General features: G+C 33.6%; 6 protein-coding genes across 8 annotated transcripts; 3 read left to right on the top strand and 3 right to left on the bottom strand.

The window, feature by feature from the left end:
- The first annotated feature begins 1,374 nt into the window (after nucleotides 1–1,374).
- Nucleotides 1,375–5,946, top strand: LOC129892207 (transcription activator GLK1). Its single transcript, XM_055967763.1, has 6 exons — nucleotides 1,375–2,098; nucleotides 2,346–2,486; nucleotides 3,051–3,428; nucleotides 3,887–3,943; nucleotides 4,512–4,658; nucleotides 5,395–5,946. Exons 1-6 carry the CDS (start codon nucleotides 1,577–1,579, stop codon nucleotides 5,542–5,544), a joined length of 1,395 nt encoding a protein of 464 aa, XP_055823738.1. The 5' UTR covers nucleotides 1,375–1,576; the 3' UTR covers nucleotides 5,545–5,946.
- A 4,653-nt stretch (nucleotides 5,947–10,599) lies between these two features.
- Nucleotides 10,600–13,680, bottom strand: LOC129892170 (uncharacterized). Of its 2 annotated transcripts, XR_008767277.1 has the most exons (5): nucleotides 13,404–13,677; nucleotides 13,153–13,242; nucleotides 12,428–13,078; nucleotides 12,014–12,343; nucleotides 10,600–10,818 (listed from the first exon to the last, which is right to left on the bottom strand). XR_008767277.1 is itself a non-coding variant. In XM_055967728.1 (3 exons), the coding sequence occupies exons 1-3, from the start codon at nucleotides 13,452–13,454 to the stop codon at nucleotides 12,911–12,913; spliced, it is 309 nt and encodes a 102-aa protein (XP_055823703.1). In that variant the 5' UTR covers nucleotides 13,455–13,680; the 3' UTR covers nucleotides 12,427–12,910. The 2 variants fall into 2 exon arrangements, 1 of the variants encoding a protein (XP_055823703.1); XM_055967728.1 differs by lacking the exons at nucleotides 10,600–10,818; nucleotides 12,014–12,343 and having other exon boundaries at nucleotides 12,427–13,078; nucleotides 13,404–13,680.
- Nucleotides 13,681–29,301: 15,621 nt separating this feature from the next.
- On the top strand, nucleotides 29,302–33,956 carry LOC129891887 (uncharacterized). The gene is made up of 3 exons (XM_055967363.1): nucleotides 29,302–29,829; nucleotides 30,388–30,818; nucleotides 33,256–33,956. Exons 1-3 carry the CDS (start codon nucleotides 29,665–29,667, stop codon nucleotides 33,689–33,691), a joined length of 1,032 nt encoding a protein of 343 aa, XP_055823338.1. The 5' UTR covers nucleotides 29,302–29,664; the 3' UTR covers nucleotides 33,692–33,956.
- A 526-nt stretch (nucleotides 33,957–34,482) lies between these two features.
- On the bottom strand, nucleotides 34,483–53,210 carry LOC129891354 (homeobox-DDT domain protein RLT2). Of its 2 annotated transcripts, XM_055966675.1 has the most exons (18): nucleotides 52,183–53,210; nucleotides 51,351–51,854; nucleotides 48,387–48,466; nucleotides 46,199–46,606; nucleotides 45,770–45,859; nucleotides 44,625–44,789; nucleotides 44,308–44,530; nucleotides 42,718–42,818; nucleotides 41,126–41,212; nucleotides 40,883–41,035; nucleotides 40,624–40,779; nucleotides 39,470–39,679; nucleotides 38,690–39,349; nucleotides 38,059–38,613; nucleotides 37,009–37,629; nucleotides 36,775–36,879; nucleotides 36,100–36,339; nucleotides 34,483–35,587 (listed from the first exon to the last, which is right to left on the bottom strand). In XM_055966675.1, exons 1-18 carry the CDS (start codon nucleotides 52,370–52,372, stop codon nucleotides 34,799–34,801), a joined length of 5,337 nt encoding a protein of 1,778 aa, XP_055822650.1. In that variant the 5' UTR covers nucleotides 52,373–53,210; the 3' UTR covers nucleotides 34,483–34,798. The 2 variants fall into 2 exon arrangements, with proteins under 2 accessions (XP_055822650.1, XP_055822651.1); XM_055966676.1 differs by lacking the exon at nucleotides 36,775–36,879.
- A 7,108-nt stretch (nucleotides 53,211–60,318) lies between these two features.
- Nucleotides 60,319–64,072, top strand: LOC129891353 (receptor-like protein kinase HSL1). The gene is made up of 3 exons (XM_055966674.1): nucleotides 60,319–60,904; nucleotides 61,241–63,408; nucleotides 63,549–64,072. The coding sequence occupies exons 1-3, from the start codon at nucleotides 60,483–60,485 to the stop codon at nucleotides 63,917–63,919; spliced, it is 2,961 nt and encodes a 986-aa protein (XP_055822649.1). The 5' UTR covers nucleotides 60,319–60,482; the 3' UTR covers nucleotides 63,920–64,072.
- A 1,722-nt stretch (nucleotides 64,073–65,794) lies between these two features.
- Nucleotides 65,795–66,980, bottom strand: LOC129891352 (NAC transcription factor 29-like). The gene has a single exon (XM_055966673.1). It carries the CDS (start codon nucleotides 66,746–66,748, stop codon nucleotides 66,017–66,019), a length of 732 nt encoding a protein of 243 aa, XP_055822648.1. The 5' UTR covers nucleotides 66,749–66,980; the 3' UTR covers nucleotides 65,795–66,016.
- Nucleotides 66,981–71,722: the final 4,742 nt, after the last annotated feature.

Genomic DNA, 71,722 nt, shown 5'->3' with positions numbered 1-71,722 from the left:
ACGTTCCGGCACAGTAATATTAAAGAAAAATAAATTAAAATGACTTAATGCTACCCAATTTCAAATAACTCATTTTCCAAAAGAGAGTGATTTGGAGGTCTGAGTCCTCATGTGTGATCTTGATATTGTTGACTGGTTATGTAATTGTTCATTGTGTTGTCACTTGATCTTGATCTTGTTGGTTGTCACATGTTAAGTGGTATGGTTGATTTCCTGCTATTACTTTATGCATATTGATTTCTATTTCGAGTCGGCCGATGATATCTACTGAATACCTCTTGCTTCGTACTGACCCCTACTTGTATTTTTCTTTTCTTTATTTTGTGGAGTGCAACGAGTGTACCATCGACTTCGACTCGCCCTCAGGTCTAGGCAGTCTCCGATATATCAAATTTCAGGTGAGCTATCCTCCTAGTTCGTGTTGGATTCTCTTAGCCATTGATATGATGTCCTTAGTTTTCGGACACAAACTATTGTATTTACCTACTCTAGTGTTTGAAACTCGTAGACTTGATATTTGAGATTAAATATCTTTGATATGATGACTTTCAGATTTTGGGAATGATATGTAATAGACCCTAGTGGATTGTTGTTTCTTACTTCCGTAAGTTGGACTTCCGCATTATTATCGTATTTTATAAGTTGAATCGCTAATATTAGTTGAGGTTTGTATTGTTGGTTCTCTCACCTAGAAGATTAAGTGTGGGTGTCATTTATTGCCCATTTTGAATCATGACACTTAAATTTTATTATATTAATAATATTTATTATGTATTTTTTTTAATGAGAAGATCTAATATTATTTAATTAATATCATTTAAAATAAATAAATATTAGATCCGTACACAACACAGGAGTTTAGTAATTAGTTTTTAATAAGCACGGAAATTGAAATGGATGAGAGAGAGTGTGTATTCGTTAGAGTAATGTTAGATGTAATTAAAGCAAACACATGTTGAGTATACAATATGACCAAATAAATGACAATATCCTTTTCTTTTTCAACTATTGCAACAGATATAGATGAGCTCATAACACATATAAATCCACTTCCAACACAGCCCTACCATGTCTGACTTCAACTTGCTACCTTTCATATCCTTTAGGCCTCTGTCAATTAAATACTAAAGAAATCTAGCTATTAAAACAGCTCACGAGCACTTTTCAAAATAGATTTTTTTCCTATGTTAAAAAAAGACCATCCACAAACCCCTTTAATATATACTATATTATTATTTTTTTTAAAATTTTTTTTCTCTCTCTCTACAAAGTACAAGACAAAACAAAAAGAAAATTACAAACCCTGTACACAAAATTGTGGTGTAGAATAAATCTCTCACTCTCCACGCTCCCCCCACTTATAACAACAACAAAAAGGAAATAAAATGACATTTTCTCTAAATCAAATATAAAAACCATTTTGGGCATATTACTCTCAACTCCACTAGCAAATTCAACCATTTCCCTAGCTTCGTTTTTAATACACATATAATAATTCTTTCAGTTGTATTCCGGTTTAGGGCATGCAACGCTAATTTCACAAGGCAAAATTTGATATATAATTTCTTCGTTTGTAATGCTAGCTGTGTCACCTTTTAGTAGCACAACGGTGAGAGATGAAAGGGATAACGAGATGGAAAGTTTTGCGATGGGAGGAGGAGGAGGTGGAGGAGATGATTTTCCCGATTTCATGGGAGAGAATTTACTCGATAGCATTGATTTTGATGACCTTTTTGTTGGAATCAACGACGGAGATGTACTACCTGATTTGGAAATGGACAATGAGATTCTTGCTGATTTTTCAGTTAGTAGTGGCGACGAATCCGATGTGAACAATTATAGCACAAGTAATACTTTTATTACTACTGCTATAAAAAATGTAGAAAGAAAAGAAGAAGCGAAAAACACAGCTTCGTTTTCAGCCTCGGACGTTGGTTCGGGTTTAACAACGAGCCTAAATCAAGGAGAAGAAATTGTGAGTACTCAAAAAATTGAAGAATCTGCGCAACAAGTGAATCAGAATATAATTACCCCAAAAGAAAGTGATAAAGGCAAAAAGTCACCCAAGAATAATCTTACAGGCAAGAGGAAAGTAAAGGTAAAGAGAAAAAAGAAATCCAATTTTTTTTCAATCTCGTCTCGTCAGTTTTTACATTATCAGTTCATCTAAAAAACACCTTTAAATAATTATTTGAAGATATGTTAGTTGCATCAACCGATAAGTGTACATATTTAGGAGTCTTCACGAGAATCATGGGTGTTTTATGTTACAACGTAAATAAATCAATTAAATATCAAATCTATCAAATTAATTAATAAGTTTTTTTTTATTGAATTGTGTGAAGGTGGACTGGACGCCAGAATTACACAGAAGATTTGTACAAGCAGTAGAGCAGCTAGGTGTAGATAAGGCAGTCCCATCAAGAATTTTGGAGATTATGGGAATCGATTGTCTCACTCGTCATAATATTGCCAGTCATCTTCAAGTATGAAAAATATATTCTTCCTTTTCTTTTAACTTTAGATTTAATTTTATCAACTTTTTTTTTTCATTTAGTAACAGAATTATTTTACTATATGATTCTGTAGATTTTGTTTAGTAATCATGCCAAATGAAATGGTCCTCATAGTTGTTCGATTGCATTTGGAAAAAAGAATATTAGACAATGATGAAAACTGAAAAAGTAGAGTACTACTATTTGTTAATTAGTTTCCCTTGTTTTCTACCCCAAATGGTATATTACATTCTTTAAAGAGGAAAACAGATCTAATGATTTGAAAATGGGCAACTTTTCAGCTTTGCTCAAAGTGAAACATTTTAGGGCACCAAAAAAGTATTAGCTAATCCTAAATTTAACGCGTTTTGTTCAGATTTTTTTAAACTATGAGTAATCTTAATTGTCCTTTAAACAAGAACTAATTAAGTTGATGGGTTGAAAAAATGAATTGCTAAGTTGTTTGTAAATATGGAATGTCTTCATATAGTTGACTTCATGATTTTGCCTCTAGATTTGGTGTTAACAAATATATAATTGATGAATAATGTGCAGAAATATCGGTCCCATAGGAGACATTTGCTTGCGAGAGAAGCGGAGGCGGCAAGTTGGAGCCACAGAAGGCAACTCTACGGGGGTGCAGCCGCGGTTGAAGGGGGCGGAGGAAAGAGAGAGATGAACCCGTGGCCAGCACCAACAATTGGATTTCCACCTCCTCTTCCGCCCCGTATGGCACCTCCAATGCCTCATCATTTCAGACCCTTACATGTATGGGGTCATCCATCCGTCGACCAATCATATATACACATGTGGCCTAAACATCTAGCATCTTCGCCGTCTCCGCAACATCCATCACCAGCATGGGCTCCTCCTCTTCATCTTCATCCTTCACCACCTTCAGATCCTTCATTTTGGCATCCACACCATCAACAGGTGAGTTTTATTTATTTAATTATATTCTCAACATGTTTTTTAATTTTCTTTTTTTTATGCACAAAATTCGAGAAAATGTCTGTTTTGGTTCCATATTGAAGTGTGACAATTCCTTCTAAAATTTAAATTACTAAAGAGAGTTCACTTTTATTTACGTAGCTCGGAGAGGGAGAAGTAGAAAAAGCTATTCCATCTCGATAACATATATATTTGAAGCTCCATATGACATCCAGTAATTAACAAAGATATTGAACTACAACGATGTGAATTGTTTCAATCTAGCCAATATAACTTGGAAATTATTTAAACAAATAACTTGAATAAACTATAGTGGAGATATGATTTTAGTAATCACGATTTTGACCTTAAAAAAACTTTAGACAATACACAGAGGATTAATAATTGTGTTTGATTGAATGAATAAAATGACAAATTCTCCTTTTGTATTATTGTTGCAGGTACCAAATTCTCTTACACCAGGAACTCCTTACTTTACAGCACCCATAGCACCAACGGTAACTATATGTTCAATCAATTAATCATTGGTCTTTTGAGTTTCTTTTTCCATTTTCCACTAGGTATACGCTATTTGGGACCTTAATTAAACCAGATTAATGTCACATAAGGCTTATTAAATAGAAAAGTGCTTCCTATTAGGATTTTTCTTAATCTTAGGCTCGAAGTTATAAATTTAGTTGAAAACTTGGGAAAAATATGAGTTTTTGAAGTTTTTTGAAATAAAGTTAATTTACAATTTGAGGTTGAATTCGAACATGCATTTTATTTAAAATTTGTGAGTGACAATCAAATTTCATAAACAAATAATATTTTCAAAAAGATAAATTCTGAAAATATATGGTCAAATGGAAGTTAATTAGGGACGGAGAGATGTTATCGATCCTACCACAATCCTAGTAGGTCACTTTGAATTGGAGTATTACTTATGAGAAAGTTTACAATTTGATTACTTTTGGATTTATGTAAGAGAGACCATGTAGTGTTTCTTTTGGCATATATATATATATTATAACCTTTTATAAGATTTTTGGCTTATGTAATCGGAACAAAATAATTTTGGTGCAGAGATATCCGGCTGCTCATCATCCCGTACCAGGCATACCACCCGGAACATCGCATGGCATGTACAAAGTAGACCACTCTGGCATGAGCGTTCAAAGTACTGCTACTCCACCACAATCTTTACCTAAACCTCCTTGCGACTTTCATCCGGTATGCCCCTCTCTCAATAATTTTAATTTTTTTTTACATAAATTTGTCCCTATTGAAAATATTTCTTATGCAGCTTCATGCAAACTACAAATTGCTAAAAGTCATAAAAAAAGTTCATGTACATGCAACCCCTTGTGACACAACTCTATAATATGTGCCATTATCTTGTAGAAATAAGCTACATAACTTCTTGTACGTACCACACAAAATGAGCTATATAATTTGTCTAGGGACATTTGCAACCCCTTGTGACACAACTCTATAATATGTGCATGAACATGCACAATCTATTAGCTAGTTAGATTAAGCATTGAATTTAGTTAACTTCTATATTTACACTAATAATGGTGTAATAGAACTTTTACACTATTATAACTACATATATATATATATATATATATAGTTGTCCATAATGAGTTAGATTATCAACCTGAAAAATGAGGCTGTTAATTAACCTACTATAACAGATGAAAATAAACCTAGATATATAGTATGAAATTTCTTTATACTGGTCAATGTGTATAGCTTAAATCTTTAAGCATATATAGTACTCAAGATCTTTTTCTACTATCTTTTCCAATTTAGGTCATTGTTGAACTAAGTGTCATTTTTCTACTATCTTTTCCAATTTAGGTCATTGTTGAACTAGGTGTCATTGTATTAGTGTTCATGTTTAATTTAGTTTTAATTTGTTGAATATTTGTTGAAGTTTTATTGACAACTTTTTTGTGGACAGTCAAAGGAGAGCGTAGATGCGGCCATTGGAGATGTTTTATCAAAACCATGGCTGCCACTTCCCCTCGGACTCAAACCTCCCGCCGTGGACAGCGTGCTGGGAGAATTACAACGTCAAGGGGTACCTAAAATACCACCAGCTTGTGCATAGTCGTTTTTAATGAGGCAGCTAGCAAAGCGGGTGGAATTTTTTGGGTTCACTTAGGGTACGGACGTATAATACGTGGTAACCAAGGAGCCCTTCAATTCGACGACATTTCCTGCACTTATTTAGATGCATGAAGATGACCAATTCGATCTGGATCAGACGTACGTCATCATCAACATCGTCTACATTAATGCAGTTTTTTACCTCATATATATAAAAAAAAAATAATTTGTTCTTGTTTTGCTATGTACAAGAACATGTTTTAACTTAACCATTGGGGTTTTTGTGATGATGTTATCACCGGTTTGAGAAATATCTGATAATAACAGCGAGAGCTTCTTGTAATTAAACTTATAACTCCAAGATTCTCTTCTTTAATTCCTTACTTTATTATCTGGACAACAACTCCGGTGTGTTATTGATTATAATGTTACACTTGTTCCTCATCGATTGTGTAATTAAATATTTGTAAAAGAGGTTTGAAGTGACACAATTCAACACGGTCTAATTGAAAACCAAGGAATTTAAATGAAGCGATCACACAATTCAAACTTGATTATTTTCATCATACAAATTAGGATCGACCTAATAAATATTGTGCTTATATTCATCATACAAATTAGGATCGACCTAATAAATATTGTGTTTATATAATGCATTCTTATCTAAAGGATAAAAAGTACACTCAAAATCTACATGTGTACAGGGAGTTTGGTTTCTTAGATGGTCACTTAACTAGGAGTAATTATTATCTTAGAAAGTAAAATTAATTAGACTCAAGAAGAAAATGTGACTTTCTGAAATAATAGTTATTAAATTGAGTGATTATATGAGAGATCAATTTAGGTAAGAAGCATGCATACAAATAGTTAATTTGTTGGAAAAAAAGGATCTCCATAAGCAATCTCATGAATAAATATTCATGGAAAAAGGTGAAAAAGAACACACAATTAGTTGATGTATTAATTTAAGTTATTCCATGCATGAATACGAATATGGAGTAAGTAATTTGAGTTTATAGATGTCTTTCAAATAAAGCCAACTTTTAGAGTCATTCACATAGAGCTATTGTGATTCTTGTTGCATAGAATCAATGTGGTATATACCCAAAAAAAAACACTTCATTTAGCCATAGAAAAAACAAAAACAGTATATGGCCACCATTATATTTTGTTTTTTCCTCTCACAGCAAAGGATTTTGATTATCATCAATAATATAAACAATAGATTAATAGAGTTGTGGTTCTATGATGATGGTCCTCCTAGTTATTTATTTATTAGTTCAGTCAAACTTCAAAAAATTCAACTTTTACATGCATCTACATATAGCTTGGTGTTACAACCCAAACTCATGACAAGTGTGATATATTTGTTTTTTAGGGCTCAATCTTCGAGCCAAAAACCATGTATAAGTTTTATATGAACTTATGATATATATGTCTCTTATAAACGTTTTTATTTGTATTAAAATGTCATGTTCTTCTTCAGAAATTTGTCATTCTAGAATTAAGCCTCTCAATCCTTCTCTTTGACCACGCTCGTCGGCCCGCCCTTCATCATGAACGTCAAACTTAATTAAGTTGAAACTGGATTAAGAGCTAGCCAAGATTGTAATTACTGATAATTTGCTCTTTTGCTATCATTGTAATTTTTGTAGACATATGTGAGTAGAAGTTTTTCCTTGCACTGACATTCTCAAAAATATTTCACAAGTCACTTCATACAAAACGGTTTGTCAACAGAGGAAGAATTGGATGGATTATGTTACTACGAGCATTTTAGTTCATTTCAATCTAAATAATTCGTCCATTTATTAACTTAGATTATTTTATCCAATTAAATTCATCTCAAACCACTCATTTTACGCCTTTACTTTAGTATTCTTTCAACTTTCTTTCTTTCGGAAGATAAAAGGTAGTTTGAAGGCAAAATAACTCATTTGACACCTTTAATTACTTTAGTATTCTTTCAACTTTCTTTCCAAATAACTCAGTTGACTTATTTAGAAAATTTTATGATACAAATATACACATAATTTTTGCCAAAATGCCAAGAAAGGAATAAAACATACTATCTACATATGAATCATCAAACTAGCTAAGAATACATGTGTCTGATTACTTTATTATTAGGTGAGAAAATCTTTCTTTCAAAGTCGAAAAGAGAAAAAAACAAAAAGACAAAAAGGACTGCGTTATCATCACCATGTGATCTCAATCAATAATACATATATATATCATACGTGGCAGAGATATTGACGATTATTCAACCAACAAAAATCTAAAATGTACTATTCCACGGTTGTCAATTTGTCATCAAAGAAGAGCAAAAACTGACAATATTCTGCAATTTATGCTTTTAAATTATAAGTCGTATATATATATATATTTTGGTAGTCCTCCTATATTAAGGTTAATAAGCCAAAAATATTAAATATAAAAAATAAAATAGTATTCGAATTTACAAAATTCACCGTGTGTCCTTAAAAAATTTAATCCCCTCACTGTACTCGAGATCATAGATTATTTTCTCCCAGGATAAAATGGACAGAACATTAAAGAAGTAACGGTACCTCAAACTTATTCAATTTCAGCGAACTCGGAAAGCAGCAACGTAATCACACAAAGACATAACTTTATTTGTAACAACAACTTCTATCATTTTTTGTATAATTTTTTAAATATCTAAATTTTGTTTTTAAAATATTGAAATAGACTTTTAATTTAGTTCTGAAAACTAGTAAAATCCATTCTAAAAAATAAAATAAGATAACGATCAAATCAGATGTTGTAGAGTATTGGGCATACATTATGGACATAAGTTAATTTTACTTGTGAGTCATATGAGTTCTAGACATTTTAATACAGTGAATTTTCTTATTGAAATTTCCCGAACATCTATTTAATAGGAAAAATTGACTCAAATACATTATAAATAACTAGTAGAATTTATAAATGATGAGCAGAGGCCATGTTTCTCAAATAATTCTCCAGTCTGTCTACATCAATAAAGAATATTATAGTAATTAAATATACTTGTGGATGCAATCGTTTGAAATCACCCCAAAAACAAAAAGAATAAAAAAAATACAAATAAAGAGGTCACCATCACGAGTCCTCATATTTAAAAATATAAAATTGTAATAAGCACACACTATTTTTAAAGAATTTGACTTTGATCAGTTTAAATGAGTCTAGCATTTTGGAGTGTGTACAACACATACATTATGGAGCCCTACATTAGGTAAAACAATAAAGGGAAATTTATATAAATATACTATATTAAGAAAATATTTATTACTTATAATAATAATATTTTTTTGATGGATATTTATAATATATTTATAATATAATGAATAGATATTATTGAAATAATTTATAAAGCACATACTAATAATACAAGTTTTATTATGGATAATACATTTATCACACACTTTAATGCATTTAGAATACATTGTGTCAATTTATTACCAAACATGCATAATATATTTTAAAACACTTATAATATATCTATATTGTATGCATAGTTTACTTTTAATACATAGCAAATTTATCATAGTATTGCTATAAATGGTAATAAATAAAAAATATCGCTAAAATCAGTAATTATTTATTAAAAAATGTTCACTCAAGTAATATTTCCAACAATAAATTAGGTGTGGCTTTTTAATTTACCAAAAATAAAATAAAAAGAGAGACTTGGAAACAGCCTTGCCAGAAATGCAAGATAAGGCTGCGTACAATATACCCTTATGGTTGGACTCTTCCCCGAATCCTGCGCATAGCAGAAGGTTAGTGCACCGGGCTCCATCCTCTAAAATAAAAAGAGAGAAGAAACTAGGAAAGTAATCTAAGTTACATTCTAGTTTGAATATTAATTGCATTCTAAATAGACTTGGTTTGATAATAATGCACTCTTGTATTTTTCAAAATTATTTCAAATGTCTTTTAACTTGAGCGAATTTTTCAGAAACAAACTCTCAACCCACAAAAATAAGATTAAGATCTTGCAGATTACCTTATGTTTAATCTTACTTCAGTCGTACTTTACGATTTTTTTTCCACAAAAAATTAAATTTATTATACTGGAAGATTAGCCAACAAGAAAGACGAATAATGAGAAGAATTAACTCATATTTGCTGGTCAAAAATAAATTTAAAATTTATTAATTTTCAAAATAATTTTAAGTTACTATAAACAATGATGATGGATTTCTTTTATATATATATATATATATATATATATATGTAAATATATTAAATTATTTTTTTCCTGTTCAGTTACCTTGTCTGCCCGGCTTCCCTTAATGAGTGCGTATGGGGGGGGGGGGGGGGGGGAGCTTTGGAGTTTTTGTAAGCCACATGAAGATTCTCTTAGCATGTCACCATTATGAATAAAAATAATTTTCTATATAAAATTAACTTCGATTTAGTCATTTTACTACAGAAAAATCAGTTTTTAGCGACGATAAATATATACATGAACGAAGAGCGTTAAATTTTTTATTGACATTAGTTAATTGTCATTAATTAGATCCAATGTGATTATAGATTTTATTGGCATTATAAAGTGTTAAAATGTAATTGTCACTAGTATTTGCCTCTAAAAGAAGATATTTAGCGACGATTAAACTATTATCGCTAATTAATTGTCACTAAAATTTATTTTTTAGTGTAGTGCCACTACAAAAAAATAGGGTTTATTGCGACGGTTCTTTATACGTACTACGACAGTTTAAAACCGTCACAATACATTTTAACATCGTTTCGTAAAAAATGCCGTAATTCCGTTTGTCACAAACATATTACAACAGTTTCAAAATCATCGTAATATACATATAAACCTGCCACAATATTTCTTTAATTGTAAAACACAGTAATTCATTTTTGTTTTACGGCAGTTTAAAAAGCACCGAATGCTGTAAATTTTGTCAATCCATATTTACATCCCATTTATTACACCCTATATGTTTAAATTTCTATAATTAGTAATTTTAATTCACAACATAAAAGATCAAATGAGCAAAATATTCATCATATAAAATAAAAGTACTCCAAAATTACATCATCAAAATACTAAAGTGTTATTCAAAACTCCAAAATTACATCAGCAAATACTAATTTCAAAGTGTCATTCAACAAGATTATCCAAAAAAAATCCTAGAAATGATTTCTAATCGTTCCTTAGTTCATCATCATTGTTGTTTCCATCCTAAAATTTCTAATCGGTTCTTGGTTCCATTGGTGACTGATGAGCCCCACTTTCTATATTTAATTCCTGAAAGGAAAAAAATATTAATTATCAATCTCCAGAAAACTTATATACAATAAACAATCTTGGCTTGGTTGCTGCAAACAAGTGGCATATACAACAAATAAATGTATACAATGTCTTCCTACAAGGTTATCTATATGATGAAATATGGATCTAAAAGTGTGTAGCTCAAATACACTGACCAGGCACAAGAGTAACCAGTTTACTGGCAGTCTACGGCCGAACAGTAATGATAGTTTAGTAAAAAAAGGGCTTCTCACGTCCAAGTTTCCATCACAATCACCTCAAACCCAAATATTGAGAAGATCAAAATAGGTGCTAGTTACTATTATAATCTGAATCTCCAAAAATAGTGCAAGCTAGAACCTTTCATCAAGTAACACCTCTCATATGTATCACACCACATCCAAACAATTCCAATTAACATGAGTTAGACCACTATCTAAGCTCCCTCAAGACAAAAAAAACTAATTCTTGGAATAATAATCACAAAAATAGAAAAAGGACGAATTCAATTTTGATCCCACAAATGTCCAATCTACAACTAAAACTAGTAATTCAGATCACTAAAATCACTCCTCGAAATAGACTTGAAATGTCACAAATTACCAGTTCAGAAAATGACAATTCACTAAAATCACTCCTCAAGGCTTTACAAGTCAAAATTAGGCTTACTCATGAATCAAAGAAAGTACACTTTGAAACTTATCTCAGAAGTTGAATTGTCAATCTCTAAACCTATGTCAATTTCCATTGATGTTAACATCAAACTAACATCTAGACAGTATGATACTCATATAAGAAAGAATCAGGATCTAAAGAGTGATCCAGATAAAGACCAAACTACTTACCAAAGATTAATTGACAAGCTCTTACATCTAATAGTTATCGGACCTGACATATCATTCAGTGTTCAGACATTAAGTCAATTTCTCCAACAACCTACGAGTCCTCATATGGAAGCAACAGTTAGAGTTGTAAAGTACATTAAACAGGATCCAGGGAATACTACTCTCAAGTAATAAGTCCAACACTATTACTACATATTGCAATGCAGATTGGGATGCGTGCCTTAGTTAAAGTTGGTTTGAAAGGCTTCTAGAAATGCTATAGTAGTACTACATTATGTCATTAACAATATTTAAGTTATGTAAGCCTAAATAAAACAAAAAGAAAATAAAGAGAAACGATCATATACCTGTGGAGGAGGTGGAAATAAGTGAGAAAATTCTTCAGGGATATTCCCTATGTTCCTTTGATATAAGCTAAGTAGCGCATTTAATTGTGATTTCATACTCGTTGCCTTTTGCTGCCACTCTGGAGTTGGAGTGCTAGTGTTGGATGAACTCACATCAACATGCTTAAATCTTCTAGATGCCTGTTTGAATGCCATAGTTGGAACAACGCTCAAGCCTAACCCTCGAACACGGCCCGGGTGTTCGGGACAGAGTACTATACCAAAGTGCATCCTTGGGTGAAACTTCGACAATACTTTCTGGCTTTGACTTCGAATTTCTTCAATTTTCTCCTATGCAAAAGAAAAACAAGCATACTACTAGACAAAAATCTTGGCAAAAATTGGACTAATATAAGTGTGATAACAAGACTAAACTTATTCTCAACTCTGCGACACCATCTTGTGAACATGTTGGATCTCAGCGGTCCAATGTTCTCTTTCAAATACATCAGTAGTTGTGCTAACCAGCCATTGATGAAGCAAAGCACATACAGAAAAAGCAAACAATACATCAAGACAGAAAATGTGCCTTTCAATTTGACTTGAGTTATGTGCTTCTTCAATTTGAGGGGACTATGAGGGCAGGGAATTCACTCCATGATTCTACCGTGCTTATTTCTTCAGGAGGATCAGATATTCCATTACAGGAGAACGTAGTATATTTGATGCATTTATGTGCCTTTTTTGGTTTTAAACTCAAAAGTGTAGCTAATATAGGTATGATGAAAGAAGAGTTGCCAAAAAAGAAAGGTCTGAAAGAAGAGACTATTAACCTATTGATAAGTATTCTTATGCCAAACAACAACTTTTTGGTCCTCAATTTCAGTAGTTTGACACAATTGAAGCAGTAATTTTTTGCTATGTAATCATAACCAGAAATCTGATTAAATAGCTACTCGAGTAATCATATATAAGAAGAATACTTATCCCAATATCTCTAGCCGCCTCAGTTACGTAACTTCCATCTTTTCTCTTATGAGTCTCAGTCCACATTTTGCCTCGATCAATATCTATTCCCTTTGCCATCTGAAATTTTTAAATTGTAAGACATTAGTAATTAATTAAGAATATACTTATCTAAGAACATTGTGTTAAACTACCATTTCAGCTCTTCTTCTATCCAAACTCTTAGCACCTCCAGTATGAGAAATTTGATTTTGTCGAATCTGTTGACTCTTCTTGCAAAGTTTCTACAAGTTAAATAAGAACAATATGAAAAGTTAACTTCAGGAAGAGAAAAAATATGTGGCACGGAAGAAGCGGTAGAAAGAAAATAAAACAGCCACAACAGTGACAAAGAAGAAGAAGCAATAGAAAGAAAAAAAGAAGAAGATTTAGAAATGCTGAGTACCTGGGTTTTCTCATCTATGCGATAATTAACAAACAGTACCCATTGATCCATGGGTATGCCATTTGGAGATTTTCTAATGATCTCTTCTTTACTCAATAATGGATATTCCGCCGCATGCCATAGTGCATGAAAAATAAATTAATGAAAACTTTGAAATGTATATATCTTCAAATTGTTTTTGTGGAATCAATAAACAATTATTTTATACTTCCTCCGTTTCATTTCATGGGACGTGTTTGACTGCTCACATATACTATATTCTAAATAAGAATGAAGAAAAACTTGTCACACATCAAAAGTATTCTCGAACATGTCTCTATAAAGTGTTGGAAATAAAAAGAAAGTTACTAAATATAAAAATTGTCCTTTTCATAATGAATTGGGAGGATAATAAGATATATAAATTGAAACAAACACAGTATTTTCTTAAAGATAAAATTGTGAAAGTTCAATATTACATAATTCTAAATATAAGAATTGTGTTTCACAAAAATGGAGATAAATAGAGATAACGCCAATCTTATTTAGAATCTCCTCGAAAGCTTCAGTTTTTCAATTCAAAATTTGACGTGGGAAAAAAATAATCTTAAATCAAAGCAGTCTCTTGTTCACTAATTAACTATCGTTAGTAAACGTAAATTGTATTAGCGATACATGGTAGCTAGTAAGCTGATCAAATTTCGTAATTGCATTTTATGAGCGGCAAATGTGAAAAAGAAATGCCTTTATTTTTTTCAAATACAGAAAAAATATCAGCCACATAGTGGGGACTGTTGAATTTTACGTTTTCTAATTTTTTTTGGCGGGAGGGGGGGGGGGTTGTGACCACGTATAGTACTGCTGAAAACAACTTATAAGCAGCTTATAAGCCAACATTTGAACACTTCGAAAATGACCCAACACCCTCCAATGTCTTGATCTTTTCCTTTATTTCAAAAAATTAGGTCGGAGCTAGATTTTTAGTTATTGATTCAATAGAAATCAATAAATTTGGAGTGTGTTAAAAAATATTTTTGATGAAAATAGTTAAGTTGGTTTTGAATTATTCTTTTATGTTCGATATCTAAGTAAAAAATATTATTTTAATTTTATATATATATATATATATATATATATATATATATATATATATATATATATATATATATATATATATATAATTTAAATAAATATTACTATATGAGAGAAGGATAGGACAAAAGTGAATTTAGAAGTCACTCACGAGATTAACTCTTAAAATATAAAATAAATTATTTTCTTTACTTTGGTGAGAATATAATTTTCTTAATAAATTTGTTCTACTAACAAGCATTCGAAAATGACTTTTCCACCGAAAACATTTTATATGAAAGGATTTTCGTATTAATTAATGATATCAAGAAAGAAAGTGACTTTATCCCTTATACTTTAGTGTAGGATTGGGACAAAAATATTTTCCGATATTATCAAACAAATTGGATAGAACATTTTGAAACAAAATATATAATATTAAAGAATAGTAATAATCTCCAAATATTTAAGGCTTACACATAATTATATTGTTTGGAAGTAGCATCCGGAACTAAGAAATCTCATGAAAAAATATATTAATCATAGTCTAAATTATTATAACATTAGACGACAAAATTTTGGCAACTTCAAGTGGTATAAATTATGCAATTTTTTCAATATAAAAATAAAATTTAAAAATGATAAACAAAGAGGAAACAATCATAAGTGGTACTATTGTCTAATGTATTAGAAAGGAATACTTACCAATTTATTCAGTTGGACTAATTATCTTACAAAATATGTATAAATGGTCAAAGTATACACAATATATTGTATAAATATGTATATTATTATTTGTATAAACATGTATAGGATATGTATATTTTTATATAAGTACACTATACATTATGTACACGTTTTTAAAATTAGAACACCCGAATTCATTAGGCTCTAATTTTTTCTAGTAAAAATATAGGGAATTTTTCGCATATAGTCACTCAAAAATACCTTAATTATACTCCATAGTTATAGTTTGTTAATTACAATTCGTAGCTATAGTATAACAGCATTTGTATAATTCGTACAATATTTGTATACGTTCGTATAATTTGCTATACAATTCGCAATTTTTATATAACGTTTGCATATTTCAATATACATTTCATGCACAACGTTTGTATAATTCGCTATACAATTTGTAATATTTGTATATTTCGCTATTCAATTCGATTCGCGCATATCGTTTATATAAATCGCACGAATTATACAAAACTCAAACTGTAATTACAGCTAGATGTTTGTTGCGAGCCATAATTAATTCAAACTATAGCTATGTTAGCTAATTAACTAGTATGTGTTTGCTTATCCTCGTAATTTTCTCAAAAATATATACTGAAAAAAGCCTAAAATGCTCTCGAACTATTGGAAATGGTAAAAAAATGTCTTTCATCCATCTATTGGGCCTAAAATGCCCTTGACATCCACATTTAGGTCCAAAAAATAACCTTTTTTTAACAGAAAAGAGCATGAGGGCTTTTTTGTATCATTTTCAATAGTTCGAAGGCACTTTAGACCCTTTGCAAATAATTAAGATTCTGTTAAATAAATTTTGATTTATAATTAATTTTAAATAATTAAATTGTAACCAATAGATGGACGCTATGTGTTTAAAAAAAACTATTCAAATTATTTAATAAAATTCTGTTAAATAAATTTTGATTTATAATTAATTTTAAATAATTAAACTGTAACCAATAGATAACCGCCATGTGTTTAAAAAAATTATTCAAATTATTTAATTAAAATTATGCTAAATAAATTTTGATTTATAATTAATTTTAAATAATTAAATTATAATCAATAGATGGTCGCCACGTGTTTAAAAAAATATTTAGATTTATAATTAATTTTAAATAATTAAATTATAACCAATAGATGGCCGCCACGTGTTTAAAAATTATTCAAATTATTTAATTAAAATTATGTTAAAGAAAAGGTCATTTTTGAAACTAAAAGTGGATGATTATCATATAAAATTATGAAAATTAATGCCATTGCCATCCACCTTTAGGTCCAAAAATGATATTTTTTTAAACATAATATTAATTAAAAAAAATAAATAATTTTTTTAAATACGTGGAGGCCATCTATTGGTTACAATTTAATTATTTGAAATTAATTATAAATCAAAATTTATTTAACACAATTTTAATTAAATAATTTGAATATTTTTTTTAAACACGTGGCGGCCATTTATTGGTTACAATTTAATTATTTAAAATTAATTATAAATTAAAATTTATTTAATAGAATTTTAATCATGAAAAAGTGCCTAAAATGCCCTCGAACTATTAAAAATGATTCAAAAATGCCCCTCATGCCCTTTTTCGTTAAAGAAAAGGTCATTTTTGGACATAAAAGTGGATGTCAAAGGCATTTTAGGCCCAATAGATGGATAAGGTTATTTTGTACAATTTCCAATAGTTTGAAGGCATTTTAGGCATTTTCATAAAAAAAAAAAAAGAAGAATATCAATATCGTTCACTAGTACGTCCACAGAAAGATCCAAAGGGCCTAGGTAAAAGCCCAAATGATATAGAAAACCATTTGTGGGCCTCAGAAATATTCCTATTCAAAGCCCATTGAGTCTTTTAGGAATTTTTGCTACGGAAACTTACATAAATCCCACTAGTTTAGGAGCTAATTAATTAGATACACTCTAATTTGTAATATTACGTATTTTATCAAATTTTGATGCATTTATATATGCTCATATAAATATATATTGGGATACATGGGGTCAAAATTAGGTGTAATTTATTCAATAATACATTATATTAAGTGGAATCGCACGTATCTGTGATACATAATAAAACCTGCTCGCCTCCCATGCCCCTCTCCCATCTCTCTCGCCACTCTCTTATGTATCTAGTATCCCAGATACATGTGAATCACACCGGGTACATATATATACATGTAGTATCTAATGTGATTTACATGTATGTGGGATACATAACAAAATTCAAGAATATATTATATCTAAGTGGATTCGCACGTATCTGCGATACATAACAAAACCCGGTCGCCTCTCTTGCCTCTCTCCCATCTCGCTCGCCACTCTCCTATGTATCTGGTATCCCAGATACATGTGAATCAGACCAGGTACATATATATACATGTAGTATCTAGTGTGATTCACATGTACGTGGGATACATAACGGATTTCTCTCGTCTCCCTCCCATCTCACCCGTTTCTCTATTTTAGTTTATCTGGTAGCAAAAATACATGCATTTAAGTGTATCTTTCTCAATATATAGTAGAAAACTCTAATTAGTAGTAAGATACGTAATATTTTGAAAGTATAGATAATAATAATATATACGTTAGTGAAGTAATGACTAATTATGTAGTTTTGTCTTTCTGCTATCTTTCATAGACCAAAAGTTAAATTAATATACATAGATTTATACGTGGATATACAAAAAATTGTCTTCAACCTCGAGTTTTCGATTAAATAAAGCTCAAATACACCTTAAATTATCTCCAAACACCTCTCAAATAAAGACCATTTGAACCGAGCTTCAATGTACTTTAATAGCGTTTTCTGATCATTTAAGTATCTTTAATGATACTTTAGGTCCCTTTTTAAATTTCTTTCTTCTCAAATACATTCTTTTTAGCCTTGATAGATAGAGTTACATGGTATCTGTTGGTGGTGGAAGATGTGGTATATATACCATAAAATTAATCAATATGCGCACAAACTGATCCAAACACCGCAGTTATTTAAAAAAAAATTGCAACTGAAAATGAAATATGATTTAGCAACATTAACTTGCAGGTTGAATATTTGAGTGTTTACAACAACAACAACAACGACCCAGTGAAATCCCATAACGTGGGGTCTGAAGAGGGTAAAGTGTACGCAGACCTGACTCCTATCAAGGTAGGACGGTTGTTTCTGAAAGACCCTCGGCTCAGTAAAATCAAAAAAAAAGAAGTCAGATAAGAATGAGAAGTTAGGTTATTTGAGTGTTTAACAAAACAAAATAAATTTAAATATCAATTGATGGATTTTAAGTAGCAAATCTGGTATTGTCGATGAAAAGTTTGAATTTCTGCAGTTACCTATAGTTTAGCAAATTTTTTTAATTTAAATTATCCTATAAGATCAATAAGAGGAAGTTAGGTTATTTCTTGTCATTTAATTGGATCAATTGGTATTTATATGTGTCAATTTCTCTATAAACAATATTCCTAGACGTTATCGATTTGAATGGGGAGTGAGTGTTGTTTAAATTTATTGAAAATAGTCTTAAGAAGGTTGTTTTCGAAATCTGAAATTATTAAACAGTGATCTAAAACAAATTTTGCAACTGAAAATCACACAAAAAACTTATTTGTGTTCCTAGAGACGTGTTATATACTTTTATATAAGATGAGATATATTTTATACGTTTTTATACATTTTATATGAGATGAATAAAATATTATATAAGTATATAAATATTATATAACAATCAATAAGGTTGTATAAATACTGTTATAAAGAAAAATGATTATGCGTTTGTAATTGAAAATAATGAATATGTGGTACAAAATATAAATATTAGAAGTAAAGAAACAACATATTTATTAAGACAATGACATTTTTTTATCAGTAACAATAGGTATATTTTTAATCAAATTATTAGTGGGAAGGTTATTTTGATCAAATTATCGACGATAAAACTATTTTTAGATTAAACTATTAATTGAAGATTTTTTATTTAATTTCGCATAGTTGAAGAGCATTATGACTCTTTTCAAAATAAAAAATAAAAAAATGTGAAAGTAGTGGTATCAATCGTTTTGCTTTGATTTTAAAAATTTTCGATCTAAAGACATGTTAAATCATTAAAGAATCATTAAGTTATTGATTAATCGATTATTGATTAAATTATTAAGATTTCACATGATTTCCCTAGTCCACCCCGCCCCTTTAAAATTACGTACAAACAACGTAATAAACGATATCAAATAAAGTATTTCTAAAGTCATCAAGTAAGTTGCTTTTGAGAATCAAATTCTTGTAATCTACTTGTTTAGAATTATTAACAGTATATTTGGAGGATTAATTATAAGTAGCAAATAACAAGCATAAATTAATCACTCATTATCAACAAATTACTACGGACTAACATTTTTTTCATTTATATTGTCGATTTCAATTGGGTGAAAATTATTTCCAGCTCCCACTTTGATTTAAAAATCAAACTTCCTCCTCAATTTCGAATAATAATTAAACTCTCCTCTTTATTTATGCGTTGTCAATTTTACCCTTGTTATGTATCGCATATATGTAATACATCTTTATATTATATATAATTTATTTTTTAACTTGAGTATTTATAACGTTTTCTTCAAATAAATAAACATTACAAGTAGAAAAATATTTTTATGAATTTGTCACAAAATTTAATATTATGTTATGATTGTTAGTTCAATATAACATGTATTTAGCTGTATATCAATATATGTATGTATGCACATATTTTTGTCTTTTTTCACCATCTTACTCCATGCGTTTCATATTAGTTGACCTTTCTTGATATGAAAATCCTTTAAATTTTTTAATTAAAAGTGTATTTTACTAAACTAACCTTATTAATAATGCTTTGAAATTTTAAATTTGACTACTATAATTTTATACAGCTATTTTAATACTAAAGATATAAATAAAAAAATATTAAAAAATACGTTTGATTTCATAAATTTGACAAGTAAATTAAAATAATTATTTTTTAAAATGAGGATCAAGTAATATAAAGGGCAGGGATATTCTCTATTGTCTATATAAATAAACAAGTTTTGATTGACATTGATGGAGTATTACATAAATTATAGTTTAAAATAATTTAAAATCTAAATAATTAATACATTTCTTTAAGAAATTGACCTTAATTAAATTAATTATTTTATATTTCCTACATTAAAATATATTTGTATAGTTATTATTCTCTATTATTTTCACTTGTATAAATAAATATTAGAGTGTTGATTATTATTAATAAAATTATTTTTTCATTATATTAATACTTCATTATAAAACATCATTAACTTATATATACTTAATTATATTCTTTTTTACTTTTTTTATTTAAAATCAATATTTATGCTTTTATGAAAAATTGTTACATGAATTAAAAAATAAAAATATCATATGAGTAATTTTTAAAGAAGGTAAAAAAAAGAATGATAATGAAAAAATATAATAGATGTTATAAAATAAACTAATCTAGCAATTTAATAGGCGTAATGACTTGGCAGACCTTTATACTTGGCTTAATTTGTAAGTTGGACCCTTATACTTATGACTTTGCCAATTGAACCATTAAACTCACTGAAACACAATATTTTAAGCCCATTTCTCATCCGATGTGTGTAAGTGTAGTACACTTGTTTTACATGTGGAATTCCACGTCATTTTTAGTGACACACAAGATATTAAATGTTAAAAAATAAAAAATAAAAAAAGTATACTTTTCTAAATTCTGGAAATATTGAACATTATGTTCTTCATTTTTTCTCCCAAATTAAGAGGCAAATTCATGCTAAATAGATCAAATTCGTATCTATTTAATTTGAATTTTATATTACAAGTTCACAAATACAAATCCAACAAATCTTCATCACAATTTTGAATTAATTTCATAAATTAAAAAAATCTATTTATTGTTCTTCAAGCTTCCTCAAGCTATTCAATGGAGTTTTTCAATACCCAATATCATCTTTCACATTATACAAACAATATTCAAAAGATACTCACAAAATTAAAATTTTTAAGGATGAAAATATGACTGAACAAAAAATGATCAAGAAAGGTATTGATTGTAGCAAAAAAAAGAAATTTTTGAAAGAGCATTTAGAGATAGGGATAAAAAGTTTGGTTGGGGGAAGAGGGGGGGGTTGATGTTAAGAAGATGAAGAAGAAGGGGATGGGTATGATGGATGGATCCATAAAAGATGAAAAAGTGGGCTGGGAAGAAGAAAGTTGGAGGGTGTAAGCGTGTGTATAGGGAGGGGGGACGAAGGGCTGGAAAAAGGAAGTTTTTTTTAATTATAGTTTTTTTTCAATATTTAATGAAAAATATTTAATCTCACTCGCTTTAAAACGCGTGTAATGACGCATTTTTCCAACTCAACAACATCAGTGCCACGTAAGTTTGGTCAATGGTCAAAGGAGTTTAAAATATTGTATTTTGGTGAGTTGAAGGATTCAGTTGGTAAACTCGTAAGTATAAGGGTCCAACTTAAAAACAGAGTCAAGTATAAGAGTCTCTCATGTCATTCCGCCAATTTAATAAGAAAAGGAGATAGTAAGAGGATGAGAGAATTGGGGGAATTGCCTCTACTCCTTCATTAACTGTATAGCAGCAATGGCTATAATAGCCATTGCAAATTTGAGAACGTAGCAAGTTGATACAAGTTGAGGAATCCACTTGGGCGACAAAAGTTGGTGGAGAAGAAAAATGAGGAGAAAAGAAAGAAAATGTAAGAGGGAAAGGAATGTCCATAAAGTGGACATCCACTTTCACAATACTCCCCCTTGGATGTCCATGTATAGTGTGTCTCATTAAAAACTTTACAAGAAATAATATACATAGTTAATCTGAAAACCCATAGATGTTGTGCCTCGTTAAAACTTTACTAGAAAAAATCAAGTGGAAAAAAATCTAGTGAAGGAAAAAGAGTACACACATATGGTAATACGTCTTGAGTGCTGTCTCATTAAAAACCTTACCAGAAAAATCAGTAAGACAAAACCTTGGTTAAAAAAAAGAGTTCAACGCATATTTTACTCCCCTGATGAAAACTTCATTTGATATTTTGGAGACGACGCATTCCAACCTTATATCTTAGATTATTAAAAGTTGATGTTGGTAATGCCTTTGTGAATAAATCTGCAAGATTATCACTCGAACGAATTTGTTGTACATCAATATCACCATTCTTTTGGAGATCATGTGTGAAGAATAATTTTGGTGAAATATGTTTCGTTCTGTCTCCTTTTATGAAGCCACCTTTCAATTGAGCTATGCATGTGACATTGTTTTCGAATATAACTGTGGGTACTTTGACATCATTTTTCAGGCCGCATCTTTCTTTGATGAACTATATCATCGATCTCAACCACACATATTATCTACTTACTTCATGAATTGCTATTATTTCAGCATGATTTGAAGAAGTAGAAATAATAGACTGCTTTGTAGATCGTCATGATATAGCAGTTCCTCCGTGTGTAAATAGATAGCCTGTTTGCGATCGAGCTTTATGTGGGTCTGATAAATAACCTGCATCTGCATAACCAATAAGGTCTGCACAACCTTTGTGTAATGACCTTGAGGGTGATTTTCGAAAATTTGTACAAAACACGCGTGAACAGTAACACGCGTGAACAGTAACTTTTTGGGCAGAAAATGCCCCTTTCTTCCCATTTCAATATTTTTCATCATTTGTTTGAGTTCTTGAACTCCTTGAGGTGATTTGAGAAGAGATTTTTGAGGCAAAGTGTTGGGTAAGTGATTTTTGACCTAAAACCTTCCTTTTTCATTAAGTTTTTGACGATTTTAACTCTTAAATTTTAGTTTCAAACCCCAAAAATCTTTGTTTCTTCCCTAATCCGAATTTAAGGAAAATTGTGATTTCCAACTCGTTTTCAGCTCTATTTTTATGGGTTTTTCAACCATGAGTTCCTTATTACCAATAGAATGGGATTGTTCAATAAATTTCCAGATTTGACCCTTTTCGAAAATAGTTAATTTTTGGACCATTTTACCCCCGGTTCCGAAACCTATCAATATGGGTGTCATTGGACTCCTTGTGACGTGTATGTTTCATTGTTGATAGTGGGTTGTCATTCTGGGCGCTGAATTCGAGAGTTGCTTGTCCGGTGGAGGTATTCGAGTGCGGTTCCGGCAATTGAGGTAGGTTTGACTATCTTTCTTTGAGATTGAGAATGGGTAATTAGTCATTCATATGTTATAGACTTTGGGATGGGGTTGTAGTATGAGTTGAGAATGTTATATATATTGCGATGCCCGTGTGGGGGCTCATTTATTAATGTGTTGCCGTGTGGGGGTTTATTCGTATTACATAACCCGTGTGGGGGCCTTATTTGTTATCTTATTTGCTTTGAGAGCATGTGAATTGTGATTTGCCTAAGAGAGAGGCTTGAGTATATTATTTGACTTGTGATGCCGCCTGAGAGATTGAGTTGGGGGTTTTGAGCATACTTGAGTATTGAAATATTGTTGAGAAAGAGGTGAATATTTAAATGAAAGTGTGTTCTTCCCGTTACTATTTATTGAGGGTGAATATCATGTGTAGGTTAAGTTTTGAGAACTTTGAACCTTATACCACATGTGAGTTGATTATTACTTCCATGCATATGTGTTTTGATGCATTCATCCTCATTCATCATATCATGAAACATGGAAAGTTGAGAAATATGGAAATTCTTTTTGAGAAAGAAAACGAAACACCTTTAAACCTTTGTATCTTGAGTCCCTGACCGAGACAGTTTTCCGGCAGGGTAGTGGATGTATTGTGATCCCAACCTTTGTATCTTGAGTCCCTGACCGAGGCAGTTTTCCGGTAGGATAGTGGATGCATTGTGATCCTAACCTTTGTATCTTGAGTCCTTGACCGAGGCAGTTTTCCGGCAGGGTAGTGGATGCATTGTGATCCCTTGACCACGAGGAGGTGACAAGGATAATGAGATATTGTGATTGAGGTATATGGTCTGCGAGACCCCCATGGGTCCTACTTGGTAGCACAGCTCAGCAGGTGTATACGACAGGCTGTGCGACAGTCTTGATTCCACCGTACCACCACATCATTGCATCATCATATTGCATTGTATTGCATTGATATTTGTGCTGCTTGAATTATTCGATTAATTGTGATTATGAGTTGTTATTATGGTTTTACTTTACTCGTGCCACTATATATATAAACTGGCGGCACCGATGCCGAAGTGGGACTTTTCTGTATGCAGGTGGATGTGTTCCTTAGTTTATTTCATAGGTTTGATTAATTCCTTATACCCAGTCAGCTAAAACCTACTGAGTACATGTGAATTATACTCACCCCTACTTCTGTGTCCCTTTTTGATGCAGATACTAGTCGGGGTAACCCCACGTAGCAGTTAATATTCTAGCGGATTGTGTATTCTCAGATTAGTGGTGAGGTCCCAGAATTCGGATCGTCACTAGTCTATCTTTATTTTTCAGTCTTTTGTATCATTCAGAGACTTATGTTGTATCTTCAGATTCGAACCTTGTATTAGATGCTCTTTATACTTATGACACCAGATTTTTGGATAATTTCTTCATTGTTTTTTTTCTTTTTATTTAAATCGTGGTATCACTTTCCCCTTTGGGAGTCTTGTATGAGTTTTATTTTTAGGGTTACACATCAGATTGGGTTTTGAGATGTGTGCCATCATGACCTCAGTTTTTGGGTCGTGACACTTTGTTAGTATAAAATAAACCCATATCAATGATACACTTTAGGTATCGCAAAATATGCTTGATACCGTTCCAATGTCTTTGCATTTGGGATGAACTATACCTTGCCAACAAATTAACAAAAAATGTTATATCAGGTCTTGTTGCGTTAGCAAGATACATAAGTGCACCAATAGCACTGAGATATGGTACTTCAGGACCAAGAAGTTCTTTATTCTCATTTGTAGGTCGAAATGGATCTTTGTCCACTTCAAGTGATTGAACAACCATTGGAGTACTTAATGGATGTGCTTTTTCCATATAAAATTGTTTTAAGATTTTTTCAATGTAGGCAGATTGGTGGACAAAGACCCCGTCTGCTAAATGTTCAATTTGCAAATCAGACAAAGTTTTGTCTTTTCAAAGTCTTTCATCTCAAATTCTTTCTTTAGATATTCAATTGCCTTTTGGACCTCTTCAGGGTTCTAATGAGATTTATGTCATCAACATAAACAGTGAGTATAACAAACTCTGATTCCGTTTTCTTAATAAAAACACATGGACAAATGACATCATTTATATAACCTTCATTTATCAAGTACTCATTAAGGCAGTTATACCACATACGCCCTGATTATTTCAGACTATATAATGATTTTTGCAATTTGATTGAGTACGTCTCCCAAGACTTAATACTTGCTTAAGGCAATTTTAATCCTTTTGAGATTTTTTCATGTAAATTTCATTATCAAGTGAACCATAAATGTAAGTTGTAACTATATCCATTAGATGTATTTTAAGATTTTTCTGTACAACTAAATTGATGAGATATCAAAAAGTCATTCCATTCATAATAGGTGAATATGTTTCTTCATAGTTGACCCCGGGTCTTTGAGAGAATCCTTGTGCAACAAGGCGTGACTTGTATCTTACAATTTCATTTCTCTCATTTCGTTTTCGCATAAAAACCCATTTATAGCCAACTGGTTTTACACCTTCAGGGGTTTGGACTACAGGTCCAAAAACCTCACGTTTAGCAAGTTAGTCTAATTCTGATTGAATTGTTTTTTACCATTCTAGCCAATCACATCTACGTCGATATTCTTCGACGGGTTTAGGCTAAAGGCTTTCACTATCTTACATGAGGTTAAGTGCAACATTATATGCAAAAACATTATCAATCATGATTTTCTATCGATCAAAATTTATTTAATCACCGATAGAACTTATTGAAAGTTCTTCATTCACTTGAGTCTTAGGTTCACTGATTTCTTCAGGAATATCAGGATTACTCAAATCTTGACATTCTTCAGGAGGTTCTTTTGTAGTATCATATATATTATTCCTCACGCTTCTCTTTCTAGAATTTTTATCCTTTGAACCCAATGGTCTACCACGCTTCAGGCATGTTTGGGATTTAAAATCTATGATACTAGTAGATGGTCTTTTTGGGACATCAACCCAGATATGCACATTCACTGCAGAGATATGTGACTTAGTTATCCATTGCAAATCAGTAAATGCATCTGACATTTAATTTTCTATTTTCTGTAAGTGGATGATTTTCTGGACCTCCTGCTTACATGTGCGGGTACGTGGATCAAAATGAGATAGTGATGAAACTTTCCATGCAATTTCTCTTTTGGGATCCTTTTTCTCTCCCCCTAATTGCGGGAAAGTTGTCTCGTCAAACTGACAATCTGCAAATTGAGCAGTGAATAAATCTCATATCAACGGTTCAAGATAGCGAATTATGGAGGGTGAGTGAAACCCAACATATATGCCCAACCTTCGTTGATGGTCCATCTTTGTACGTTGTGGTTGTGCTACAGGCACGTATACCGCACAATCAAAAATTCATAGATGGACTATATTTGGATCATGACCAAATACTAATTGTGATCGAGAGTATTTATTATAATTTATCGGTCTAAGATGTACAAGTGCTGCAATATATAAGATAGCATGACACCAAACAATAATAGATAATTTTGTTTTCATTAGTAGGGGTCGTGCTATCAATTGTAGGTACTTAATAAATGACTCTATAAGGCGATTTTGAGTATGAACATGAGCAAAAAGATGTTCAATTTTTATCCAATTGATAAGCAATAATTATCAAAAGCCTGGGATGTAAATTCTGCAACATTATCAAGGCGAATAACCTTAATTGGATAATCTAGAAATTGTGCCCTTAATCTTATTATTTGTGCTAACAACTTCGCAAACTCCAGGTTGCGAGATGATAACATGCACACATGAGACCATCTTGATGATGCATCTATTAAGATTATAAAATATCTAAACAATTCACTAGGTGAATGAATAGGTCCACATATATTTTCATGTATACGCTCTAAATGGCCATGAGATGCCAACCTTCAGGGTCGATGGTGTGGCAATTAATTTGTCTTGATAACAAGCAGCACGTGAAAATTCATCATTCGTAAGAATCTTCAGGTTCTTTAATTTAGGGTGACCTATTCGATCATACCATAGCACAAATATATTTAGATTAGTAAACTTCTGATTTACGATCAAATATGCTTCAATTGCACTAATTTTTGCATAATATAGGCTAGACGACAAAGTTGATAATTTTTTTAAAATATATTTTTGGCCTAAGACACTTTTGATTATACCAAAGTATTCAATATTCATTTCATTTAGTGTCTCAACATGATATCTATTTCTGCGGATATCTTTAAAACTTAACAAGTTTCTTGGGGATTTAGAAGAGAATAGTGTATCTTCAATAACAATCGTTGTCCACTTAGGCAGACATTCAATAATTTTTGAATTACCAGAAATTATAATAACATTTGTTTCTCTTCTAAGCAAGTAGAATTTTTTTTCCCGTCTTTAAAAATGGCATGAGTCATTCCACTATCAATTACACAAATATCTTCGTGATTGAGCATTGATCTAAACAAAATTTGAGGTATATCCATATTTTTTTCTTCAAAAAGAAATAAAGTAAACATTATAATTAAAACATGACTCATTATATAAATTTTATTTATTTGCATGAATCAGAAAAATATAAACATATTACTTAGTACAGACAAATAAAAACAAAATTATTTAAATATTATTAGACTTATCAATATTCATATTTTTCTTCTGAAAAATTAAAGAAATCAGCTACATCCAGATGCATAGGCTCAATATTATCTTCAAAGATAAAGTTTATCTCTGAATTATTTTCTACCCTCTTTAAGGATGCCTGATATAGATGAACTAGACGTTTTGATGACCGGCAGGTTCGTGACCAGTGTCCCTTACCTCCACATATGTGACATATACTTTCTGAATTTTTCTTTGGTATAGCTTATGACTTTTCACTCTTTTTTTTTATATTGCTGATCATTTCTCAGTGCTAGTCGAGCATCATGATTATAATTTTTTCTTCGACCACGACGGGGTCATGACCTCTTTCTTGTTGGTTATAATTTGCCTGATTCACTTAAGGGAGTGAAAAAGAACCAACGGGCTGACTATCATAATTTTTCATTAATAATTCATTGTGGCGTTCAACAATAAAAAAATGAGAAAGTAATTCAAAATATTTTTTAAAACCCTTTTCGCGATATTGCTGCTACAGGAGCATATTCGCGGGTGAAAATGTGGAGTATGTTTTTTCAAGTTTGTCTTGCTTAGTGATTTCTTCCCCGCATAAATTTAACTGTGCTATAATTCTAAACAAGGAAGAATTATATTCAGTTATATTTTTAAAATCCATTAATCTCAAATTTAGCCAATCATGACGTACCTGTGGAAGGATGACCAACTTTAGGTGGTCATATCTTTCTTTTAAATTCATCCACAGTTTAAAGGGGTCTTTTAATGCGAGGTACTATAATTTTAACCCTCGTCACGATAGTGGCGGAGAAATATCATGGCTTTGTCACGATCTTGACTAGATGCCGTATTGTCATTTATGATGGTGTTTGCCAGACCCATCGATTCTAGGTGTATTTCGACATCTAGTGCCCATGATGAGTAGCCTTTTTCAGATGTATCTAGAGCAACAAATTCAAATTTAGAGATATTAGATATTTTAAGAAAATAAAATTCTTATCCTTTTATTACCTTCTTAAAATAGCTCAAAGTGATGTAGTCTCGTACTAATAATGTGTTATAAAATAAATTAATCTAGCAATTTAATAAAAAAAAAGAGATAGTAAGAGGATGAGAGAATTGCCTCTACTCTTTTATTAATTGTATAGCAACAATGACTATTTATAGCCATTGCAAATTTGAGAACGTAACAAATTGATATAAGTAGAGGATGTGTGACAAAAGTTGTGGAAAAAAAAATGATGAGAAAAGAAAGAAAAAGCAAAGAGGAAAAGGATGTCCACAAACACAACAATAGATAGTTTAAATTTTTTATCAAGATAAAGAAGAAATTTAATTCTCGCTCGAAATAAATTTGATTTTAAAAACAAAATTAGAGGCAAAAATGATTTTCACCTATTTCGATTTGAATAAACCTGAACTTGTAATGATGTGGCTAAACTAGTCTCCACTAACCCTAGTTCTAATTATGAACTGCTTCTGGAATCTTCTGCAAGTTTCCTGACTCTGTTAGTTTCACTTTTCCGGTCTTCCCCTTGCAGTTTCCTACTCTATCAAATTCTTTCTTCACACAAATTCATATACAAGCAAACCTCATTCATCAATCCAACAATCCTTTTTATTCTCCAAAACAAAACAAAAAAACAAATTTGTCAAAGTGAAGAAAAGGAAGAGAAACGAAGTAGTAGAAGAGGAGATGGGGGTCGATTATTACAAAGTATTGGGTGTTGATAAGAACGCTACAGATGATGATTTGAAGAAAGCTTATAGAAAACTTGCCATGAAATGGCACCCTGATAAAAACCCACAAAACAAGAAAGAAGCTGAAGCTAAGTTCAAACAGATCTCTGAGGCTTATGATGTATGTTTTCGATTTTTACTTGCGTGTTTAGTTCAAAGTTTCAATCTTGTTTCCTTTATAGTCTAATGGGTTCTAAATCTTTGATTCAATGTTGCTAAATTAGAGGGTTTTAGAACGTCTAGTGTTTATAATTTTCAAAAAGAATGATAGGTTTATAGGATGATTATCGATTCATTAATCTTCTGAGTGTTTTGTGTCTATCAACATCACTTGTTTGAATGCAACAAGAAAAAAGTCTCATTCTTTTAGATCCGAATTAATCCTTCATAATTTGGAAGTTTTGTTAAAGTTCGAATAGAATTAAGGGTTTATTGATTTTTAATTTGGTGTACATTCAATTTGTTCGAATTGTGTAACCATCAAGTACTGAAGAAAAGTTTGAAAGATCAGTAGTGAAAAGAAACAGTTTTGCCCCAAATAAGTCACAGCTCGAAACGAGAGGCAGAGCTCGGACATTAAATGATTTATTTTACAGATTCTCTTTTATTGTTGTTACTAGATATTAAATGATTTGAGTGTTAAATAGATGACTGATGTTTTCTGCATTAAATTTACTAGGTGCTTAGTGACTCCCAGAAAAAAGCTGTGTATGACCAGTATGGTGAAGAAGGGCTGAAGGGTGGGGTGCCACCGCCTGGAGCTGGTGGTCCTGGTGCCAGTTCAACCTACTTCTCTACTGGGGATGGCCCTACTGCATTCAGATTCAACACTAGAAATGCTGATGACATATTTGCTGAATTTTTCGGCTTTTCTACTCCATATGGAGGACCTGGAGGGGGTAGGGGTTCAAGGTTTGGTAATATGTTCACTGATGATATATTCGCAGCATCCTTTGGTGAAGGAGGTGGTGGTGGTGGTGTTCCAATGCATCCATCAGCCCCAAGGAAAGAGGCTCCAGTACAACAGAACTTGCCTTGTAGTCTTGAGGATCTCTACAAGGGTACCACCAAAAAGATGAAAATTTCTAGAGAAATTGCCGATGCAAGTGGGTAAGTATCAGGTTCTTACAATTCGTTTTACTGGTCAAGGTTAATCACTTTTTATGTTGAACTTCACTTTTGTACTTATGAAATTGCTGTGGGAAAGTAATGGGGGTGTTCATACAGTCTAGTTATTGTCTTGTCTATTAAATGTGGAGCTTCAATTGTCTGCCTGCGATGTTGCACGGTTGGCTGATAGATCATTTCGAATTACTGGGAAAACTGAAAAAACAAACTTGTCACCATTTTCTGAAACAAACACCACCTTAGAGAGTGAAGGCAATACTTATTATTCAACATTTCAATTAGACCGCAGTACTAAAATCTGGGGAGGGATTTTGGCCAGTGATGAAAGCCCAACATGTGACATGTGGGCAGGTGGAGGAGCAGGCTCAATATTCACCAAGTCTGAATCTTGCATCCCTAGCCCTTGAGATTTTCTAATTATTATAAAATGGTTTCCAATCCACCTACTCCGTGTCACATAAGAAACTCACCTGTAGGAAAAGGGAAGTCATCAGCTACGGAAGTTGTCTAAACAAGGATACATAGTCTAAAGTTGGGGTGTTATCTATGTATTTTGGAGTCTGGTTAGTGATCATTTATAGTAGTTCTGTCTACTCTTGGGAATGTGAATTTATGGTTGATATGATTCGGTGATATTGAGTTTCTAGCTGCCCCTGTATTGGCTCTAAATAATGATCAGCTAAATGATTCCCTGATTGACATTGCAAATACATGTGACCCTGTTATCTTTGACCATGTGGGTCTCATCACTGTAGCAAGTGAACCTTAAGTATTGATATCAACTCCTTGAAGTTTTAGGAGACCATGCATGACAGCCTTGTCAAACCTATCAGTACGTTCTAATTTAAGAGAACCTTAAATATTGATATCAACTCTTTGAAGTTCTTGGCGGCCATCAACTTATATTATCCATATCTAGGCCAAGGGCCACCCACGACAGCCTTGGCCAACCTATCTGTTTTAGGGTTGTTCAAAATCGAACCAAAACCAATAATCTGAACCGAAAAAAGGCTATTGGTTTATCAGTAATGGGTTATTGGTTTAACGCTTTGGTAACAGTTTAAGCTTTTCTAAAAATAATAATCAGGTATTGGTTCGGTTATCAGTTTGTCCAATTTTCTTAATGGGTAAACTGATAACCTGATAATAAATTTACTAAGAAATTACAATTGTTGCATAGGTATCCTCATCAGCATGCTTAAAAGCCATGTACAATATAAAAATGAAGCTAACTTCCAGTTAGAAGTTACTTGAGTTCTCCCATAATTTGTTAGTCTTCAACAATTCAAACCTTTTGAATTCCAATAGTTAGTCCAGTTTTTGAAAGTTTATAATCTAAGTAATCCAATCATTCTGGCGAATGGTTATCATTTTGCGCTGAACTACTTTTAACATTCCATCTCAAATTCCTAATCTATTGTTGAACCGAAAAACCGTTCCCATTTGTAATTCTAAATTGGCCTGATCCACTTTTTTACCCACACCCAAATCACTCTCATTCTATCTCTATCCTGAAAATGCTGTTGAGCCTCCAAAATCTCCCAATTCCTTTGTCTTTTTTCATATGTAACAAAATCAAGTTTCATTAGATATATTTACAAGTATTTTAAAAAAAACATGCAACACATGTTCCTAGGACTACTATATAGAAGATATACTATATCTTTTGAGAATTGAGTGGTATCATTCTACCTTTCTATTTCTTCTGGGAAATATCGAGGATAATGGAATGGTTGGGCTAGTTATTTCCTGACATCATTAATTTTTGAGAGATTTGAGAGAGTAGGGTAGGCTGTCTACATCACACCCCTTGAGGTGAGTCCCTTCTTCGGACTCTGTGTAAACACAGGATACTTTGTGCACCGGGCTGCCCTTTTGAGAGAATAAACCTGTCAATTATTCCCTTGTTAATTGCAAATTATGTTGATTATTCTTTTAGAACCTGAAATTATAACTTTTTGTTATGCCATTTTGTGACTATTTAGCCTGTCAAATCTTGTCTCATTGAAATAAGAGAAATATCATGCATGATTTCAGATTGAGCATCTATGAAGCCTAGCTGTAGTGAATTTACATTAGGTCAAGTTGGGTCCTTCAAACTCATTTGTATTGAAGCTGTAAGTGCAATATGAAGTCTTTGAAATCTCTGTGAGGTCTTAACTAATTCCAATTCTTGAGATTCTGAATACATTGTTGTTTGTTAGTGTCATCAAGTTGACTTATATTCTGTCTCATTGCACGAGTTATTTGTAATATCAGGGTGCACTTCCGATCTTTTATCATTTGCGCCCTGAATTCCATTCCTGGCCCTCATTTCAAGTGGTTGTTTTCCCTGTGCCTTTACTAGATTACTCCTATTGTGCTTAGTTGATATCCATTTCTCTACTGAACTTATCCCGCGTCCTTGTGTTGGGTGCAGCAAGAGAATTGTGCAAGAGATTCTAACAATCGAAATTAAACCTGGTTGGAAGAAAGGTACAAAGATCACCTTCCAAGAAAAAGGGAATGAGCAGCCAGGTGTTATTCCAGCTGATTTGATCTTCATAATAGATGAGAAACCTCATAGGGTTTTCTCGCGTGATGGGAATGACTTGATTGTCACACAAAAGATTTCTTTGGCTGAAGCATTAACCGGTGCTACAGTCCATCTCACTACTCTAGATGGAAGGAACTTAACAATTCCAATCAACAATGTGATTCAACCAAATTATGAACATGTCGTCCCAGGTGAAGGCATGCCGCTTCCAAAAGACCCATCAAAGAAAGGAAATTTGAGGATCAAATTTGACATCAAGTTCCCTGCTCGTCTCACCATGGCTCAGAAATCTGGTATCAAAGAGCTGTTGGGTTCTTGAGCTTTATGCAGCTTTGGTGCTGGTTTTGTTGTGATGTGTAAATATTCTCATAAAAACAATTTAAAGTTATGGAGTGGGGCGATGGTTTAGGCTCGTAGGCGCTCTTCTGTTCCAAAGTAGAATTTTGTTTTTGTTTCTTATGGGTGTTATCCAATGTAACCATTCAACAAAGGGCAATACCTTTTCTTTTTTTGGAGTAAGTCCTCAAAATTTACACGCCTTGCGGTTGTTGAATCATTAGTGTTTTCTCGTGTTTTGGCTGTTATGAATGTTATCAGCAATAGAGATGTTGGGAATATGCTAATTGCGTGGGTGAATTATTTTATAGATGTGTCCACTTATAAAGAATTAAAGCTACAGAGTCCAAACCTTAGCTTTCTTTGTGGAGATTGATTTTGTGTACTAATTGTGTGTTGCCTATGTTTTGCAAGCTTCGTTTCTTTTCCTTCTATTGTCTGGTCGGAATTGCGTATAGAGTTGGCAGCTGTAGCCTGTAAGCATGTTGGTAATAAGAATTGTCTTTCCATTAGATGTGCTCCTTGGCTGGTTAGAATGAGATACTTGATTTAGTAATTAGTCCTACTTTTTTGTATCAGTCGCTCGGTAGCTACCCGAGTTGTATGAGGCAAAAACACTCTCAATTATGGTTCGAAAGCCGAGTTCCAACATGGAACTCAGCCTCCAAACCATGGAAATCTAGAAGGGTGATTGAGCTTGGAGGCTTTCACATGAGAAGTGGTGAAAAAGGTAACGAGCAAGGAAGAATGAAGACATTGTAGTGCTAGACCACGTTTAGAAGTGAACGCAATATATATAAGCCACATTAGATTACATGCTATGTAATGCATATGTTAGTGTAAAAGTGAGGCACTGTACTATTTTCAAGTTGGATGCTAACTATTAACAGTTAGAATAGATCTAATGATTCTTTCACAACAACATTGTCGCTTCCTGAAGAGCGTATCGCTGTAACTCTCAACACGAGCACTGATAGAAGACGCATAGAGAATTTATCCATCAACCTTCCTCATTTTTCGCACTCATGAGGAGAAAATACCCTTTGGGTTTAACTTAAGTAGTGACTACTGCAGTGTTCATGAACAGTCGTCAATTGCTATACTCGGAAGATGATTCTGAATCTTTATTTGGGGTTTCAATAAGTTCTTCATCCATAAATCTATCCCCCTCTTCATCGGACTCGCCATCAAAGTATCTTTGGACATTTTTATCGTCCAATCCATCTTCTTCATCCTCGTAATCACCAACACCATCATCTCCATCTTCAGCAGTTTCAGTATAATGTCGGCCAATACTGTAACTCACACTAGTTGACGCATGATCATTTCTACCACTGAAAGAACCGTAGTCAACAACCATTAGGTCTTCATAATCATCGACGGTTGCTTGACCTTTATAATCTTCACTTCCGGATGTTCCAGAATCACTGCCATTATCACGCGCCTCAAATTGAGGTGTTTCTTCATCTTCAACTTCGTTCCAATCTTGCTGACTGGTGATGGGCACTTCTTCAAGCGCAACTTCTTCCACATTCTTGACTGGCTTTTGTCTATTACAAACTGAGCGACGACCTCTTTTACGTCTTCCTTTGCCACGGTCTCGACCTTTCCAGGCAGGAAGATGGTCTAGTCTGTCGCTGTTCTTTGTTGAACTTCTCCGGGCAGATTCAGATCTGGATGCATTGACTTTTCTCTGAGATTTGCCTCCACGGACACGACAATGAGCTCCTCCTCTTACTCGATTACGCCCCTGCCCTGAATTAGTATGTCCGCCTCCCACCTTAACCGAAAAATCTGGTTCTAGCTTTTCATAGTCACAAGCTTCAGCAGATATAACCCTCGCAACTCTCTTCATGTCAGCATAATTGGTTTTAAACGGCTGAGGCATATACGGAAAAATTCAATGTGTGAATATGAAGTCACCCAGCAGAAGCTTGAAAAGTTTACAGAATCAATCTCTAGAGCAGGAAAAGAGCCATCAGCACATATATGTGAAGCATGCAGGCTAAGAATCCAAAATTGTTATTTATGCAAAATCAAAGTGGTCCTCTAAAACGCGAAATCAGATGTTCAAAGTCCTCCACAGTCCACAGAACCCACTTTTTATAAGAAATTTGGAGGTTGAAACCAGCAAATCATTGACCGTAATTGGGATAAAACTGGTGTGATCTAAAGCATTATCATGGATTCAAAGAGGGGAATGTTTAATCAACATGATTCAATGAGGGGAATGTTTCATCAATCATATTCTGGGGTCAAGCGGGAATAATGTTGGAGGGATGCAAGAGAATGAAATCCTTGAAATAAAATTACTCCATTAATGTGCAAACATTCCTCAAATCAGATGAAACAGCTATCTATTAGGTCAGAACAACAGAATGAGAAGCTTACAATGAAATCTGCAGATTCTTCATCTTTCAGAGAATCAGCTTTCTGCTGCTGTGTATAACAGAGGGAGCAATCAAGTTCCATAAGCCTGAGTGCAACAGCAGATGTTGTGTGAGGAACCCAAGGTAACACCGCCATCCCGTCAAGATCGGAGTTGCTAACAGCACCCAACAACTCATTTGTAGTTTCATAATTTGATATCAAATGTTCCCTCTTGATAGCACCTTCCAATAATGTCAGAATCTAAGAGACGGACACAGGAAAAGACTGTTAACAATGTTATTCAGATATAGACAACTTATACAGTAAATGTGCTACAAGAACCGACAGAAAAGAGGACAACAATAAGGTCAGATAGGGTGTGCTTTTTCGTTCATGATGCTTAAGTAGTGACTCTCAGTCTTACGTTAGACTCTTCAAAAATGTCGATGGGTGCGTGTCAAATACTCCAAAAGTAGTGCATTTTGGAGAATTCGACACGGATGTGGCAACAATTTTGGAGATCCCGAGCAACATAGCTCTCAGTAATTATTAGGTCTTTCTCTAAATATTCTTTCATTTTTGATGAAGAATCTCTCAGTAAATTTTGATGAGCTAATAATTCAAGTTGATATGAATGATCAGCAAGCAGGACATCGTATGTGTCAAAACTAGAACAACTATAGACAACAAGAGGACCTGAAGGAGGTCACCAGCTGCTGAAGCAATATGCAACTTTGAACCCCAAGATCTTCGATATACTTCTGACCAAACAGGCTGAAGAGCTTCAGGAGGGATACAGGCCTATAAAACAAGTATCAACTTCCATGAAATCAAAAGCACATATAGAAGAAGTCACAAGCAAAATGTTCGTTCAGAAGTCGATACGGAAGCCTGAGACTAGATCCAATGATGTAGAAGAGAGTATGTTACCTCCACTGAAGCTAACTGCGCTCTTAGCAATCTAACTCGAAGAGGAGGTAATGAGTCCAAGATACAGAGAGGCCAAAATAGATCCTCCAATTTCTCTTTGCATTGAGCTACATGGTCCAAAAAATATGAACTCTTTGCCAGACTGAATGTCCTATGACAAGAAGGACAGTGTTTATCTTCCAAGAAGTACGTGTCATGGCAATTATTACAAATACTGATCAAATTTTCGCATCTCATCCTTCCATACTTCCTTGCACATAGAAACTGGGAATGAACACATTCTTCCCACATCCATTTCTCTGTATCAGCATATCTCCTCAAGGCATCAGTGTCCTCCATCTTGTTCCTTCCAAACCCAATAAGAAAGGAAGTAGAAGGTTCTGGTGTTTCACGATTTGAGATACAGATTGGGCTCTTAGACCTACCAGTATTTGAACAGTAATCATTGCTAGGTACTATTTCAGAACTATCCTCTTTCAAGGAGTTTCCAAGTTTCACTTCAGTGTACTTATGCCTCCTAGCAGTTCCCTTGAAAGTTGCTTCAATATTTTGAAGCATTGAATGCAAATGAGATTCTCTTATTCCACGAATATCCAAAGAAGCCATTAAACAATTGAAATCCTACACGTAGAAGAAAGAGATTTTAACATAAATAGATATTTATATATATGTGGTTGACTAATATGTTAAAAGCTTAAAAATACAACCTCTGACAGATTAAGAAAAGGGAAAACATAATCCAGAAATCCCTCATTGAAAGACGAGGGATAAATGGCTGTGGTAAGGACCCTCCACCATTAAGGATGGTGGTTCTGTTGGCTCCTGGACAGAGGTGTTTGGGGTTGGGTTTTACCACATAAAAAAGAAGTGTATGTGGGGGTTGGAGGGGGGGGGGGGGGAGGAAGGGGTATGTCTATTGATAATGCACATAAATCCAGATGAGGTAAGGTGAAATTAGCCCCCTCAAAATAAATAATGGTAACTAATGGCATAACTGTCCCACAAAAGCTGCTGATGCAGAAGGTTGAAATAGAAGTTGAATTTTACTACCTTTTCAGAATCAATTAGCCTCCATCTACTATCACGTAACTCAACAAAAATCCTGCCAGAGCCTGGATCATTTCGAGAGGGTGACGTGATAAACTGCCAATACCGGTTACGTCTGCGATCTTGACCAAGGGGCAGAGACCGATAAACAAAAGTCTCTTCCGCCCTATGGCCAATATAAGCTTTCAGCTGGGAACGCGACTTTTCGGCAACATATGCAAAATGCTGGAGCTGCGAATTATCCTGACCTCCATAGATCTCTTGCATTGGGAAAGTCGTTTCTACAGCTACATTACTAGGATTATTGGGTTCATCTGGTAATTTATGCATGGCTTCCTGCTGAAGAGAAGGAATGTCTGCCACCTCATTGTGGCCACCATCAGCAAGCAATAGACTTTGCCTTGCCTCCACGGAAGTAACTGAGCAAATCTGTTCAGTGTTGTTTCCAACTGATGGGTATTGTACCTTCAGTAAGAACTCCTCCTTGAAACGACGTTTATCGAGCTGTGCCTCAGCCCAAATCTGCTTCTTCAATGCAGATGCAGCTTCAAGTCGCTCCTGAAAAGATTTCACACTAAGTTCACTGATAGGAAAATTGACAAGGAAAGCATCCAAGACATCATTATCAACAAACCTCTAATACAAAGCGAACAGAATTCCCCTCATTTGCAACACCAATCAAGGCAACAAGCGCATGAAGGCGATCTTCAACAGTGAGATCAGAGTACTCTCCTTCCATAAGCCCTTGGACCCATTTTTGACCAGCATTGCTTTCATCAATGACAGTATCTTCTTGACTGAGATGACCTGCATCAACACCACTTGCAGCTGATTGATCACCAGATAACTCCCCGAATTTTACTGAATGCATTATTGTGGTTGAATTCTGCATACTAAGATCTTCTGGTGTCTCAGTCAAGTCAAAACTAGAATTCCTTCCATCAGCTCTGACGGTTTTATGGGATTCAGGAGTCTCCACAAATTTTAGCTCGGAGACTAAATCATCAACTTCAGGATCGTCAGCAGCATCACTTTCAGACTCATCATCCCTATCAACCTCTTTCTCAACATCCTCTGCTTCTTCTCCATTCACGTACTCATTTTTAAACGCTCGAATTTTTTCCCTAGCTGCGGAAAGAATGGCACCAGCATCAGCAGGATCTTTTCTGTAAGGATCACGTACACAATATGTCGAAGGAGCTGTTCTCTCAAATAGCTTTGTATCCCTCGATAATGCAGCAGAAATAGATGCTTCAGGTGTCTTGCTGGTTGTCAGATCCCGAAGACCAGATTTCTTCACCCAAAAAAAGAAAAAGATAGTCAACTAAAAGTGCAACAGCAAACAACATCACATGATCACCAAATAACCTAAATCCTTCACAAACTTCCAGATAATAAGGATCAGCTGAAGTACCTGAATCTTTTCAGCAACTTCGAGGATATTAAGTCCCTTACTTCCCTCAAGTGAAAGAACATGAAATGCTGCAAATTTGACTGTTCCAGGTGTCAATCGATGCCTAGATCTCCGCAGATTAGAGAAACCTCTTTCTCGCATTTTGGCAACTGCTTTCTCAGCAGCAACTCCACTCCGTAAGTTGGAAATAATATCTGTCCCATTATTGCACTGTAGTAGCAACCATGTTGGAGGTGCCACGATAAGAGAAACCACATGAGTAAAAAAAGGAATCAAATCACATGAATCATGGGTTTAACAAGTTAGATCCAACTTGTTGTGAAACTCTAAAGGCAAAATGTATAAACTGGGCATCAGAAGTACCTAGTATTGCCTAGGGCTTGGTGGAACACATTATCCAATACTAGTACTGGTGGGAGGTAGTGGGCACCTAGTGAAATACTCGAGGTTTGCACAAGATAACCCCGACACACCATTATAAGTACAAAAAAAAAAGTACCCAGTATACTAGTGTATTGAACACTTTTTCTTACATGATTAGAAGTAGAATAAGATGAATGCGAAAAACCTTCTTGCCAAACACTACATCCCAAACATATGTATAGTTTCATTTTATCTTATATTTTTGAGATACGTAACACCCATAAGATACATTCAAAATCAACAAATCAGTCTATTGAGGCAATCAATCATAATGTTTGCTAGATTGCTTAAAACTATTGAATATCCAAAAAAAATGCTGAAACAAAGCTCATCAACAACCTTCTAACCTAACTAGCAGTGCAAGCTTTTTGAGATACGTAACACCCATAAGATACATTCAAAATCAACAAATCAGTCTATTGAGGCAATCAATCATAATGTTTGCTAGATTGCTTAAAACTATTGAATATCCAAAAAAAATGCTGAAACAAAGCTCATCAACAACCTTCTAACCTAACTAGCAGTGCAAGCTTTTTGAGCCACTATTGCAATCAACTGGTATTTAATTAAGCTGAACTTGGCAGACCAGCCTCTCTACCTCCACAAGGTAGGTGTAAGGTTTACGTACACTCTACCCTCCCTAGACCCCACTTGTGGGATTTCATTGGGTTTGTTGTTGTTGACAGACCAATTTCTTGAGGAGGTGAACATAAGGAAAAGGAAGATCATACCTCATTTTCATCACGTGGATAAGCTGGTTCAACACTTTGTTTCTTTAGCTTCGGCCCAAAACCAGCAGAGAGTGCAAATTGCCGCAGTATTTCAGGCCATGTCAGGGCATTCAAGTGGCTCTGCCAACTTCTTATGTCAAAACCCCATGCATATGCCTGTTACAAAGTACATGACTAAAACACTTCACAATGATGGGCAACGAAACACATCACATTCCTAACCAGACAAGCAGCAGAGACCAATAACATAAAAATCTACCCCTTCAACAATATCTGGGTGCCCGCCTCCAGGATTTGCTCCACTGTTTGGGTTTGCTCCTACTGCACTGGCAGGTGTTCTAGCAACATCTTCAATATCTTTTATTATCAATTTGAGAAGAGCAATATGTATCTCTGCGAGCAGCCTTGGGTCCTGAAAGTAGGGTGTCCTAATATTATATCTATGCAATTAATCTGGAAAAATTCAAATTGTAGATCCAAAATAAAGAAATGATTAACTTACATAATCGTGAAATGCTTGTACAAACTCATCCAGAGTGAATGGCCAGAGATGGAGAACATCTGAAAAAGTAATTAAGAATCTCCAAACCTGAAGAGAGGAAGGACAAAAGATATCCTTAGAAAATGTCCCTATTCATAAACCAAAGCAACCCCAGATGCTTATAGGGCTAATTTCACCATATAATCTGGTTGAGAAATAACCCTGTAGGAGTTCCATAGTTTTCATTCACTCCAGTCCAAATACAAAAACTTTACTGCTGATAGGCAGAATATAATGAGTATCAACAGTAATGTCCATGAAACACAAGGTTTTACTTATGGGAGCTCAATAAAGTCATAGTTATCTTTGATGTTAATACCCCTTGCCTTCCAAAATTTTATCAACCAATTCAAACATTGTAAAATGTTGACATTTAGGATGGACTTATTTCTAAATTAGGTGGATATCTTGGTAAAATTACAATCAAAAGGGATGAGTTAAGGTCAGAAGACACCATAAACATATAGTAACTATTTCCTTTTTTCTTAGAAGGTGTTGTCGTGGAGATCCGGATGCTAAGATGGATGTGCGTCATAACAGATTAGATAAGATTAGATATGACCACATTCGCCAGAAGGTGCAAGAAGCACACATTGAAGATAAAATGTAAGATCGCTTGAGATGATTTGGACATGTTCGGCATCGATCGATAGATGCACTTGTTAGTAATGGTGAAACTATGGTAAGTGTAGGTGCTAAGAAGGGACAGGGTAGAACTAAAATCACATGAAGTAAGTGGTCTCAAAAGACCTGCAATTGCTTGGTATCAATACATAATTAGCTAAAGATAGAGCATAATGGAAAGAAAAAAATCCATATAGGTGATAGCTACTAGTTGATGATAGGTTTTAGACTCGTGTGGAACTTTTATTTTTATTTTTCTTATTAGTAGTATTATATATTTAAGTGTTTATCACTTTTATTTTATTTATTATGACGATGGTATGATATGAGCTTAAATGACTAAATGAGGATTCATATAGCGACCCAACTTATTTGGGACTGAGACATAGTTGTTGTTATGGAGTCCCAGCCAAACTGCATATGCCTCGGACAAATTCACCATGCCCTACTACCTCTCACCAACACACACCATATAACTCTACGGCTCTACCAATGGAAGCTTAGACAAATGGGAAGAATTCACCAAGTCATATCTAATGGAATCCGAACCTTGATACTCAAGATTGTTACTCCGCCTCTTCAATCGGCAATCGCTATGCCACCTCCTTTGGCGCTTATGATTTTGAGTAGACAGATTCCAAAGTTTGCCACTACCAGAGAGGGAGGTATCACTTTGGGAAAATCCCAACCTCAAGAATCTAGTAAACTAAAATAAGGCAAGGACTTTCCATGCTTGTGGAAAGTTAAAATGTCGGAGGAGGATTGTACAAAATGTTAAATAAAAGTTTAATCATGGAATATCAAAAAAAAAAATAACAAATAGACAGCACCACCACAGACCAAACAAAAGCTCCACCTCCTCAAAATAAAATGATAAATTAAAAAGAACTGTGTGTTTTAAGTAAGAAGAAGATGGCAAATGGTCTCACCATTAAAAGATTACCCACGTCCTCCTCAGAGCACATCCATGGCTCAGCTCCAAATGGCTTTTTCAAGCAGACAGTCTTTGGTGGAAATTCATTGAGCATATCTGAAGCATAAATTAATTTTGGATACTTAGCATCCTGAATAGAAGTTATAGTAAATAAACCACAAGGAACAATCGATATTGGTCTGAAATGAAAAGGGGGTAAAAAGGCCGTTCAATTGCTCTCAAGATATTTCAAAATAATAATAATCTATCTCCCCTTGTATTTGTAACTGTACACTGCACAAAACATATCAACTAAATTCATACAACCGCATAATTCATTAGAATCAACTTCAAGTCAACCAAGGCTTAATGTTCACAAAATAACAAATCATTAACCAAACAGAGAATGGTTTCTCTGGAGTTCATTCGTTTCCAATAAAAAGGAAGGAGCAAAATATTTGTCATTTGGACTTCTCAAATAATTTTCAAAAGATAAAACAATGGAAAAAAGAAAAATAAATGGCTCATAGGTTTCAACTTTTGAGTCAAGAGTGCTCATTTGAATGCAAACAGGACATTTCAGTACATAATAAGTCAGTGAGCATGTCAATCAACTGCATCTGATAAGGGCATGAGATGCTAATACTCAAAGACCATCCACTCTCTCTAACCATAGAATAAAAAGGAAATACAGAATTAAAATTAAACGAGGGAGAGAGTGGAGGGACAGAGAGAGAGGAACTCAGTCTCTTTTGAAAGACATCAGTAGGCACAAACATGCTGTCATCCACAGGGAAAAGCATGAAGGCAGCGTCAGAAACAAAACAAAGCATAAATCCTGTGGAAATCAAAGAATCACTTTTCCTAAATGAGGAGAAAAGAACTCTGCTCCTTGACCTCCCTCTGTCCCATTTATATGACACACTTCTATGTTGGACATGCCAAGATGCACTTTTCCGGATGTTATTATTCACAAAACTTTCACAAGTTTACGATTCTTTTTCCGGTAAAAAGAATTCAAATTCAATTAGTTTAACTTCAATGTGATGTTTACTGTATCCAACTAATTACTACATATAATATTTTCCTCCCCTCCTTATGTAATAGACAAGTCGAAATAACATCTAAAACTATGCGCCTATTAAAATAGTGTCATATGAAATGGGATGGGAAGGAGTATTCAGTAGTAAAGACGGGAGCATTCTTTTCATGAAATTGCAGAACTGAAGAAGTCAACAAAGACTGAAGCACACATATATGACTCTGAAAGAGACATTCAACAGCACATAAAGGGCAACCTAGTGCACTAAGAGCCCGTTTGGATTGGCTTATAACCAAACAAATAATTGGGTCTGTTTGGCTTTTCTTATCTAAAGCAGCTTATAAGTTGTTTTCAGCTTATAAGCTGCATAAAATAAGTTAAGCCAAACAGGCACTAAGTTATGTCTGGGGTCCAGGGAAAGGCTGAAGCACATTGGTCTTTTGAATTGTATTTCTGCAAGAGGCTGTTTACCAAACTTATTTTTCAGGTAGTAGCAAGTAAATTTCTGATCAATATACAAGAACAAACTTCTAATACATGTTAAGTATATGTTATGGGAACTACCTCTAAATGCTTCTAGATTTTGTAGAGTTTCACTGTCAAGTGACAATGTTGAGGGCAAACCCTTCTTTGAGGCTGCTAGCTCCATCAATTCCAGACGTTCATCTTCAATTAATTCTGTTGATTCTTTCGCTATTCTTCGGGCAGTAGCCCTTACGTTAGCCGCTTTAAGCCTTGCAACCTCCTTCTCTCGGCGCATTTCTTCTTTAAGCCTCATTCTCTCTGCCTACAGGAGGTAAGGGAGGAAACAAACTCAATTTTCTGCCTAAAAACTATTGAAAGAGGCATACCTCTGATAAGGAAATTTCAAAATGATTTACTTTCATAGACTCTTTCTGCAAAAACTTCTCTCTTCGTTCCATCTCACGCCTTTGCTCACGCTGATACCTCTCTTCCTCACGCAGCTTTTCGCGGAGCAGTCTTTCTTCCTCTTTCCGCCTTTCCCTGTCCTGTCTCTCCATATCTTTCCTCATTTGCTCTTCTCTCTGCAGATAAGCAATAATAAGGGTTTCACGGATTAGGACCACCTTCCACTACATTATGATTTTGTCAGAGGTGTAGGCCTCACGTTTCAAATTTAACATTCAATGAGTAATCTGGGAGCTGGAAAAAAGAATCTATGCAGAACTCTTTTTTGGTTATTATGGGGGAGAGAGAGAGTAGGAGATAATTTCTTAGTAATTGAATATCTGTGGTCAAGGTCATAAATTCTCCTATGCTACATTCGCATTTCTGATGCAAGCAAAATATACCTTTTTTTTTTGTGTGTGTGTGGGGGGGGGGGGGGGGTTAAAGCCAGGATGAGATCCTGGGGTGTTGTATATAGTAGTGTTGTCAAAGGCGCGCTTAAGCCCTGAAGAGAGGCTCAAAACGTGATTAGCGCTTCGCCTCGCTTTATGTGCGCTTCAGTGTGGTCATCAAGGTTCTAAGACAAACTTTTCCTTGCCAATGAGCCTCTTTTGAAGAAGTGACACTATACAATTGATATTTCACTTTATCGTACCTTTTTTTCAATTTCTTTGGTCATATATTTGTCATTCATGTTTATAATTATAGGTCTTGGACTAAACATATATAATTGTATCTTTTTCTCCCTTTGCGTTTTTTTTCATTAAAGCCAGCACTTTCTTTGCGCTCTGCGCTTAAAGCCCCAATGGACCTTAGAGCTTTTTCGCGCTTTTCGCCTTTGATAACACTGGTATATAGCTGTTGCACAAAACAGAGGAGGGAATATCCTGGCCTCTGGTATACAACACAGTAAAACATACCTACTGGTATAGATAGTTGCCTAGTTGATGGGATGCTTATACTGTATACAGAATCTAGACATTTTGTAGATTAGCACCATATGGGCGTAGCATTCATGAATTGTTTTATGTATCAAAAGAATAAAATGATTGCAAGTAAATAACACATCCATCCCAACTCTCAAACAGAACATTTTACGATGAATATGAGGAGAGACCTTTCTTTGTAACATGTCTTGCTTCTCAAGCTCTTTCCGGATTCTCTTCTCATGGGCTTCCACTTCCCTTGCAATTCTTGCCTCTTCACTCTGCAAACACATATGTGAACAACTATAAAGGCCAAAATATAATCCGAGAAACAACTCTCTTACCACAGAAAGATAAAATATGTTCAAAGATTTCTGTCCACCTCTCTAAGGAAAGTTTTAGAAGATAATAACAAAATTTCATATTCAGACAAGAGTAAGGTAACATATGTTCTTTATTTTTAACAGATAACAACTTGTGTATAAACAGAAACTCAGCACCAAAGGGGGCTGGTCAGAGGGGGGTAACATATGTTCTTATATGTGTGCCTGTATAACGTTTAAAAGAATATTAGCACTAAATTCAAAACAAGTAGAAGAAGAATAGGTATCTGCTGAAACCTTTCGCTTTCTCTCCAACCGTTCCTCATCATGGATGACTCTTTTATCAGAAGGAATAAATGGACTCTCCAACGCCGTCATTGGCTGACCACTATAATTAGCCTCCACTTCTATGTTCACAATAGATCTTTGTTGAACAGCCTCAGCCTCAGCAGAAGCTGGAGATATGTGACCGTGCCTCCCGTGAGGCAGAAGATTTAAGGTCGGGATCTGACCAGGAATACTGCATCCAGAGGTCACTTGCTCACTCCCATGCATAAATGACCTCCCAGTTGATAACAAGGCTCTGGTGCTCTGAACTTCAGTTGAACTGTAATAATGAGATGGTACGGCTTGTTCATAGCTATCGCTTCTATTTGATGGTTGCTCTGGAAGAAACTGGTATTCACGCAAAGTCCTTGTAGTACCCTGGCATGAAATTTCTGAATTGTTAATTCTCCTCCAATACTGTAGGAGTTAATCTTACATCTACATATCACTAAGAATCCTCATCATCTGAATCAAAAGATGCTATACCTGATGAACATATAAATCCTCTTTTCCTTTATCATTTCTCTAGCTCCAAATTTTAGTTATTTTGGAGATATACAACAGCAAGCATTTTAAATGCCCTAAACTAGCCCTTAACTACGACAGTCTTCTTTCCTTCATCAGCTTGTCACTCTTTTCACCTTTTCTCTTTGAATTAACCAGGAATCAGCAATTGAAAATAGTTACATCATTCATGCTAAATAAATTTCAATCACAAGTGTCCAATGAGTTTGCAGAACCTGAAACCTTCCATTACTCCAATCATATAATGATACGTATCAGGAGTAAAGTACGTACAAATTTTTGGACCCCAAGAATGACAGGTGTCACTACAACAGTCATAAGGTACTGAATAAATGATGAACCAAATTAGTGAAAAATTAATCATCTAAATTCATGAAAAAGAAAAAAACAAATGAAGGATTAAGAAAAGAAAAATAATGCGAAAAAGAGTTTAAGGAAGCACTACATATACATGTGTTCTCAATCAGAGACACATATCACATTTGACACAACTCTCATGCCTGTATTTGTGCTACTTGGCAATATTGCTATTCAACAAATCAAGCAAGTTTAGAAGTTTGATAAGATTTTATAAAAATAAAAGAATAAAAACAACATTATAGAAGCTAAAACTAAAAGAACCCATCCTAGGGGAACTGTTGAGATCTTTCACCTGGACCAACCTACACTGCTACTTTGTCTTACAATCAACAGTAGATAAAAGTAGTGTTGTCAAAGACACACTTAAAGTGTGCTTAAGCACTGAAGCAAGGCACAAAACATGTTGAGCACTTCACCTAGTTTAGTGGGAGCCATCATCAAGACTCCAAGGCATACTTTTCCTTGCAAATGAGCATAGTCCTAAAGAGCCGACACTAAAGAATTGATATTTCACTTTATCGTAAGAATAAAGAGCAATTTCTTTGTCAAAATATATGTTATTCATGCTTATAGTTTGAAGTCTTGGACTACACATACACATTTTATTTTTTTTCTCCATTTGGACCATTCTTCAATGAAGCTTTGTGCTTCAAGCCCCATCAAGCCTTAAAGCTTATATGTATTTTTCACCTTTGATCACACTGGATAAAAGGAATCAGCTTCTACTAAGAAAACAATGTTTTATACAGTAATAATATTTACAAGGTAGAGTAACTGGTCTACTACAACAACAACAACAACATACTCAGTGTAATCCCACAAGTGGTCTACTAAAAAAATCTTTCTAATTATATTCCATGCTTTTGTCTAATACCCATGGTGTTCAGGATGACTTGTGCGCACCTCGACTAGTTCTGCGAGACACATGCTACCTCTACCAGCACGGGTACCAAGTAACTCTATCCACCAAGGTTACGCAAATGAGAAGAAATCGCCTAATGTTTTTGCCTCAATTGGGAATTGAACTTGAAACCTCATGGTTCTCAACTCACTTCATTGACCACTAGGCTCAAGGCCCCACCCTAGGGTGCTTATCTTCCATGCTTTTTAGCTGATACAAACGTTGAGTGACTTCATTTTTATGTTTTTTCTGAATCAGTTGTATGACTTCATTCTTTATCACACCTCTAATCAGACTTATTAATTGTTTCATTAAAAAGAACTGAGCATTGTTAACACATATGGATTGGAATAAGCAAATGAAGAGGCTGACCTTGATTGAATTAACATCTGGTCTCTCATAGATTTGAGCTTCAAAGGGTCGTCCAGCTGGTTTGTGTTGCATGGCTTCCACTGTTGCATGCACAAAGAAAAACACTCATCAACTCTGAACATACCTTCATAACATAGGGGCCACATTTGTAAAAGCATATACAACTGAGCAAATAATCAACAGAAATGAAGACCGAGGAAGATCGACTATAAATCATTTTTTTACATTTTCTGAACTAGCAGGATCATACCAACTTGCAGAAACACAAATATACATGAGACACTAGTGAAACAGATACATGTACAAAATTTAATATACAGTATCTGTCAATCCTACTTCAGCCCCTCAAAGAAAATCACATGTCCTTTTATGTTTATCAGTGTTCATCCAATTGAGGCCAAAATTACTTCCCTCAGCGGCTAGGGCATGAAAAGCAATCACAGCTCTCTCTCTCTCTCTCTCTCTCTCTGGGTTTTGAAAAAGTAATATGGAAAGCATACAGCTATACAGTCAACTCAACAGCAAATTCTTCAAAAAGTATAATTCCTGCTAATCCTCTATAACGAAAAAACATAAGAGACTAATAATTGTTCCCACTGATTCATGTACACAAGGTTTCTTTTCTCAAGACTAATTTTCCATTAGTACTTCTCACCACAAGAAGTTAAAACAGCTCGTAGTATTTCAGATGGAAGGTAAATGGTAAGCTAGTGAGGACCACGAAAAACCTAGTGAAAAAAAGTTGTGAGACAACTGGAAACCAAAGAAATTAACTATACACTTTCTTTTTTTCTTTATAAGTAGATTAGAGTTATACTTCCATCATATACTTTAAGTAATCAGTCAGGCATAGTTCCAGCAGCAAGGTTGAGGCCAAAGGAGCGCTTAGTTCTCCCGCATTTGTCTTATTTACCATTTTCTTAGCAGGTGGTTCATGTTTGGTCTTTTCGAGTCACCTGACCTGGGCTGATGGGCTTTTGTAACAGGTTGTCTCGAGTCCGTGCACCAACAAGACCCGACCCTAGCTTTGGACACATTGTGAATGATATTAAAGCTCTAATTTCTTCTTTTGAAGTTTCTAACTGAATGTTGATATTAAATAGCAAGAAGGTACACAGAAAGGGGAGGAGTAGCCTAGCCTGGTTCTTGTTTGTTTTCCTGAGCGGCATAGTAGGCCACACGAACGGTTTACTTTGTATTCATTTTTTCCAATATCTAAGTAAGCACGGGATTTGAACTCCCTCTATCCCAATTTATATGACACACTTACCTTTTTAGTCAGTCCTAAAAAGAATGACACATTTCCTTATTTGGCAAATATTTAATGACGCTATCAACATTTTACCCATGTTGGATCCCACTTATTTGGCAAAAACGTCCACAAAGGTGTATTCTCTTAAGGGTAGTTTTGGAACATTGCAAAGTCTTCACATATTTCTTAAACTCCGTGCGTAGTCTACATCACATAAAATGGGACAGAGGGAGTTGTATAGTTTGTACTCCCTCCGTTTCAAAATAAGTGGTGTTTTTATCGTTTCATTTTATTTCAAACAAGTGGTGTTTTACGTAATCAAGAAGAATTAACTTTTTTCTTCCAAAATTACCCTTATTTTAATACATTGAGTTTTACACCAGTCACCATTAAAGAGACTTCTTTCTTCAAGGCATTCAATTAGGGGTAAGATAGTAAAACACTTCTTATTTTCTAGGAGTGAGTAGTTTACTTAAGGGGTGTGTCCAAGCTAAAAACACCACTTATTTTGAAACAGAGGGAGTAATACTCTGTTCCTATTGTTTTGCACAAAATATGCAGTTCCACAACTATTCCGGAACACTTTGGAGAAACACAAAAGCAAACGCTGCAGCTATATACTGTAAAGAATACAACACTGTTATTTCCTATCAAACAGCCAAAAAAAGAGTAACAGGAAAAGTTGTTATTTTCAACTCCTCCCCAACCAAGAACTGCCCAAGGCTGTTAATAGAATTTGGAAGGAAATACAAAAATGGGAAACTCAAGATGAAAGCTTAAGAATATTGGGCAATCTTTGAGAGTTCCAACATTCACAGGAACAGAGAACAAAGAGGAACTCAACAATGCAAATTAAGGCGTGTTGTCCAATTTCTTGATTAAAAAACAATGCAAATTAAGAAAACCTTACAAGAAATCAATTAAAGAGAAGAAACGAAAAAGCGGATGCAAAGACAGAGTAACAAAAACGCTTAAGATGCCTAAAGCCATATATTATGATGCTTGAACTGAAAGGTGTGGAAACTGTATTTGAATTCAGCACATGAGAATCTTTTCTTAAAAGGTATCATTTTGTTTGATGGAACGGACAATACTGTGCAGATTGCTTAACAACTTGTGGCTTCTGTTTTTTGTAGGTTTATGCAAAACACTGCCATACAGCATGCCATAACCACTTTTGGTGCCTCTTTCATACCACTAATTCACCGGAAAAAAAGATGAAAAGTCATTATGCATGTTTCAAAAAGTTTGGTCATTGTTAACAAACCAATTGAGTTGCATAAAGGTGAAAATGAAATGGAGAACAAAGTCAAATTACTTGTATCTGCAAAGAGGAATTACTTGGAGATGGGCCAATACGAAAACAACAGCACTCAATTTTAAAACAATGGCACAGAAATTTCAGCATCTGGAGTATAGTGCACATCCATATTAGAGAGACCCCTTTTTCTGATCAGTATCTTCAGTCAACAGAATAGGATCAGAAATATCAGAAAACACTTTGCTAGGCAATATAGTATGAATTTGAGGAGTAGAGGTCCAATGCCATAAAACATACCAAAGGGGATGGAAGTAAATTAATACACCCTAGCACTATTAACTATCATCAGTAGAACAATACAATCAGAAATATCACTGAACACTTTGATCCACAAGTCATCAAACTTCATGCACATTGCAAGGCTACAAATAAGCATGGGAAGTGAATTTACCAATTGGTGCACCAAATGCACCGGGTGGCAAGGGATCAAACTCCATTCCGAGAATAGGTCCATCTTCCCTTAATGGCTCCCCCAACTGCGCTTCCACAAATGCAATTGCCCGAAGCTCGGATATAGCCTGAGGTGGCTCATAATATCTCTTCAAAGCTGGCATTTCAGGTCTAAACCGAGGAACTGCAGTTCCAGGTCGATGAACAACTCGGTGGTGGTGCTGTTGTTGCACCTGCAAGTCCATGAGACCAAGCGGACTTACTCTTGAACCAGAACCAGAAACATGCTCTTTCCCAATTTCACCACTCACTGCCATCTCATCCCCTTGTCCACCAGAAGAAATCATTGCTGCATGTGAAGCTTCTTCCTTCTTCTGCCGCTTCACTGGTGTAGCTTTCCTGTCCTTGAGCCTCCTATGGCAGAACCACATCTGCAATTGCCTATCAGAGAGGCCTAATTTTACTGACAACTCTGCTCTCAATGCTTCTGAAGGATAAGTATCAGCTACACAATTAAAATAATTAACTCAAGCCCATTGATTTGCAGCATATAACTCCAAATGCAACAAATAAACATCTTTAACTAATCAAGAATGACAACAACAACACCATATCCAGTGTAATCTACACAAGTGGGGTCTAAATGGGTCCGGGGAGGTTAGAGTGTAGACCCTATACCTAACTTTAACTTTGGAGGTACAGAGATTGTTTCCTATACACGCTCGCTATAACTAATCAAAAATTAACAACATAAAACCACTATGATACCCAATAATCCATCAAAACCCAAAATGGGGAAGATTAAAAAAAATTAAAAGAGAAAGATAACTCACTAGCATAAGTCTTCTCAAGAATCTCCAACTGAGCAGCAGTCTTCATTTTCCTTTTAACCTTAGGCTCCCCTTCTGGAAGCTTCTTTTTCCCTGCATCACAACTTCCATTTACTCCAGCATCACTAGTAGAAGCAGCAGCAACAGCCATGGGAACATCAGCTTCTCCATTTCCTCGACCATCAGACTCCATTCCAGCAACAAGATAAAAAAATTTAACTTTCCCCCAAATAAATTACACCCCCAATAATCAAAAACTAACTAGAAAATAGCAGCAGCCACCCTTACAACCCATCAAAATCTCCCCTTTTTTGTTACTTCTCTCTCTAAATTAGGGTTAGAGCAAATATAGAAAGAGAAAGAGTAAATTGGGGGTTGGTTGCTTTTAGTATTGACGAAAAGACAGAAAATTAAACACACCCACAAAGTATATTGAACTGAAAGCATTATCTATACACTCTCTCTCTCTCTTGCCCCCAAAAGTTAAAAAAAAAAAAAAAAAAGACTAGCACCCTGTAAGGACTGTGATTAAGATGTGTGGTGAGATTTGCCTAAATATTGATAATAAATAACTCTTTCTTGAAATAATTATTATTGCCAACAGCATCTAGTAGTACTAATGAAATTAAAGAAGAAGAAAAACTATGAACACAAAAACAAAAACACCCACTAAGCTTTCTCTTTCTACTACTAATCCTATTCCCACCCATCAAAAATCTAATCTTTTCTTGAAAATTGTTACACCCACATGATGAAAATATGAAATGAATATAGTATATGTTTGACTCTGTCATTCTCTGTTAATAAAGAAACCAAAAGGAGGGGTCAAAAAAAAAGAAAAAAAAGGAATTTCTTGGTATAAAATTCTTGGTGGGTATAAATATATATAGTATAAGGTTAGTATTGTCAGATTCTTTGAAACCCAAAGTTTTGATTCACAAATGGATTTGTGCTTTTGTGCTTTGGGAGTTTTTTCTTTCTTTCTCTCTCTACAACACAACACTTTCTTTCTCTCTCTTCATATTCAAGGACCGACCGGTTTTTTTTTCTTGTTATTTTGTTCGTTACTTTTTGTACTACGATCTGGTCGAGGATGTCAGGTGTGAGTGAATCGCTTTATTGGAGAGTGTTGTACACTCGCTGTTATTGCCGTTGGATGGAGCGTTGAAGAGTTATTTGAGAGCGCGTGTTGGAGAGTGAAGACAAGAGCGAAAGGGAGATGAGTTTCAGTTTATTTTCCCGCATTATGAATGTGGGGCCCAGATAAATTGGAGTCAATTTGCGTTTTTATCATTAAATTTTACGGCGTGTTAATTGAAAAAAGTTTTGTCTTAATCTTGTTTTAGATAAATATTAAGTAGAGAATGGTTTGTTTTTTTTTTAAGAGAATGGTTTGATTAATTAGTCAAAGGGGTCTAACTAGATACTCCCTTAGTCTATGTTTATTTCTCCGTATTTGACTGGACACAAATTTAAAATAATAAATAATTAATAATTTTAGGTGATATATTCATAATTTGAAAATAATTACAATAATGATAAAATAAATATAAGAAACAGTTTATTTATCTATAAAATAGTGGTAAGGTCTGTGTACGGTACACTCCTCATACCCTTGTGGAATTACGTTGTTGTAAAAATAAAATAAGTATAAATAGTGGTAAGGTCTGTGTACGGTACACTCCTCGCGAAGGGGTGTCTTGGAGTAAGTGAAAACAGCCTTTGTCAGAAATACAAGATAAGACTGCGTACAATAGATCCTTGTGGTCGGGCCCTTCTCCTGAACTTATATGTAACTTTCAGCACGAGTCAATTATGGCACCAACAGCATTAGACTCTTCAACAAAATGAAATTATATAAAACTTACAACTTGAAGTCCAACTATTTCACAAAAAATTAAGACGTTCAAGAACTTTGGGAAAAGAAGGAAAAGAACAAAAAGAATATGTACATACTGCCTACTTTATGTCAAGTCCGTAAAAAGGACGATATACTATCATTTTTTTTTGAGATATTATTAAAGACTATAAATATTTGTTGAAAATCATTAAAATTGTTATTATACATATATGAAAGAAGGTGAATGATGAATATATATTTCTTGGCAAATGAATATAATAAACTTAAAAGGATTTGATAATCTGAAAAGTTACTTCAGAGAAATAATTTATTTTCTTAGATAATTCAAATAATAGCGTTGTTGAAAAATTTCAAATAACTTTCTTGTATTTTTCAAAAAATCATAAAAATGAAAAAAGCAAACAGAATATTGTTTTGCAAGAAAATATGTCTTATCATAGGTGATTAGGTCTGGCCTTTAGCGGTTCTGATATTTTGTGAAACTCCAACAAATTGAAAAAAGGAATTTAAGGTTACTTACAACTTATTAAATATTACCAATCAAGAATATTAAATAAAATTGTCTCTAATTATATTCCAAGTGACTAATTATGTAAATATTGTTTTACATAATCATTCACTTAAAACACTTGAAAAGATTATGCAAACACGTGTGAACTGTAGTAGGAGAACTAAAAGGATATATGAAATGAAAATATTAAGAAAATGAGAAACTTTATATATGTATTAAACTTTATTTAAGTAATTTCCTTTTTCTTGCCTAGAGAACTGAGAAGTGTTTTTTCCCAGACTAATGAAGTACGTATGAATTAGAGAAAGCCCATATACGATATCGTAAAGGGCCGACCTAGACTAGAAAACACATTGGGCCTAAAAGTGGATGAAATAGGCAACATGGCCATCTTTACGTAATAGTTTCATGTGGTGGTCAGTTTTCATCGTACTATTTAAGTTATAGTATCTAATTTTTCAAAATATTTAAATTTTGACCTCGCTATTTAAATTGTATTCAACTTTATAAAAGAATTTAATTTATTATTAGTATTGGCAAACTTCTCTTTATCCGTAACCTTCTTCTCCACCTCCTCTTTTTATTTAATACCCTCTTTTAAGCCCTTTAATAATAGATAGTTACTGTCTTATATTTGAAAATTAAATAAAAAGTATTATCAATCATAATAAATATTAAAAATTTAACAACTTAAAATATTTAAAATATATATAAAAAAACTGTTGACTCTCAAAATTCTAATGGTGTCACATAAACTGGGATGGAGAGAATACTTATGTAGCTCGTGCGAGCTGGCTGGAAGCCTGAAATAAATTGCAGAGGAGGATGAAATAATATTGCGACACAGGATTCATATGAACTCACTATTTTTGACGTGAAACATAAATTTATATATGAAAATTCACTATAACTGCAACAAATAGTAATCTAGGTTCATAATTTCTAAAATATAAACAATTCAACATAATTTTAAGAATTGTGAGGCCGAACTCACAAAAATTTAAATTTTTAATCCGTCTCTAATAAAATATTCTTTGTAAGTTTTAATTAAGATTGGCGATAGAGACTATAGTCATCTTCCTATGAGAGCAGAGAGTTGAACTTTGAAACAGCATAGAAAAAGTTTAAACAAGCCACAAAAATCAAATATTTCAGCTGTCTATATATGTAAAGTGAGCACTTAATTGGATTTAACTGCCTCAATCCCACAGTATATATGCTGTTGAATTTGGTACATTTTTTTAGTGATTTGGTCGAGACAAGACTAGTAGAGTGTGTTTTGTCAAAAAAGGAGCGTCAATGATTGCAGAACTTTCCGTACTCACAATTTTGCACAGTGATTCTATGCTCTGGGAAAAAAATGCTCACAATTTTGATTTGAAGTAAAATTATTGAATTTTATTGAATTGGTCAAACTCTTATTCAATAGTAGATACACAATACATATACATTAATGCATCGGCACGTGTATCATGATCAGCACCACAAACAAAACACAAATAGTTTCCTGTGGTGCCCGTAATCCCACGTGGCTATAAATATTGTTTAGACTTTTAAAAAATATAGCCACATTCATATTAGATTATCAATAAATGCATTATTTTTGAAGTATTTGATATGCACCCGATATTTTTAAACAATCCGAGCTAATTTAGAGTTTAGTACGGATATGTGACATTTTATGTTTGTGTATATACCACAGATTACAATAATTATAGTTGAAAAATAAAATAAATAAATAAATGAATAAATTATCACCGATCCAGTAGTAACCATCTTGATTTGTCCCCTCCACGATACAACAGTCCAACAACGTCGTACAACTCCGGATTAGTTGAAGAGTTCAAAGTTCCAAAAAAGAGCACATCCAAAAAAAGAACACACTTCTTCAACATATAATTACTCTCTTTTGTATAGTGAATATAGTTGAAGAATTAAATATTTTCTTTGTCTCAACTCTCTCTTTTACTACTACACACTTGACACTACTATATTTTTCCACACTTAAATATATTTCATTTCATTTTATTTTACATATATTTCACAAAGGAAGAAACACCACTATTTATAGGTGAATAATTTTTTCTTGTCTTGAATAGAAATAAAATAGATAATAATATAGGTAAATGAATAGAGAAATTATGTCTTGAAAGTTACATATGTTACAAAACATAATAAGGTAGAACATGACTTAGTGGTTACATAAGTTACACAAAATATAATTGACCACATTCTTATCAATTGATATCCACTAAAATATGTACTTAATATTTTCTTTTAATAATAAAATACATATACACCAACATTATAAAATGGTGGATTCCGAATATTCTTTGCTCCACTGGCCAGTGAGTCACAAATTCACTATCTTGGAATCTTGACCTTGCACGCTTATAAACAGTCGGTATATATATATATATATACCAATTGGTACATTACATAAAGCGATATATCTTATTCGATCAATACATTACGTATAGTGATGTATCAAAAAATAAGAAAAAATAAAAGTTTTTTAAATAGTAGAAAATTTTAGAGAATATGATAAAATAAATTGTATATTTAGATAATTTTTTCTATATATATATAACAGCTTTGGTTTTCATATTAATATATGGTCCATCCTAAACTGCTGGCTTACCAAACTGGACCATGCGTGACAAGACTCTAATTAATATGGTTTGGTTTTAGTCTTTCATGACTTCGATCTTCAATTTAAACTTTTCGTCTACCTTAAAATTCAAATTAATTTAGGAGCCTCTCTACCAAATTTATTGGACTTTTGAGTAACATGAACATGGAAGATGGATCACTTAGCTGTAAGATTAACTACAGGTTGCTTAAGAACTCACTCACCATATACATGACATGCGTGTCTATTTGTGTGTATTCAAATTAGAAGGTCATAGATATTTACTGATTTTAAATTAAAAGACACATTTATATATTATGTCTTTATATTATAAATAGACATTAATCAACATTATATATCCTATGTATATAGATTGCCATACAAAATCGAGGATAACCCTAAACTCTGAGCATTTTTACCAGATATTTTTGGGAGTTTGTGTTAAAATTGCCTGCTTTTGAAAAAAATGTACATATACTGTTTAATTTATTATTGGAAATTTACTACAAATGGGGAAAACATATGTAAACCAATGAGTCTTTGGGGAAGACTGCTCTCCTTTCGAATTTTCAAAGTTCACTTTTTTTTGTTCAAAGAGTCCCCACATATACACCAAATCGTGGCAGAGAGTTTTACAGTACTGTACTGCTAAAAAATTCTTCTTAAAATACTGGCCTTTATTTCCTTTTTAGTTTGACTACACTTACGTGCTCATTTTACTGCTCTTACCGCTTACTAACCATATTCTCGTTCCATTCATTTTATTTCACTTTATTCTTATATAAGATAAAAAAAATCACTTTACTTAAAGTTAGTTTAATTAATAAAATGTATCTCTAATTAAAATTTTTACAAGAGATATATATTGCAGATTAATAACATGAAACCGAAGGAGTATATGACATGGGGAAAAAACAATGTTTCCATTTCTTCCCATTCGCAAAGCCAAAAGAAACTGAACCTTATGTCATCTAATTCCATTTGCGAAATAAAGGAAATTTGCCTGTTTCCTAAATATTCTTAAGGTTGAGTCAATATCATGGTAAGAGCCAAGAGGGTATTGGGGTATAAATTTATGAAGTTGATTTGACCAAATTATACTCCCTCAGTTATTTTTTTTATAAAAATGACTTAGTTTGACTTGATATAGAATTTTAAAAAATAAATAATAATTTTTTTTTTAATCTTGTGGTTCTAAATTAAAGTTATGTCAAATGTACCAAAATATCTTTTTAATCTTGTGATATTAAACATGACACGTAAAAAATTGAAATTAAAATGTTGTAAAAAAAAGGGTCATTATTTTTTAAACTCATTAAAAAAAGAAAGTAGGACATTTTTTAAAAATAGATGGATTAATTTTTATTTTTTTTGCTTATTTTTAGTAAACATTAGAAATGCTTATAAGTCCTTTTTCTTTAATGCTTATAACTCCAAATCAACTTTATGCCTAATAACTTCTGTAATTTTCAAAATATCCCTTTCAAGTTTCAAAACAATACTCGTGACTCCCTTCTCCATGTCGTTTCCACCGCTTTATATCTCCTACTACAATTTACTTATTTTTGTTTTGACCATATATTTTAATAGTTCAATACTTTTATCAAGAAAATTTAAAATATACCTATCAAGAAGTTGGAGAGATTCGACATATATATATATATAGGGGTGTACATGGACCGGGTTAGTTCGGATTTTTTACAAATCAAACCAAATCATTTGTGTCGGGTTATTAAATCTATAAACCAAACTAAATCAATAAAAGTCGGGTTTTTCGATATCAATTTTTCTCGGGTTTTTCGGATTTTTTCAGGTTTTTCGGGGTTTTGGGTTTTTTTCAGATTTTTTCGGGTTTCTCATAGTATCTAATAAAAAGCACAGAGCAGTGCTTCTTAAAAAGAGTTCTAGTACAAAATATCAACATATAAGATGGAGGCACAACACTGTTTGAAGTTTTAACTTTATAATATAACTTTATAAGATAAGTTTTTTTTCTATATTATTTACGGTCTACTCAAGTCCAAATCTAAATGTAAGAAAGAAAACAAAAATTATGAAAAAATTTTAAAAAATATTTATAAATTACATTTTAATAAATATTTTTATGTATAACATAATTTAAAAGTAGTATATCTATAATCGGGTCGGTTTGGGTTTGGTTTGACTTTTTTTAGTTAAAACCAAACCAACCCTATAATGGTCGGGTTTTTTTTTCAAATACCAAACCAAGTCAAACCAAATCACTAGTCGGTTTTTTTTTCCCGATTTGATTCGATTTATCAGTTTGGTGCGGTTTATCGATTTGTCCTGTACAGCCCTATATATATATATATCCTAATTTTACGAGAAGAGACGTTTAGGTGAATCACTTGCCCTCCGTTAGCTCCGCCTATCTATATGAGTAGTGTTTGCAGGAAAATTCGTATAGATACAAAGTGCAAATAAAGTTAATGAAAAATGAATTAAGGACAAGTGAAGTTAGGTTTGATCGATCAAACTTTTTTTTCTTTTTTAACTAAATCCACGAAATGAATATAATTAGCTTTACACAAAAAACAAGAAATCTCAATGTTGAAATGCAAGAACTAGAGTAAGAACAAGAGTAAGAACAAGAAGATCTTTTTGTTTCCCGCACTTAATCGAGAGATAATGTATTACAATTGAAAAAAATGAGATGTCTTCTTCTTCTATATCAAGTTTCGTCACGTGTCTAAGATTTAACTCCAAACCATAAACGAATCTCTATAAGACTTGGTTGGCTAAACATGAAGAGGAGAACTATAGTCAAAGGTGCACGAAAAAGTACCCAACCACAGAATCCTTCTTTACTCGATTGTTATGCTAATTCGGCTTCAAAACGGACACTTTTTAGATATCAAGTATCAAAAAGGATCCTCCCTAAAAATAAGAAATTCCGATTATAAAAGCAAAATACCAATTTTAATCTGCATTTTAAAAAAAGAATCCCTTTTAATATGTGTTATCAAAATAATGTCCATTTTGGAGTCGAACTCAAGATTACGGTATTAGCGGGAAAATGGTAATCCCAGTCAAATAATGAGGATGACGTCACATCAGAAATAGACAAGTTGGACTATTTGTCCACACTAAACCGACCCTCATCGGCTCGTCCTTTCCCAATCCGTTACACTTCCCCACAAACACTCCATTTTTTTTTTCTCGCCATTTTCTTCTTCCAAAACTTAGACTATTTTAACAACCACAGCAAACACCCATTTCACCATTCTTGCAGGAAAAAAATCAATCTCTCTGTTTTTCTTTCTGTGCATGAAAAAGCCATGCAAATGAAACTGTTACTCTTCTTTTTCAGTACATTCCCTTTGATTTTTGCTCTAAATCAAGATGGGTTGTATCTACAAAGATTGAAACACTCTTTGTCAAGCTCAGATCAAGGGGTATTTTCTTCTTGGTCTGAAAATGATCCTACCCCATGTAACTGGACAGGTGTTACCTGTAATGACGCCGGAGATTCTCCCTCCGTCGTCGCTGTTAATCTCTCCGGCGCTTCTCTCGCCGGACCCTTTCCCGTTTTCCTCTGCCACCTCACTTCGCTTTCATCCCTCTCTCTTTCTAATAATCTTATAAACTCTACTCTTCCCCTTTCTATTTCTGAATGCCGTAGCCTCACGTACCTTGACCTTTCTCAGAATCTCCTCGGTGGACCTATCCCCGACACGATTTCCGATCTCCCTCAACTCAGGTAACTCAGTTTGAAGCTCAATTTCACATTTCCCCCAGTTTTTGTTTTTCGAAAAACACCAACTAATTGGGACTAAAATTTAGTCATATTTGCGCATTTGGGGCTGTTTTATAAGATAATAGAGAGTGTATATTAAATGTGTATGATCTTATTATGCATAGAAAGTCCGATGCACAAAGCATCTCCCGGACCTTCTTGCTGGTGTTAGAGAAACTCTAAATTACTATTGAGTATTTGAATAAAAATGCAGACGGAGCAAAATGAACATTATGATCTTTTATTGAAGATTTTAGTATTCTTGTTGTTTCACTAGTATATTATGATCTTTTATTGCAGGCACCTTGATCTTAGCGGATGCTCTTTTTCGGGGAATATTCCAGCAAGTTTTGGAAGATTCCGGCAACTGGAGACTCTTATTCTGACTGAGAACATTCTTACTGGTAAAGTTCCGGCTGTGTTGGGTAATGTAACGAGTCTCAAGACACTTGAACTCGCTTACAACCCTTTTGCACCGAGTCACTTTCCTCCTGAACTCGGTAACTTGACGAATCTTGAGACATTATGGCTAAGCATGTGTAATCTTGTTGGTTCAATTCCAAAAAGTATTGAAAAATTGAGTCGATTGACTAATTTTGATGTGTCCAATAATGGACTTGTTGGGTCAATACCAAGTGCAATTTTCCAGCTCAACAATATTGTCCAAATTGAACTCTACAATAATTCCCTCTCCGGAGAATTGTCTGCGGGATGGTCTAACTTGACCAAGTTGAGAAGATTCGATGTGTCGACTAACAAGTTAAATGGGACTATTCCAGATGAGTTGTGTGAGTTGCCACTTGAGTCACTCAATTTATTTGAGAATCAATTTGAGGGATTTCTTCCAGAAAGTATAGCTAAGTCTCCGAATCTGTACGAGCTTAAGTTATTCTCTAACAGATTTTCTGGTTCATTGCATAGTGAACTGGGGAAGCACTCGGCTTTACAGTATCTTGATGTTTCTTACAATAAATTTTCTGGTAAAATTCCTGAAAGTTTGTGTGAGATGGGAGCTTTAGAGGATCTTATAATGATAGATAATTCGTTCTCTGGGAGTATTCCGGCTAGTCTTGGCAACTGCCGGAGTTTACTTAGGGTCAGGTTTCGGGCTAATAAGCTATTCGGAGAAGTCCCAACTGAGTTTTGGTGTTTGCCCATGGTTTATCTCTTAGACCTTTTTGGCAATGCATTTTCAGGAAATATATCACACATGATTTCTGGTGCCAAAAATTTGTCTAACCTACAAATATCTAGAAACAAATTCTCAGGGGTTATACCTAGTGAAGTAGGAAAGTTGAAGAACTTGGTTGAGTTTTCCGCGAGTCATAATGAGCTAACGGGAGAACTTCCAGACACATTAGTGCATCTAGGGCAGTTAGGAACCCTTGATCTTAGTTTCAATGAGCTGTCAGGGATAATCCCCTTAGGAATTCACACAATGAAGCAACTCAGTGCGCTTGACTTGGCAAACAATGGATTTTCTGGGGAAATTCCAGAGGAAATTGGGACTTTGCCAGTGCTTAATTATCTTGATCTTTCTGGGAATTACTTCTCAGGGGAGATCCCACTCAGTCTGCAAAGCTTAAAGCTTAATAAGCTAAATTTGTCTAATAATCAGTTGTCTGGGATGATTCCTGAATGTTTTGACAAGGGTGTTTATAAAGATAGCTTTCTAGGTAATCCAGGTTTGTGTCAAGGTGTTGCTGGTCTTTGTCCTACCAAAGGTAGAAGTCAGCATGAAGGATACTTGTGGACTTTGAGAGCTATCTACACAGTTGCTGGCTGTGTTTTTCTTGTTGGGATTGCTATGTTCATTTGGAAGTACCAGAAATTCAAGAAGATTAAGAAAGGAAACACTATGACAAAGTGGACATCATTCCATAAGCTTGGATTCAGTGAATTTGAAATATCCGATGGCCTAGATGAAGCTAATGTAATAGGCAATGGAGCTTCAGGAAGAGTGTACAAAGCTGTCCTAAGTAATGGTGAGGCAGTAGCTGTCAAGAAGCTATGGGAGAGAACAGTTAAAGATGAAACCCCTTATGGTGCTCTTGAGTCTGATAAAGACGAGTTTGAAATTGAAGTTGAAACTCTAGGTAAAATTAGGCACAAGAATATTGTGAGATTGTGGTGCTGTTGCGATACTGGGGATAGCAAGCTCTTGGTATATGAGTACATGCCAAATGGAAGTTTGGGCGATTTGCTGCACAGTTGCAAGGCCAAATTGTTGGATTGGCCGTTGAGGTTCAAGATAGCTTTAGATGCAGCTGAGGGGCTCTGTTATTTGCACCATGGTTGTGTTCCTCCAATTGTTCACCGTGATGTTAAGTCAAACAACATATTGCTGGATGATGAATTTAGAGCCAAAATTTCAGATTTTGGTGTGGCAAAAATTGTTAAAGCAGCCAGCAAAGGAGGCATCGAATCCATGTCTGTAATTGCTGGTTCCTGTGGTTACATTGCACCAGGTATTGCTTTTTCCAAACTATATCACTGGCTTTAATCATTTTTATCGACATATTGGCAATTGCAGCTTATATTTTCGGGAAGATTGCAATTTCATTTTAAAGTAGCCAAAACTAACATTAGTGAAATTCATTGATTGCAGAGTATGCATATACTCTTCATGTGAATGAAAAAAGTGACATATATAGCTTTGGAGTGGTCATTTTGGAGCTGGTGACAGGCAGAAGACCAGTCGGTCCAGAATTCGGGGAGAAAGATCTAGCCACTTGGGTACACACGACCTTGAACGAGAAAGGAGTTGATCAGTTGCTCGACCCAAATCTAAATTCCAGCTTCAAAGAACACATATGCAAGGTTCTTGATGTTGGTCTACGTTGTCTTAACCATAATCCAGCTAATCGCCCCTCAATGCACAGAGTGGTGAAAATGCTCCAAGAATCATTTCCTTATAATGTGCCAGGGATGGAAAACAAGAATGGTAAACTTTCCCCTCACTTTCCAAAGTCAGTCTAGCTATTAGATCAAGTAATAGAGCAGGAGTGTTTCCTGTCAAGAATTGGCAAGGAAGAAGCTGCATAATGGAAAATGAGTAGTCTTTTTCAAGAATTAAGCATATTGTACTCTTTTGAATTCTACAACCCTTTATGAATCTATATTATGAGGATTCATCTTGAATTAACAAGTTTTACTCCTCTTTTATCCGGGCCTTGAACTGGTAATATGAGCAAGCTCCCATAGGCAGTGTTTGCTCACAACCCTTTATGAATTTACTGAATCATAAATGCCAGGTGGGGTACTGAAAGTTCCAAGTATTCTTAACTAATGCGTTTGATTAAGTTTGTTAAACTTTTGTCCTACTTTGCTGTCCATCATTCACTGAACTGGGGCCTTTAGAAGTAACTCTACAGACTAAGGGCCAGTTTTTCATTGACATTGATAGATTTTGTGGACTTCTGTGGTTTGACTAAATTGGGTTTTGAGAAGAAAAATTCAAAGATATTTAGAATTGGTGCCAGTCAGTGGGGGATGTTCAATTATTAAAATAGGTACATGATTATTTATTGAGGCAACATGAGTAGTTCAAAAGGTAGTTAAGATCAAATTAATATTGGCTGAAAGGAATTTTTTGATTTGAATTTTGCCTTGAGCTAGTGGGAACTGAGCAACACATTGAAAATAACTTCATTTTCTTCCAACTATATGATGACTTGATATATATGGATTTAATGATGGATTGCAATACTGAAGGACCATACAATTTATTATGACAATTGAGTTCTATACAGTGATTGTATGAAATATCTGTATGATCTCAGTATAATGAATATGCTTAGGTTGGATGGTTGTTACTTATTGTATTGTGTTGATATATGAGATTATGTGACGACAGAAAACGATACAATCTGTCCAAATATTATATCCATCAAAATGATACAAAACAAAATAATATATATGACATATTATGAAATAATATTAGGGATGACAAATGGGCGGGGCAAACCAACAAAGACTTTGCCCCACTCATAGCATAATTTTTTGTTTTTACCCGCTTCGCCCCGCATAATTTACTACTATTTTTTTAGTTAAAAGAAATGTACCAGTTATCAATCTTTACTGCTAACGTTTGAAATAATATATATATCTTCGTTTGAAAGCCAAGTTGTAGAAAATATAAAGTTCATTAACTGAACTAAACTTTAAGTCCTCTTCCATCTTTGCCTTTCCTTTTGTACATAGATTTGATTATTTGTGTATTAATTATGGAGTTTAAGTTCAACTGTTACTAACTCCAAATTGTTTATGAAGTTTACGTCATTAAGGATTTAATCTTTACTCCATCCACTGGCCTCATACAGCAGCAACTTTGTTTCTCCCATTTTTAATGGACAAGCGCTCCCCACAACGAGAGCTTAGATTCGAGACTTTTGATTAAGATATAGAGGCATGAGAAATCTCATATATTTCCAACTCTCCTATCCGCCTCACATGTTCTTTTTCAAAAATATTTTGTACCCGCCATGCCCCCGCAAAAGTTCTAACCTGCATTGCCTTGCAAACACTGTAACCTGCCCTGTCCCACCCCGCTCCATTGCCATCAACCATCCAAACAAAGTGTTAAGTGGAGTAATTCAAACTTATACTTATATGTTTATACACAATATTTTCCGCAAAAATCATATATCGACGAAAATTTATGTATTAGAGATTTCTAATAACATTTTAGTAGTATCTTTTGATAATTTCCTTCAATTTTTATGTCCATTCTATTAGTTGAACAAATGTGCTTTACTTTAGCAAATTTTAAAAAAAGATAATTTAAAAATCAAAGTAGACGTACTTCCACACATAAGGAACAACTTTGGCTTACTTCCATACATAAGGAACAACTTTGGCTAACTCGATATGATATCCTATTTTTGCAAATTTTTCTATGGAAAGATTACGCGACTAAACAAATTTATACTACTCGAAATTCAGCGAAACCCCATGAAAACAAACTAAATATGAAAATGAGTCATAAAATACGCTACAAACTCATTGGAGTACTCGATCTACTTAGTTAGTTAGGAGAAACGTAAGAAAAAATTGTAATGTATTAATTGATAAATTCTATAATACAAAGTCTATATCTTCAAGATCGATATTAGCTGATGGATGTCCCTCTAAGCATTCTGCATTATCATCTTCCTCTGCATCATCATTGCCCATAAGAGCGAGTACTTCATCTCCAACATCAATATCTTCCTCTACATTATTATTCTTGTCCATAAAAGCAAGTAGTTGATCGTCTTCTTGCAAAACTGAATTAATATATTCGTCAATGTCATTCATATTAATCACATCGGCAACTCCATCATCAATAATGCTTTTTGATCCCTTCTTCTTTATCTTACATATTACGTAGCCCTTCTTCTTAATTTGTCGAGGCTCCAAATAACCATCATACAATGAGTATTCAGTCATGAGCCACTCCCCATTAGCGTTCTTGTTATCCTCCTTGCCGTAGTTGTACTTCAAACTTTTCATGTACCCTATAACTCTACCTTTCTTGTCAAAAACCTCTTTTCCCTTTCCTTGTGCCTTCCACGTACCCTTCCCTACACTTCGCGAAAATCTTTTCCACTCCGGATTATGTTTCTTCTGGGGCGTAATGAAGTAACGTGTGTTGCTGTTGCTGTTGGTGCCTTCAAAAATCTGCCATGGTTCCTTGTCAGCGTAAAGATCCACCTCATGCATGAGTTCATTCTGATCAGGCAGTGGCTCATCTCTCGCAAACCCTAATAAATATTGCAGCACTTCAGTATTCGTAGGGTGAAATCGATACCCCATCGGACGTCCCATTATTTTAGTGATGAACTAAAGAAAGAATAATAGGGATAGATTCGAAAAGAAAACTCAACCCTAATGATTACTTTGTAATGAAGAAGATGAACAAGTTAATTACTTTCTATTGCTATAATGCCTACGTAATATGGAGCTTGATATTATCGGAAACAAAACTCAACCCTAATGATTACTTTGTAGTGAAGATGAGCAAGTTAATGCCTACGTAACTATATGTAATATAATCCTAAAACCTAACTCCTAATTATGAACAAGTTCGGAAACCTCTTTTGGTTTTTTTACCTTTCGAAGGTTAAATGGAAAGCTTTGGAAGCTGTTTTTTTTTATCTTTTTTTTTTATCGAAATGATTTTTTGATGTTAATTATTCAATAAAACAATTACTAAAATTTAAACTCTCCTAATTATATACTTTTTGGGAAAACTAGGGTTTTTGGAAACTTTTTTTTTCCTTTAGAAGGCTTGAAATTTGTGGAAGCTTCTCTTTTGTTTCTTCTCCATAATCGAGATGATTTTTTTAATGTTAATTATTCAGTAAAACAATTACTACATTTTTAATCCTAATGATTTTTATACAGTACGTAACTTTTGTTTTTCATTATTACTTTTAATCACTACTAGAAATATAGGTTTTTCCTACACAAATTAATCAATGTGATATTTGTGTGATTTTTTCCTCCCATTTCCCATCAAACCAACTCATGATTGAAAAAAAAGATACATGGTGGAAAATCGAGTGTCACTGAAATATTGCGAAGCTTTCAAATTTTTTCGTATGAAAATATTACTATTTTTTTTCATCGATTTAATCAAATTATCTATGGAAAAAGGTGCTGAATTATTTTTCAAGTTGAATAGAAAATATTGATTTTTAGTAGTGAATAACGTCACCCTACCAAATTAGAATTCTCGTGCAATCTCTTATATATTGAAGGGATTTCATTTTAAATCATTTATTTGAATAACTTAGTACTAAAACGTTACTCCTAGTAATGACAACACGTAAAACAATAACTTTTTATGCCTCATACAACGGACAAAGGTCGTGACTCGTGTGTGGTTTCTTTATATTTTACAATAGTTTTGACCGAAAATATTTCTCTCTCTATATATATGAGCTAAAAATTGGCTACTTATTAGCAAGAGGTGTAGTCAAGCTTACTCTTGCAATGTAGCAGCTCAATTCTGCCTAATTACTAAGATTTGAGCTATATGTAATCGTCACAAAAGGCTATGAATCAGAGTGGAAAAGAATAAGTGTATGGTGTTTTTCATTTTATTTTTGGGTTATTTCATGACTATATTGTTTTTAGTTTAATGACTTATTCATTTTTATTTGTTTTCAGTTCATATCTAATCACTCTATTAGAAATTCAATTTGACTGAGCATATAATTAAGCTGAAGTCTATTGATTAAGCTAATTTATGCTTGAAACTCAATTCTTAAAACTTATATATTTTTGTGAACCTGGTCCTCTCTAAAATTAATCTGAGGCTTTGGAGAGACCACCCTAGCATGATCTCTCGTTGGCGCCGCGGGCACGGCCTTTAGCTTTGGCTCTATCCCTATCCCTAGTTGGTGCTTCAGTAACTATTTCGGGAGCTGCCTCCCCTCTACAACTAGCAACAGTAGCTCTAGTCTTCGCCATCTGTCAAAAGAACTCGTGGCAACTCAGTACTAACGAAGATACTACTATTTAAAGAACTGATTTTAATGACGGATAAATTTTATAGCTAAACAGCAAAATCCGTTGTTAATCCTATTTAGCGATGAATTAGCGACATGCTTTCTTTAGCTAGGAACAAAATAGCGACGGACCAGCGACGAAGTTTGTAGCTAAATGCAGTGTTTTTGAGTATTGAACTAAGCACGGCGAGAAAGAATGAACAAAAGACATTGTCTCTAAAGTATTACAATAGATTTGAAAAAAAAACACAAGTCTCAAGTGACATTGTCTCTAAAGTAGAACAAAATCATAAATAAGAGTAAGAAGGTCCGCTGGGATGACAAATAACTACCTCATATGACTCTATGAATTTATTTGCATCCACGTTTATTGCTATAAATGTAATTGTATACAGTTTGATTTGTATATTTACACAATTTTTAACCCACGCGTGAATTTTTAAGGTTCATAATTTATATTACCAACAATTCTACAATCTAGATATTATTTGTATAATTTCAGGTGCATTTGTATAAAGTATCTATTTGTATATTTCAATCAATTGTACACATATACAAATATCTGTATAGCAACCCCTATTGTGAATATTTGATATAACTGTACATGTTAATGCTGTTTATTTAAGGAGTTGAATTTATCAAACGGTCATGCATACATTGTTGTATACAATTCAATAAGAACAAAAAATTATTCAAATAAAAAAATGTATACATAGTCTTCATATATACAAATAATGTAATACATATACAAATTATGTATTCAATCAATACACATCCATAAATTATGTATCAATTATATATATCATCGAAACTCAAGTAGTCAATCTATACAAATATAAAGCAAACAAAATTTCGATAAATATTAAAAATATATAATCAATCTATACATATCTAGCAACTCCTGTAGTCAATTGATACAAATACAAATCAAAAGAGTTTCTTGATACATATACAAACTATGTAATCAATCGATACTTATCTAGTAATTATAGTAATCGAAAAATCAAATAATCAATCTATACAAATACAAGTCATATATGATAATTAGAAATTATAATCAGGTACAATAAGCATAATTTGTGGAATTGTTTTCCGTTTTAATAACCGAAATTATCACCTATTTTCATTAATTAAATTGAAGACCAATTTGTATAAATTATTAAATTCCATTGAAATATACAAATGAAAATTGGCATATCAAATAGAACTATAGCCATAAAACATAATTAGTAAACTATAGCTAAGAAAGCTCTATTTTATTTCTATCAATTAGCTGTTTATGCAAGCTCCCCTTTTACTATTCCTTCGGCCCAAGAAATTGTAGGTTACGGCCCAATTCATTTTTGGCTATTCTAATGAAAAGGCTATTTGAAGCTAGCTTTCAGTTCACTTCATATGCAATTGTTGATTTGAAACAATTTTATTTTGCACCTCAAAAGGTTGAAAGCGATTTTATAAACGAGTTATAAATAAAAAAAATGCATATGAATTTTATCGAATAAGTTAAAGGTCTTTTATTGAAATTTATGTTTAGGCCATTAATTTGATTAAGCAGCTCTTGTATGCATCATGTTCATACTAGGTAAATATTTTAGTTTCACAATAACTAAAGTTTAAATCAATTGAATTTTCAATTAAGATTTTGACAAAATATCCAAGATGAATGAAATAAATAAATATATAGGATTTCTGTTTACCGCAGCAAGCTAAAGATCTCACGTTCAAAAAGAAAAGTAGATTTTGGAAAATAATTAAGTAATCATGCTTGCTAAAAAGTTGATTATTAATTAAACTTTTTTGCAAATCACCATCAACCCTTTAACATAATATTATTCATCACTACTTACTTTTAATCCCTCTCGTCTCACTCCTCATAGTTTGTCTCTCTTTCTGAGTCGGTAGGCGGATTCAAAAAATTTTAATATATAAATTTTGAATTATATTTTTTTATTTACTATACTCAGAATATATTATTCTTATATATGTATTAAGCAATTTTTACTATAAATATATATAATTTTATTTTAAATTTATTATTATTGTGACTTCGCCTTTGATCTCATGTTTTGGGTGGGGCTGGGGTAGGGTTGGGGATTCACTTGAAGACTTTTTAGGTTTTATTTTATTTTTATTTATACTTCTTTTTGGCTTATTGTGTGATGAAGCTATAAGTGGAGAATTATCAATGTTCTTATCACATGTCCAAAATCTTCAAGATTACAAAAGTTGGGTTCTGAATAATTGTTCAAATGTAGAGGAACACTTTAAGAATCTAGTTTTCCATAACTACAAGAATCCATTTTTTTTAAGGTTTGCATAAATATAAAATAACAAAAAAAAATGCTATTATAATCTGGATATATTTTGATTGCTACAGCGAAATGATATTATAGAGAGCATAGAATATAACATAACATAAAAAAATTGATTCCAAAATATACTCAGCTATTATAGTAAAATGTTATTCCAGTCTACACAAAGGATATGACAATTATTGTGACCGGCCGTTTGGTACAAAGCCACCAACTTTAGATTTGACAAATTAAATTTGGATAGTAAATTCTGCAATCAGAAAATGCCAAACTCTTACACTCTTTACAAAACTTTTGAATGGAATATATAAGACAAGGTTAAACTACCATTATCCTAGTTCGATATGTCCAACAAATTGATCACTAAGAATCTAATACATAAAAATATTATTCCTTCTATCTCATTTTATATAATGATATTTGACTAGACAAAAAATTTAAGAACGCATCTAGATCCACTTCTGCCGTAAAGCTTTTTATGTGGAGGGGCGTAGCTAAATGATTACCTATGTACAACCTACATATATGGTCGAACTCAATAATTTTAGTCCAAACTCTATTTTGTATTAAGAAATTGATCACTAGATATATACAAACGAAAAATTAAACTCAAACTCAATTAACTAACACCTAATATCTCTAATCGCTATCTCAAAATTTAAAACCCATAAAATTCAAATCTTGGCTTCATGTCTTCAATCTCTATCTCTTTGTGTGGCCAGGTTTCTTGCATTGCATGAGAAGTTTAAGTGAAGCAATGTTATTATTGGTGGATGTTAAAGTTCCTCTTGTTTTTGTTTCTAGTCTACCCGAAATTGTTTTGTCTTTGTGTACACTCTAGGGTGACATTAGAACTGTAACTTTGTGTGTGAGGTTGGGTGGAGGGTTTCTAAAGTTAAAAATTTTGCGAAGTGTGTTAAAAATTTTAGTATATATTTTTAAAAAGTTATTTTTTAATCTATATATACAATATA

Source organism: Solanum dulcamara, chromosome 6 (assembly GCF_947179165.1).
Source record: "Solanum dulcamara chromosome 6, daSolDulc1.2, whole genome shotgun sequence".
Lineage (NCBI taxonomy): Eukaryota > Viridiplantae > Streptophyta > Magnoliopsida > Solanales > Solanaceae > Solanum > Solanum dulcamara.
Note: the sequence above shows the minus strand (reverse complement) of the source record. Positions and strands in the feature narration are given on the sequence as shown.

What these genes read in the sequence shown, in the direction of transcription:
- LOC129892207 (XM_055967763.1), top strand. Translation starts at nt 1,577, where the DNA reads ATGCTAGCTGTGTCACCTTTTAGTAGCACAACGGTGAGAGATGAAAGG. An exon ending in CAGGCAAGAGGAAAGTAAAG is followed by an intron (nt 2,099 to 2,345) that starts GTAAAGAGAAAA and finishes AATTGTGTGAAG; the next exon opens with GTGGACTGGACGCCAGAATT. An exon ending in GGCATCCACACCATCAACAG is followed by an intron (nt 3,429 to 3,886) that starts GTGAGTTTTATT and finishes TTATTGTTGCAG; the next exon opens with GTACCAAATTCTCTTACACC.
- LOC129892170 (XM_055967728.1), bottom strand. Translation starts at nt 13,454, where the DNA reads ATGGATCAATGGGTACTGTTTGTTAATTATCGCATAGATGAGAAAACC. An exon ending in GCATAGATGAGAAAACCCAG is followed by an intron (nt 13,243 to 13,403) that starts GTACTCAGCATT and finishes TTTAACTTGTAG; the next exon opens with AAACTTTGCAAGAAGAGTCA. An exon ending in ATAGAAGAAGAGCTGAAATG is followed by an intron (nt 13,079 to 13,152) that starts GTAGTTTAACAC and finishes TAAAAATTTCAG; the next exon opens with ATGGCAAAGGGAATAGATAT.
- LOC129891887 (XM_055967363.1), top strand. Translation starts at nt 29,665, where the DNA reads ATGGGGGTCGATTATTACAAAGTATTGGGTGTTGATAAGAACGCTACA. An exon ending in AGATCTCTGAGGCTTATGAT is followed by an intron (nt 29,830 to 30,387) that starts GTATGTTTTCGA and finishes TAAATTTACTAG; the next exon opens with GTGCTTAGTGACTCCCAGAA. An exon ending in GAAATTGCCGATGCAAGTGG is followed by an intron (nt 30,819 to 33,255) that starts GTAAGTATCAGG and finishes TGTTGGGTGCAG; the next exon opens with CAAGAGAATTGTGCAAGAGA.
- LOC129891354 (XM_055966675.1), bottom strand. Translation starts at nt 52,372, where the DNA reads ATGGAGTCTGATGGTCGAGGAAATGGAGAAGCTGATGTTCCCATGGCT. An exon ending in CAGATGTTAATTCAATCAAG is followed by an intron (nt 46,607 to 48,386) that starts GTCAGCCTCTTC and finishes ATTTCATGCCAG; the next exon opens with GGTACTACAAGGACTTTGCG. An exon ending in AAATCTAGAAGCATTTAGAG is followed by an intron (nt 42,819 to 44,307) that starts GTAGTTCCCATA and finishes TTTATGCTTCAG; the next exon opens with ATATGCTCAATGAATTTCCA.
- LOC129891353 (XM_055966674.1), top strand. Translation starts at nt 60,483, where the DNA reads ATGCAAATGAAACTGTTACTCTTCTTTTTCAGTACATTCCCTTTGATT. An exon ending in TCCGATCTCCCTCAACTCAG is followed by an intron (nt 60,905 to 61,240) that starts GTAACTCAGTTT and finishes CTTTTATTGCAG; the next exon opens with GCACCTTGATCTTAGCGGAT. An exon ending in CTGTGGTTACATTGCACCAG is followed by an intron (nt 63,409 to 63,548) that starts GTATTGCTTTTT and finishes CATTGATTGCAG; the next exon opens with AGTATGCATATACTCTTCAT.
- LOC129891352 (XM_055966673.1), bottom strand. Translation starts at nt 66,748, where the DNA reads ATGGGACGTCCGATGGGGTATCGATTTCACCCTACGAATACTGAAGTG.